The following is a 51,819-nucleotide window of genomic DNA, read 5'->3' on the forward strand; positions in this document are numbered from 1 at the left end:
CATTGTTAAATACAATATGTCTTGCATGCAATTCCAATCTCCCACAGGTATGTGGATAAATCATGGATTTGGTGCTGTGTGTATACAGTATGTGTAATATCCCGTACTACTGGACCCATCTGCCTAATATTGTTTTCCACACATTTATGACAGTATGCTAAATGACTCCTCTGATGGCTGTGTTGATTCACAGAAAGCTGCTGGGCCTTACCTCATCTGTTGAAGGCCACATGCTGGTCTCTTGTGGCTCAGAAATGGATATCCATCAAAAGTTGGTCTCATTTTCAACAAGAGCATCTGTGGATGCATTCACTACTCAAAATGTAATGATCCATTAAAGTAAGACTTGCTAAGAGATGAATGAATCCAAGTTGTTGCTATCTTTGCCTCCATCTTGTCTGTAAGGGAGCCCAGGAGGGACAAATTCAAGTTTGCTTTGTTTTGGGGGGGAAAGAGTGAGACACAGCTGGTTGAGATCTGCACCATTCTAGGTTTAAGGGTTTGTTTATAAGGTCTGTTATCCAGTGCGGTGGCATTAGAAAAAGTAATGAACTCAATAAAATACGCCTCTAAATCGATTGTTTTACTTTTTACACAACAAGTTTTAGCAATTATGGCACTATCTGTGCTGAAAGGATCAGTTCAACAATTAAAAGAGCATTCAATCTGGGACTAACCATCTCTGCATGAATGGTCTCAGACTTGGCCTGTTTCAAATTGACTTGAGACTTCACTTGTCGGGGAATTCTGCTGTGCTTATCTTTGCCATTATGTAAAAACAGTGTGAAATCATTTCAATCTTTTCTCTCGGCCTCGAACAACCCTTGTACAAAGGGAAATTGCCCGCAAATGTGATATGCATTTATATATGCACCTTCTGTTCTGTAAGATGCTCAGTTAAAGTGGAAACAAAAGGAGTGGTTGAATTTTGCAAAAAAAGCACACATGGTTTAAAATAAATGTAATTACAGTTTTTTTTGTGCCTTTTTAAGTCCCATTCAAATTCAAAGAAATACCAGCTTTTCATATTTCACACACTTCCATATAATGGTACTGATATTCTTCTGTTTTGACATTGGGAATAAGGAGACACTATAGACCTGATGCAATAGTAATGGGAATTAAGTCTACCATTTTACCCAACGCAAAATTGCAAATTATTTCACAAATTCTGAAAAAAAACAAGTAAACTGTAAACTGTAAGCATTTCTGGCTTATTTTGCGACAACATTTCCTGATTCTGGTAAAATATAGTTCAGAAGGAGTTTTCCCAGCTAATTACAAGATCCGATTTATCTCAATATCACATCTTATTATCCGACCAAGCTGACTTTCACTTGTTCTGTTGGCATATTCGTTTTTATTCATTACAATCGAAAACCACCTTGTTTTCATTATTTTTAACTGCATTTTTTTCCCAGTGTAACTGTGTTTGTTTCAGTTGTTGATGTTTGTCAGGAGACAATATTCAGTGCTCTCATGTCCCGGGGCATGAAGGGGAGAACTGACTATTGCTGCAGTGAAAGGAGGTTTGAAGTATACCTTCTGTAGAGCCTTGGGGTCAGCGGTGCAGTTGGGAAGCTTTTGATGTTGCCCCAGTAAGAGGTGTTGAGTGCAGGAGCGCATTGACTTCTCTTAAGATGAGCAATTGGTGCACCTCCTTTGCTATTTTTAGCATCAGGGAGAGCAACTCAAAGCTCCCGACTACTTTCCCTGAAGCTCCTCTGAAGCGACGACTGTGGGGATCAAAGGGCTTCTTAGTTTCACTGACAATGTTCGTCATTGCCTGTGACAACGATGGTCGTCAGCTAATGACATCACAATCAGAATACAGTTTGTTGGAAAGGATCTCCCGGTACGTTTGATGTGACTTTAGTACACGTTTAACCTCTTGATGTCCAAAATATCTTTTTAAATACGTTGCTATGCTGATGATTTATTACATATTTCATTATATTGTCTATTATTTAGATACTCTAGGGATATATGTCTTTTCTATTGTGAATTTGTATTAACTTGCAGCTATGTCCATTTTAATTGTACATTTTAGGATAGATAAAGTATATATCTATCTATGCTGATGATGAAGCGCTGTATTTTACAGTTAAGCCTTTGCTCCGTTATTTAACTAACCAAAAAAAGCCTCAGAAGTTAAAAAATAATCATAGTTAAACGTGCCAAAATTGATGTGAGCATTTCGGGATGATGTACTCTATCATTGGGTATACTCTGGGTATGAGGCCTGGATCTAGCATACCATTAGAACCGTATCTCACCATCATACTGCAGTGCTATTTACCTGTTGATCCAACAACTGAACCGCGGCTGTAGAATACCTTAAATGGGTGTTTAGTGAGTATAGTTTAATTGATTTTGAAATGTTATGGGTTCGGTTAAGGCTCTGTATGGGCCTTTAGAGAGATATCTGTTTGAACACACCCCGTATGAGCATGTAGCGCACGTATAAATGTATCTGCACCCGGGTTTAACTGCCAGGGCATCAGCAGACACCTGAAGGATATCAGCTGATCACCAGTTATGTTTGTCTGGGGTTATCAGCAATGCTGCTGGGACATTAAACTCAGTACAGTCGATGGAGGTGAAGGGGGGCAGTAAACATCATCTCTTCAATCTTATCAGCGAATCCCTGATGAACGACGGTGAAGAGGAGGACTGGGAGGGGGTCTGTTGCTCTAAATTACTTTACAGCACTTGACTTTACACCCACAGGTACAAACATAAAGATAAAAGGGTCACAGTAAATCATAATTGAAACTTTATTGACAGTTTTGATTAGAAAGTTGTTCTGCATTTCATCCCATTGCAGTACAAACCAGGAATAGAAGAAGGCCACACACTAGAGCTGAAGGACAGAGTAGAAAATTAAAAGGGCTTCTCAAGCAGACGTGTGAAGTGCCAGAGAGGAAAGACAGCTGGGGGGAGGAATAACAGGGAAAACAACTGCAGGGAAAAAGTAGATGATGGAGGACACAATTGAATTATCAAAACAACACAACCCTTCATAGAAGGAAAATAATTCAGACCTCCAGCAGCGCTCTCTAGTTGCTGCCATGTCGCCGTGTGAGAGACTTTAAAACAGGACGCAACAAATGGATTATTTTTGCACCAACACTTTCTTGAATCAGGTGTGACATCACGTATCGTCCCAATGAGTGCCCTAACATCCATTTTACAATACTGCATAATACAAGCCACACTGGTGCTCAAACAGAAATAAAATCAAAAATCAAGGATGAATTCAGAGAGATCCCGGCTTTCATAAATCTCCAGGCAATCGGAGAATGCTATTCGTTGATCGGCCGAGGTTGTTGTAGCCAGTGGACAGCCCCTCCCTCTTTAGGAAGTGGGAGGCTGGAAGGTCTTGGAGGTGGCAAGCATGGCTCGCACTTTGGCCATCAGATCCTGAAGAAAGAGAGGAGTTTATTGTAAAACAAATCAGTCATTTGATAACTGGGGTTATACAAGACAGGAACGTGGGCCTAGAATTTTATCATACACCTGTGGGTATAACAATAACACTAAATGGGGTGTAACGACAATCCCCAGCACTTTCAGAGCCAGAAATACTTCTGAATCAGATTGTGTTCAATGCCTTTCAATCCCGAGACATTTTTCATACTCTGCAGTGGTTCGAAATAAACCCTCCTACTGAATGCTCTCAATCCAACAAAGGACTGTGGAGAAAATGGATCTACAATGGCCATCAGAGCTGGGACAAAAACAGAATTTGGGGGAAAACGGTAACAAATGATGTTATTGTAGAGTAAAATGCAATAAAGGTATACATTTTAATGACTTCCAGTCATGAACGAGCTGCTGGTAGTGCTGTTCCCCCTGAGAATCAGATCCCTAGTGTGCAGCTTTCAGACGCTTTTATCTCATCGCTTTGTTTTACCACCGTGAGCCACCTCTCATATTAAAGGTTAATATACTGTTGTAAATCAAGACTTTTTTTGGAGTGTGCTTCCTGCCCTCTGCCTCAGGAAACCCTCTACACTTCTTTAAGTGGAATATCTTAAGCACAGCATAATTCCCAGTAAGCACTAAGAAACAGAAGCATCACCTCCTCTTAATCCCTTTTATCTACAGTCCAAAAATAATACTTCGTAGAGAAAAGGGAAACAGAGGGCGGCCAACATTTCCAAATTCATTTCCTTCCGCTTTCAGGTAGAGATGTTAATGTTGCTGACCAGGGGGCAAATGCTTGCATTGCTGAAAAATAAGAGGAGGTTTTCATTTGCATCCCCCCGGAGTGAGTCATACACGCATGGACAATGCACCGTTGAGTTTTCCTGACAGATGAGACAAATTAGCCGCTGTAATCACAGAGGGAAGGAGCTGTCATATCAAATCACTCAACAGGGTGTTGTTCTCTAAACCTTGGCATATTGGAATATACACACACACACAGAAGTGTTCACAGAATGGGGCAAACATGCTCCAGATTATTCACATTGGGGTGCAAAGTTGTGCCAGTGCCATGTCTTGCATTAATAGGTCATCACAAGTAACAATACAGCTGTCACTCACAGGGGAAAGCCTGGTTATACTGAAAAGGAGAATTACAATACACAATTCATAGGATGTTAACCTAAATATGACTTATATCCTCCAACATTTCACCAAACATAAATACAAGATAACATGCGGAGTTAACTTGGCTTCTTTTAAACTCGAAACATATAGTATGAGGGCGCTAACTTCACTTCCAGTCAAAATGACGACCCCGCCCACTTTCCAGAGAACATAATGCATTACAGCGCTGCGGAGATTAATCGTTTCTTCATGTCTTGAAGCTGCTGAGTCATATATTGCACCTCAAACAACAAATACATCCAGGGTGACGGTTTCTTTACTTCCTGTACAAAATCTAAATTCAGAAGTCACAGTTTCCGTGTGAGTCTGCTGCCTGCCACTCGTCCAGCGGCAGACCCACCGGAGATCCATCGCCTTTTTATTCAAAGCTGTCTCTGCCGTCTGACGATCTATTTGACCCGACAAGTTGTTATACAGTTTTTGACGGACAGAAATGTTGTTTTCTGGCATCACTTTAAAATTCTACGGGGGAAAAAAATCAGCATATTGTTATGAGGGCGTATGCTGAAAGTTAAAGGGCGCAGCTCACCTGTTACCCAGTTAAGACAAAACCCTGAAGGTTTCTTTGCATCACTCAGGTAGGAAGATTTTTCACAGATTTGCTTTTAATTGCTTCTGGAAGGTAACACTACAACACTGTTATACTGTTAGCAACATCTAAAGGGAGCTATGAAACATATGCTCTTCCTCTCACGCCTCCCTGGGATAAGTTCTCCACAACTTGTCTTTTCATCTTCTATCAAACTCAAAGACAACTCAGATTATCTTTCCGTTATCTTAACTTTCAGAAAGATCTAAAATGTTCCAAATTCCAAAAAGAAAAACTGCACAGTCCAAGTGCACGAAGCATTCATCAAACACAACAAATGTGAACGAAGAAAAGTAGAGGGGACAGAAGACGGAGTAACAAAGGCAAACGGGAGGGAAAAGCGAGAAGGGCTGAGGCGAATAGCAACCAGGCGGCCTCAGGGAAGATGAGACCATTAGGCAGATGAGGATGTGCTGAATTATTCAATGTGTGTTTGTAAAACATCACAGATGGGCTAGAAGTAGTTAGAGGATCTGTGCAACAGCATGTTTTCATGAGCTTGCTTGTGTTGAGATGAAGGCAGGAGAAAGGAGTTGTGTTCCATTATGTGAAAGGAAGAAAAATAGGGTGGTTTTTTGTTGAGAATATAGCAGATTTATAACATGCGGTTTTGTATCTGTGGTTCATAAACAAGGACACTTGCTGTAGACTGTGTCTCTCTCCCACAAACAGTGAACCATGGCCAGAGGAGGGAATGAGTTCCACATTCTTGGAAGTTGTACCGATATTCACAGAATAGTCAGTATTTCCTCTCCATTCACACTCTATTGACCTCCATTAGCTTCAGTCCCCGGCGCTGCTCGTATTCTGGCCTCGACTGCAACCTCTCTCCATTCTCTACATTGGTTTTCTTGTATACAACTTTTGCTACCCCACATGTTTTATACTCCTCGTGCTAAATAATCTACCTGCCTCCTGAGGCTACAGCTCACATTTTCCTCTCTAAATATCAGGCGTCATCACTCATTACTGACATTTCAAGATTTTTAATCAAAGATCGTAATCCAAGTTGAAAATGCATGTATAATTTAAGTTGTGAGACGGTTCCGGGAAACATCTTTCATCTTGGAATAGATTTAATGCCATTGACAAATTAAGCGCTAACTGGTTATGAATTTGACCGGAGGGGTGTTTCCCGTTTCAACAGTGGCCATATTTAAGTAACAACAGTACACAGAATACTGAAAATCAATTATTATATTAAAGTTAAAGAAAAACAGGCAAACTAGCCAAAAATAAATAATAAAAGTATTGAAGAGGAAACAGTGTTCCTCCATTTGTCTTAATGGTGGAATTGGCTTGTATTGACAGCATTTTGGAGCCTTTTTGCTCATTTAAAAAAAGGAATGACACAAATATTCAAAGAGACAAAAACAACAAAACCCACTGCTACATTTTAAATGAACAGTGACCTTTACATTCTTCTGTCTTTCCTGTCATTTATTCTGCTTCTAGCTTTACGCTCATCCTTCAACGTATTGTTCTTCCATCACCGGTGCGTGTGCATGCATTTCATTAAGCTGTATTTCTGAAAGCAGCATGACAAACAGGCATAAATTAGACATTGTAATTTGAAATGTGGAGCAAAGACTGTGTACCGAGGTCATCATTTATTAGTGAGGTGTGTGTTGGAGAGGACATTACATTGTGAGCAATGTGTGTCACCACTTATCGAGACATAACATTCATATTATCGTGTGCTCTAACACCCAGGGACGCAATGCTCCATGGGTAATCAAAACACAGACGAGCACTGTGCCACATAATGGGTCATATATAAACAGATGGGGCAAGCACAATGCCAGAAGCGTTGTCAGCGGGACATTTGGTTACATACCGACTGTGAGAGAGTTGCTCCATGCAGAGCCCACAGTGTGATTGCTGTGATTTTATGTATGGAAGTGTCTTTGCTATCTTTAACACTCGACAGGAGGCCAGGGCTTCTGTGAGATGCTGGCAAAAGCAGTCATCAAATCAAAATAATAAATAAAAATCCTGTAGTTGTTTTAAACCCACAACAACTGTATTTTGGTCACTCTGGGGCAGCAGAATAAGTGGTGACCAGCTACAGATACAGAGCTACATTAGCATAAATGTAGAGTTGTGTTTTTGCCATTTGGCAAATATAAGTCCATCATTTACTCTCTTTCAGCTGTTTTTGGTTTCTACCAATCTGAGAAAGTCTGTGGATGTGTAGCTGCTTCAACGCTCCACTATGTTAACCAGCTAGTTGCTAAGTGGCTGTTTTTTGATGCTAAGAACAAAAAAAAGAGGTGAATCAAAACAAAGTTGCAGGCCACAAAGTAGAATATATTATATATAGCAATTCTTTGTAGGTTTGAGCAACCCTTTTCAAATGTACTATAGATATTTTGAGTTGTGAGAATATGGGTAATAACCAATTGAAGGTATGATTGGAAAAAGTGAAAAACCTTTACACAGTCTACAGTAAAAATTCCACTGCAAAAACACTGAAACTGTTGCAAACCGTCTCACCAGAGATTTGGCTTCTGTGTTCAAGAGAGGTTGATGAATCTTTATTTTGGGAGATACACCGTCTTGATATGACCTCCGGTGTCTCAGTGGAAGTGCTAACCCTCTCTTTGCTCTGAATGATGGCACATTAGCTCGGCCTGCTTCCTCCGCAGAGAGGTTAAATGCCACATCGGAATAAAATACTTTTGGCAGGTTTGCCAATGTCTCTGCATTCGCAAACCTCTCAACCAGCATCAACCAATATTTAGCCCTTATTCTCCTATGTTTTTGGCAATGCTCCCAGAAGGAGTGCAGGAGGTAGAGATCCATCTACAACCGAGACGAGGTGACTGGACTGTGAGCCTCGAAAAGACTTGCTTATGACCAAATCAGAAGTTCCTGATGAGACTGTTTTGTCAACAAACCATAGACTGTTTAAGAAGTGGTCAAAGGCACTGCAAAGTCTCCTATTGGATTGTAGACCATTATTTTAAAGCCTCCTGTAGGAAATGTATCTCTGATCCACCTTGTTTCGCGAAAGGCAATCGAACAAAGACATTTTTTTTAAGGCAAAATGTTGCAATTACGTTCAATGAACCTACGCAAGACAGGACGCTCCGCCCTGAAAAACATGCAGCTTTATCGTGTATGTAAGAGCAAATGATTTACTAATTAACATCATGCTGTATTAAAGGCTTGAATCGAACAATGCAGTCCATAACCTTGTCAAGATAATGTCAAATGACATCATAAATCATGTGAGAAGTAGGGTAATTTTCTCCTAGACTTCTATTCAACCAGATTAATGAGCAGTGAGAGACTCGCCCTATTTTGGCCAATAGAAAAAAATGCAGATTTAAGGCACTGCACTGGATTTTGAGGTTGAAAGATGTAGAAACAAGACTTAACATGTGCACGACCAACTGCACAATGAGAGGGATTCAATGAAAAGAGTTCCTGATATACAGAAAATGATAAGCTGGTCATAAAGATGCAGATGCGGCTAAACCAATTCCTCATAATCGAGAGATGAGACAGATACTGTTTCAAGGTTCAAACCAATTAGGTTAAATCAAAACATAATGCTTGGATGTGTTGCACAAACATGCAGTAGGTAAAGCAGAATGTGGAGAGAATAACAAAAGAAATATTTCTGCAGAGAAATTCAAAAACAAGGCAGCACTTTCTTCCCTCCTCTTTGCATGATGGAAAGATACAACAGCACTCAGTTTGTGTTCTCGCTAGGACGCAAAGTTCAGTGGAGGACGTTGTTGGGATGAAAGCAAAGAACAATACCTGAGTTATTTTGGACTGAACGGACGATACTATGGATGAAGCCACTGCTTTGTCTTTCTCCAGAGAACCACCCCTGCAGAGGAGAAAGGGAGAGACAAAGAAGAGCGAACAAATGATTTTCAGCGGAGAGACTATACAGTATTTATATCATCACCAAAAATGTGTAGTTGAACAAACATCAAAAGCTGTATTGGAAAGTTATAAACAGGAGGAAAATAAGGAATGGCATTTGACCTGTACATACCACCTAGAAACAAAGCGAACACATTGGCATTATCAAACGCAGTATATAACACACCCACAATAGAGAATTAACTAAATCAAAAATGCAGGCCGCAGATTTAAAGGAACGCTATTATGCTCATTTTTAGGTTTGACATGTACATTGTGTCTACTGTGTCATGTTTACGTACTTCAATGTTCAAAAAGCTCTTTATTTTTCTCATACTGCCTCAGCACCTCTTTTCACCCTCCGTCTGAAACCAGAGACCAGTCTGCTCTGATTGGTTAGCTAGCTGGCTCTGATTTACGGCTTAGAGATTTCATGGAGAGATTTCCCTCCCCTAAGTCTATAACGTACTATGTGTCGGTGCGCTAGCCAATGGTAGTGCAAGTGTTGCAGTGACGTCACTATGTTACGGAAGTGAACAAACAAGTCAAATTGAGACGTTTCAAGGGAGGGTACTTTGGGATTCAAACCTTTGCAGACCATTTCAATCCACTGAAAATGACATAACACACAACAGGAAAGGGAAACCCCTAAAAAGCATAATATGGCCCGTTTAATGTCCACAGCTTTTGATCTTTTTGCCATCTAAACATTTCAAAATGTATCGAGAGCTTTTTTCAAAACAGACAGTTGCATGCTCTTCAAGATGATTGAACACAACGGGTGACAGACTGCTTCTGAGGCCATGGAGTTTTACAGCTTCAGTCCGATGAAAAATTGGGACACTGCTGGGTATTGCACCCCTTTGAATAGATCATTTCAGATTATTATGGCTTGCGGCACTAGTTCAATCTGTTGCAGAAAGTAAAATATAGTTTTCTTTTATAACAAAAATTGGAAAAACAAGCCAATCACCTTCTCATTTGGCAGCTCTAATGATAGTGCACAGACAGAAAATGACAACATTCGAAACATTCAAAAAAAAATCAGAAATAATACGAGGCTTTCCATTTCTAAATTCTCACCTAGTGATGTTTCTGGACATAAACATTGCTTCTAAAAGCATGAAATTGGTGGTTTATGAAATACCTTAGTTATAAAGTGTCACTGCACACAAAAGGAGCCTTTTTGTTGGTCCAAGCTAAACATTTCCATGGTGTCATCACTTAAAAATGCTCTTGATGAAAAACCTCACAGTTCTGGATTCCACAAATAAAAGACTCGTCCTGCTTACTACTTGTTAAACATTTCCTTAAATCAGATACAAAAAATAAATTGATTTACCAACACAATAACACAGACTGTTACAAATCTAACAGCTTGCATTGAGAGGCTGTAGGAGCGAATTAAACCCAAGCAGGATTCAGCGCATCATTTATCAACAATAGGCACTTCACATAACATCTAAAGACTGTCATTGCAACTTCTTTCACATTGTGTTCTTTTATTTATGAACCTTCCGGACTTATAACCCTCTAACAGAGAGTGCATTTTAAAAAAACTGATAAGAACGAGGACCAAAAATGCAAGAAGTATAACACTTAGGCAGCATTTTCCTTTTCTATATGTACAATATCGCAGGGCTAGTTGAATACAATGCATTTGACCTACAAATACAATGTTGAGGTACTTGAGTATTTTCATTGTATCCTCCTGTGTATTTCTACTCCACTACAATTCAGAGGTAAATGGTTTAATTTTACTCCACTACATTTATTAAATATCTGTAGTTGCTAGGCAGATTTGGATTAATGATGTCAAATGAATCAGCACTTAAATCAGACTTTAGTTCTACCTGGTGTAAATTCACAAGCTACCCTGCAGTATACAAAGTCATTAAAACTAGCTGCACCTTTACCAGCTTTGATAACACTTTAACACATCGATGATTATAATCAAAACATATCATATTTATTATTCTGAAATGGACCAATCTGCTGAATGACTACTTTTAGGTATATTTTGATGCTGATACCTTTTGCTTGCAGGACCTTTACTTGTAACAGAGTATTCCTACACTCTACGAACTCTCCAGTACAAGATCCGAGTATTTCTTCAACCTCTGACACTAAGCACCTTTAATACTGTTTGAAAATGTTGGTGGCCCTTTATATGACTGGCGTGACCAATTAGAGTTTAGCATCAAGCCTGCGTACCATGCAGACAGAATTCGTCTTCTCCACTGATAGGGAAATGTTAAAAAGAAGACATTTATGTATTTTAGGCCGGTGATAAGAGGCCTGACAGATTTGATGTTTTATTCAAAAGGAAAAACCTCTTTTGAAAGCACTGTCAATAAATTGTTGACCTCTTTCTTGGTGTCGTCTGTTGAGTCATTATGGAGTAAATTACAACAAGTGCCGAGGTGACAAAGGGATGTTGATTGCATTATCATATTGTTAAAGAGCAGATGATGGCGTCTTTCTGTAGGCAATGTCTAATTTATCTTCACAGCAGTAGCAGTTCAGTTGTTGTTGATTATTTCATGAAATAACATGTTAACACTTCATCTTTTCCTCTGGATTACACAACTATATTTCAAATATTGCAAAAGATTTTTAGACAAACACACGTGTATCCCCCCCCCTGTCAATATGCTGGCCTCGAGTTACCAAATCATCTTGACGTACGCCTGGCTGAGTCTCCCAAGGATTTTCTGCTGTCCTCGACTGAGATTATTCCCTACATCAACTTCTTTTAATATTCAAGCGTGTTGCTGCAAGCCACGGGATGTTCCTTTGCCCTCAAATGCTCCGGATTGGAAATGGGTTTATGGGCAGACTAAAATAGCTTTAGTGTTTTTTACAATACTTGTATGCCACAACTGATTATTTGCATTTCACTATGGATAACTGAACATTTGAACTGCTTGAATTCCAAGATTTCTGACTGAAAACCACCCCATGAGCAACAAAAACAAATGATAATAAAGAAACCGTATCAAAAACATCCATATCGGACAACTTTCCTGCTAATCTTAAACTTTTGCCCTTTTTATATTTTCTACCTCAGAGGAGGATAGTTTTTCCTCTTGCCCGCTTTTATTGGTTGGCTCTCTTCTCTAAATCCACTGAATCAAAGGGGTTTATGTATCCACACATGAATTAATTTCTTATGACCTATGCTGGATTAATAAGGAGCTTTACTTCAGCCCCAGTCCCATCACCTCCTCCCTTTGCTGACAGATTCACAATGTAGCGAAACTCTCTGCCCACTTTCTACCTAAAAGTGAAGTGGCCTCAAAGAGAATGAATAACACTGAACCTGCTTCTGTGAACTGGACCGTTTTACCTGTCATGTCCAGACACCTCTCATGGAGAGTGAATTAGATATGATATAATTGTGCAGTCCGCGTATCCCCCTAGTTTTTGCCCTCTAATTTTCAGAAGTTAATGTATGCAGCTTTAATTGTTTCTTTGTCAGAAATATCTTCGACGGCAGACCAACAACCCCAAGCCCTCAGAAGCCACTGTGTCCGTTCCTTTGTGCTTGACGACCTTGGAGCTGAAAAGACGTCGGCTATTAGCCATCATATCACTGGCACTTTAGATTTGATACTTTGAGTCTCCATTCTGGATTAAGAATTCCTTTGACATCACGGACAAGGCCTGACTTCAGTTCTACCCACCAGTGAAGTGAAGTGAAGCTATTATGACAGTTGTAGTCAACTCCCTTTTCTGGATGATACTGCTGTGTAAGGATGGCACACTACACACGGATGAAAACGACACGTATAGAAATTGGTGTTCAGTCTGAAGCATTCTCCTGAATGGTGGAGCAGTGCAATAGGTATCCAGGACATACATTATTTGACTGGTTGCTAAGCTACATAACCCATAGTTACTGTTGCTACTTCCTGGGAATCTTTCCATTCTGGTAAACAGCACGTCTGCAGTTTACAATGTCTGGGACATATTCTACACTTTTTCAAATTCCTTTATAAAAAAACAATAGGTGCTTGATTTCAGATAGAGGTAGTTAATGGTAGGCGTCTCATTCCTAGCCGGCGGGTATCAATTCTGAGTTTAACTGCAGCTACCTAACTAATTACCCTTATGTTACAGTAGCTCTCCAAATTGGTTGAAAATGCTGTCTGTCTTTAAGATGGTCCCACATTCGATGGCTATACACTTAATATAAGACTGGATCTGACATAAGATCTGGCTACTCAACTTTTTGTGGTCATACAAGACAGAGGTTAGATTTCTCATTTCAAATATGACAGTATGTTAAAATGTCATGCTTTTAGGATAAATAATATGTCGTATATATCACGGTTCATCTTTTTTCCGGAGCGTCTAAGTTGGTTTGCATGGTTTCGCTTGCAACGCACGGAGAGAAACACTGTTGAATCAGCTTCTTTGACTTTTGCCTTCTCTGGTTGAGTTTTTTTGAGGGAAAATGAACCACCCTGGACCACCCTTTAAGCTCTTGAATCACTTTGACTTAGCCCCAGTAAAACATATAAAGAAATCCAAAGTTTGACAGGCCTGCCATGCTTTCTAAATACAGTACGAGTTGACATGTATAGTTCAGGAGATCATGTTCATGAGCAGTCCGTTTTTTAGAATAAATAAAAAAAATCCATGTTTCTGCTGCAAGTGTTACTGCTGTCCAAAGCTTACAGATTGGAAATCAATCGGACATCATATTCAGTCTGGCCCGACACGCTGTCTAAGCTACGTTTTGACAGGTTGCCAAATATTGAAATACTGAACTCTTAGCCTCATGGGACAAGGATGCTTCGCAGTTCTAGAGGCAACAATATGTTGCTCTGAATAAGACACATTTAAAACTAAAAGGAGTTTAAATTGTCTGAATCTTCTCCTCCTCACAACAATTTGGTTCTTTACGGAAGACCTTGGAAAGCAATCTAAAGGATTAGCTGGTTGATTGACATTTTGGTGGAAGTTTACCTGGAGTGGGCCAGGCTGGAGGCGGGGCTAACTGATGGGGAAAGGACAACTCTGCTGGGCGAGGAGTACGGGGAGAGAGAGGAGCCCACCGTTTGTATCTGTCTTGAGGATGACAAGGAGCTCTTCCTTTTTTCAGGAGGCGACCTGAAATGAAAAAAAAGGGAGGAGCTGGAACCGAGCGTTTCAGATTCTGGCGGTAACTCTACACAAAACACAATTTATCAAGGGGCGTGGAACACTGTCTGAAGGCGATTGCATTCAGCAACACCCTACTTTAAATTCATGCGAGTGCCTACTGTCGTTTCCGTCAGAGGACATATGGAAATTAAGTGTCCGTGTTGGATGTATGTGGGCTAAATCTCCCCTTAAACATACAATCTAACAAGGCTCAATGTATAGTACACCTTATTGTGGGAGTGTTGGTGCACCTCTGTCTTGACAGGTTTAATAGTCATTGTTTTCAGGGATAGAATAAACACAGCTGTACATGTAGAACCATTATCATCCCCCCCCCCTCCCCTCAACAGACTCAGATAGGCTTTACCTGGATCTCGAATGCCCCCTGGGCATGCTGGAGCTGCTGCTAGGATGATGGCGATCACGCCCCCTCTCCTCACGTCTCCTCTCTGATGAGGCGCCCCTCCTGTCCCTCCTCCCCGGGGAGTGTGAGCGGGATCTGGCCAGACAGGAGCACAAAGAAAGAGAAAGATGTGGAGAGGCCATTAATTTACACGAGGCTGAGATTGGTAGATGAGCTGATGCATTTGAAATGAAGAACAAGAACAGAGGAGGGGGGACAGAGAGTGATAAGACGACGGTGGAGGTAATATGCAAGAGGAAGAAACAAAGCAAGCTATCAGGGTTGCTTTTACAAGGAAAATAAGAAATGAGTAAGGTGTGCAGTGAGTCTATCTGGACTGTAGGCACAATTTGTATTAATACAGTTAAAGAAAGTCTAAATACGATGCAACTGGGCCTGAATTTTTACTGTGATATATTACACGGAGCCTTAATGAAAGAACTGTTTTTATAACCTAGTCTGAAATGTAAACAGTATTAAATATTAATGGATACATCTAGGGTTATCTGCATTAAACAGCAAAGCTTTGGCTTGTATGCAAAGCATGTATGCCTTTTAGAGACATTACAAAGCCAGGGTTAGAAATGGAAATGATACCCCTACTCTAAAATACATAGCCAAGAGGAAAAGGACAGCTGAGTTAATGCCCGCCTGTGCGGGGGTGTCTTAACAAAGCAGTCTGGTAAATATTGGTCTCTCTGACAGATAATCGGCAGGAAAAAAGCAGCCCAATCTATATCTTTGATCGCTTCCTCTCCTCCATTGTTATTCCTCCATTTGTCTTTAGTCGTGCTCTTTACCCCTGCGCTTGTTTCTATAATTTATTTCACATACACACTTTTCACCGCTTTCAAAAGAAGCAGGAAATGAGAAATAAAAGGTTAATAGAAAACAGTAAGACAGAGTAATAGCTAACTTTTTTTTTTCTTTAATGTTTTTGCTCATATGGGAGCCGTGTTCTGTGCACTTAAGGTTCAGCTGGAGTGAAATATTAAACAGAGGGTGATTCATCATTATGTTCTCAGCCTGTCATATTAAATGTCTCGTACCTTTAACAGCAGCACGACCAAATTCAGATTCAGATTTCTTTCCCAACTTAGTTGTTATCTATCCAGAGAGACTTAGTGACTTAGTCTTAAAGAGATTATTGTTTCTTGACTCACCCCTATAATTGATTACGGAAAAACAACTGGCCAGATTTTCATCAAACCTCACCTCAAGTCAAGTTTACAGATTTAACAGTGTGTTTTTAAATACAATATATCCTCTTTGAGGTGTCAAAGTTGATTTAACATCATTTAAAGCTCATTAATGCACCAAAGTCAGAAGAACAACTTTCCAACTCAGGAAATGAGTTCCATTGACCTTGGCAGGGTTATGTGCTCTCATAATGCCATGCTAGTTTGCACTTCATCAACGACAGTGAGTCTTTAATTCAGTTTAGGTCAGATATTTACTGTCCCATTAACCCATGTAGGCCTAGAACGCCTGGGAAAAATGCCTGTAAAACCTATGCGCGATTTTAGAAGAACCCGTTAAAACCCAAAGTTTTTCTGGAAATTCAGCAATTGTGTCAATGCCTACTAAAGAATTGATTTTTCAGCCTTGGTAGCAGATAAAAACAAAATTCAAAAAGTAAGCTTGTAAGAGCTTACAGCTGTGGCTTTCATGAGTGGCCTCTGCAGGTAAATCGACTTTCACCCCTGGGGTGCGGTTGAAAAAACTCTGTGGATTAGAGTGATAATTCTCCAACCTCCACTCGGTTTCAAAACCTCCGAACTCATGGTCATCGTCATCACCGTCTTCAAACATATGTCTTAACCATAAATCCCGGTCGATTGGTTCGACAGGTTCAAAGTCGTCAGCAATAATGTCATCAGCGCTGTGCAGATCGTCAATGTCACTACCTTCACTAATTTCAGAATTCCCTCCGCAGTAGTCTAAGTCTGCCATGATTGCTCGAAAAAAATCCAAACAATTCCACGTGTATATTCTGATGCATTTCATTGGCTAAGAGGCCGATAATTAATGCAAAAAAATACCACAGAGCTCTTGTACCAGAAAATGACGTATCCGCTTTCCCGGCTTCAATGGTAGAATGACGCAACAGTGCCCCCGGATTTAATGGTAGAAATGCAGCAACGCTTTCCCGTCTTAAAGGAAATTATTTCAGCGGGACGAATAACAACGACACAATAGAAAACATTTAAAGTGCTCGTCCCAAATTGCTGTATCTGTGGCAACTACCAGCGGCGTCCAATACATATCTGAGCTGGACGGCTGCACTGAGTGTGTGGTCCTAAAAGACTCATTTATCTTGCTGAATTGAAAATGTTAACGCGACAAAGTCTTACAGTGAGAAATGTGGCTGTGTAATCCAATCACAGCGTCTTGGGATCACGATCAAATTGAATTGTGGGATACTTAGAGGTTCTCTGGCCCTGCCATTGACAGTTCTGTATGAGAGCGGGGGGGAGGCCAAAGTGTCTTACCGTGATCGGCGGGATCTCCTGTAGGCACTGGGGAGGGAGTATTTACTCTTCGACTTTGACTTCGATCTCGATCTCGACCTCCTCTTGTGTTTTTTCTTCTTCTTGTCTTTGTCCCTCCCTTTGTTCCTGTCTCTATCCCTCTCTCTATCCCTCTCTCTATCCCTCTCCCTCTCTCTCTCTCTCTCCCTCTCCCTCTCCCTCTCCCTGTCTCTTTCTCTGTCTCGTTCTCTGTCCCTGTCTTTGTCTCGGTCTCTGTCCCGGTCTCTTGCTGCCCCTCTAGAGGTGGAGTGGGAGGAGGAGGAGGAAGATGGAGCGTCCCTGCTGTGATACGCTCCTTTGTTCTCAACAGCGGGTCTTTGATCCTGAGCGTACGCAGGGGCACTTGAGGACATTTGCGGAGGCACGGGGCCAGACAGGACAGAGAGGGCTTCCTGCATCTGAAAAAAAGAAAAGAAAAACGGAAGACAGAATACATCAGACACAAGAAAACATCAGCAGAGGAATAGTTTTTGACTGACACATCTGGACTGTTTAATTGGTTTGAAGATAAAACCAAAACAATGTATTGATTATTTTAACATTCAGTCTCCTTCTTTGACATTAGGGACATTAATGAATTCCCAAACGCTTGATCACTGGGTACATCTGAGGAAAAATCAATATGAGGGCTTGTCTTCTTGCTGAGAAACAGGTGATGCACAAGGTAGATTTCATACAGAGATTAGAGATGCATTTATGCAATGCCCCTGTGTCAATCCTTGTCAATGTTAAAGGCTTATATAACTCAGATGGAAAAGGACAAATTTGAAAAAAAAAGACAGATTCCTCCTTATAAGTGAAAGTTGAAGACCTAAAACATCAAGCAGTATAGATGTAGGTATAGGAATGAGATAGGTGGAAAGGCATTTTTAATATTGTCAAAAAGGTACATGTATGGAATAAAAAGGACATGGGGTTGTAACCAGCTGGCAAAGCCCACACTTTCTTGGGAAATTATTCCACATATTCTTAACTTAAAATAAAGAAATAAAATAAAAATCCTTACTTAGCAGATTAAAGAGGGCGTGGTTTACACAACACAGGGAGCCCGTCGGCGACCCGCTGAGTTACAACTGTCAGCTGCAAAGTACCTCTAATTGCTCCAATGTGCTTCTTTCTGCTGGTATTAAATTGGCCTGCTGCTGGATTCACGCTGACAAGATGGTTTCAGGCCATCAGTGGATTAAAGGTGACACTAAATCTTCAGAGGTCAGATTTTATCTCCCAGGGTTAGGTCTTAGATTGCTCCTGGGGGTCACCCCTTTTTACATATGTATGCACTCCGGGTACTAAAAGGGGCCTGTAGATAAAGGAAGACATCCGATGGCACACTTTCTTTGTTCACATTTACATGAATGATGTGACTACGAGAGTGATGAACACAGAAGACAGAAAGGAAATTAATGTGGGCCGTACTTCCATCTCTCCAATTCAATCAACCCCATCTGCTGAAAATTGCACATGGGTGGAGCATAAAAAGAGAGAGATAGGGAGGGTCAGACAGATGTAGAGAGGAAGCTGATGAAAGAAGATGAAAGTAAGAAGCAAATGAGGTAACAAAGTAAGGGCAGGAAAGAAGAAGAAAGTGCTCAGGACAGAAGACAATCAATAAGTATCTATAAACAGACAGGGGAGAGGAGAGAGAGAGACGAAGAATATTTATTACACCTTTCTGTTTGTGCACTATCTGGAGTCTGGGCTAAGGGAGAGATAATGAAATGATAAGAGGCAGGGTTTGGTTTGAAATTAGGACTGACATAAGGGAAGCTTATCCCAACACCAGGAGGAGAAAATGTCTGTGCTTCACACCTGCCGGAGCAAGATACGGAAGTTCAGACAGCAAGAGGAGTAACAATAAACAAAGTGGCAGTCCAGGGGTATGAGAGGAGAGGAGAGGAGAGGAGAGGAGAGGGAAAACTGAGGAAAAGAGGAGGGACACCCGGGAGTGACATTCTCTTATTATAGAAGATAATATATATATATATATATATATATATATATATATATATATATATATATATACATTGATGAACAACACTACTTATAACTACAGCAGCTAGAAGGAGAAGTCAGGATAGCAATCTTTAAACTATCGTATACAGTGGGGCAAAAAAGTATTTAGTCAGCCACTAATTGTGCAAGTTCTCCCATTTAAAAAGATGACAGAGGCCTGTAATTTTTATCATAGGTAAACCTCAACTATGAGAGACAGAATGAGAAAAATAAATCCAGGAAATCACATTGTCTGATTTTTAAAGAATTTATTTTCAAATGATTGTGGAAAATAAGTATTTGGTCAATAACAAAAGTTCATCTCAATACTTTGTTATATACCCTTTGTTGGCAATGACAGAGGTCAAACGTTTTCTGTAAGTCTTCACAAGGTTTTCACACACTGTTGCTGGTATTTTGGCCCATTCCTCCATGCAGATCTCCTCTAAAGCAGTGATGTTTTGGGGCTGTCGCTGGGCAACACGGACTTTCAACTCCCTCCAAAGATTTTCTATGGGGTTGAGATCTGGAGACTGGCTAGGCCACTCCAGGACCTTGAAATGCTACTTACGAAGCCACTCCTTCGTTGCCCTGGCGGTGTGTTTGGAATCATTGTCATGCTGAAAGACCCAGCCACGCTTCATCTTCAGTGCCCTTGCTGATGGAAGGAGGTTTTCACTCAAAATCTCACGATACATGGCCCCATTCATTCTTTCCTTTACACGGATCAGTCGTCCTGGTCCCTTTGCAGAAAAACAGCCCCAAAGCATGATGTTTCCACCCCCATGCTTCACAGTAGGTATGGTGTTCTTTGGATGCAACTCTGCATTCTTTCTCCTCCAAACACGACGAGTTGAGTTTTTACCAAAAAGTTCTATTTTGGTTTCATCTGACCATATGACATTCTCCCAATCCTCTTCTGGATCATCCAAATGCCCTCTAGCAAACTTCAGACGGGCCTGGACATGTACTGGCTTAAGCAGGGGGACACGTCTGGAACTGCAGGATTTAAGTCCCTGGCGGCGTAGTGTGTTACTGATGGTAGCCTCTGTTACTTTGGTCCCAGCTCTCTGCAGGTCATTCACAAGGTCCCCCCATGTGGTTCTGGGATTTTTGCTCACCGTTCTTGTGATCATTTTGACCCCACAGGGTGAGATCTTGCATGGAGCCCCAGATCGAGGGAGATTAGCAGTGGTCTTGTATGTCTTCCATTTTCTAATGATTGCTCCCACAGTTGATTTCTTCACACCAAGCTGCTTACCTATTGCAGTTTCAGTTTTCCCAGCCTGGTGCAGGTCTACAATTTTGTCTCTGGTCTCCTTTGACAGCTCTTTGGTCTTGGCCATAGTGGAGTTTGGAGTATGACTGTTTGATGTTGTGGACAGGTGTCTTTTATACTGATAACGAGTTCAAAAAGGTGCCATTAATACAGGTAACGAGTGGAGGACAGAGGAGCCTCTTAAAGAAGAAGTTACAGGTCTGTGAGAGCCAGAAATCTTGCTTGTTTGTAGGTGACCAAATACTTATTTTACAGAGGAATTTACCAATTAATTCATTAAAAATCCTACAATGTGATTACCTGGATTTTTTCCCCCATTCTGTCTCTCATAGTTGAAGTGTACCTATGATGAAAATTACAGGCATCTCTCATCTTTTTTTCAATGGGAGAACTTGCACAATTGGTGGCTGACTAAATACTTTTTGCCCCACTGTATATCTTTTGTTTGTCGGTATATTATCATGTATTCTAAGTTATTCAGTTTATTTTATATTGTGACGTCTTTAAAAATGTTACAGATATGCACCTTTCTACTGTTGATATGAAGATAGTTACTGTTTATATTTATTTTGTAGCTAACGTGTAAACCCTTGTTTATATGAGGCTGTAATGTTACAATTTCCCAATTTGATCTAATATCTAATTAAATATAACTTATAAATATCATTTTTTCCATATCACTTTTAAAAAGGGCACGGAAATGAATTGAAAGATGATAAACTACGGAAGTATAGAGGAAAAAAAAAATCAAAGTATGTGTATGCTTCAATGTATTATCATTTCCCATGCTCCGAGTAGATTAGTCAATTAACTTTGAATCACTGCAGATGACACTATTTTATATCGTTGAGGAGATCCTTCTCATGTTAAATACTCTGTATTTGACCATGGCACATGATCAAATGGTAATCAAAGAGAGCAGGCAGTGGAAAATCTCTTCTTAATTCATTAAAAATGGAGATAAAATGAAAGAGGAAATTCACAGTGAGAAGCTAGCCTCCCTTATGATCACAATGGTTATTATTAATTAAGGCGTCGCCTGCAAAATAACTTCTGAAATCCATCACTGATGGCAGCCTGTGAGCGGGCGGAGATCACTCTAACCCCATCATATCATTAATATCCAATTTGTTGCTGTTCTCAGAGCAGCCACCGCTCCCCTCCTGAGGACTGGGGCTCTTCCCGTAACTGTCCTGTCATGGTAAATGAACACAGAATTTATGTGAAAGTCTCCGGTGACGGACTGAGAAAGAAATATATAATCGCTTTAATAAAGAGATGAAGCCGCCATGTCTGACTGAAGATGGTTTGGAATAGAGCTCCATCAATATGCAACGGACAGTTAAACGGTTCTAAAATCTATACATCAGAAGGGAGTCATCGGCTTCTTTTGTTTAATATTTCTTGATCAAACCTAAAGTCTTCATTTCACATAATTCAAAAGATCCGAATGTGTTATGCTATTAGCGGTTAAGTTAGCCTAGCATCAAGAAGAGATAAGGAGAGGACTGTAGAGCTCACTTCTTCCAAATGCCAACCTACCTTTCTTCCAACTTGTAAGTCAAATTAAATAAGATCACTTGAGAACAATATCTTTAAGATTTCACAATAGGCTTGATACAACAGTTTTTTCTGAATAAACCGTTGCAGTTTTTTTTAAAAAGGGACAAATAAACAGAGCCTTTCGTTTATAAAATAAGTAGATTTGCCTTAAAAACTGTTTACACACCCCATTCAACCCTTCATTGGGTAAACGGTAGCTGCACTTCTTTAAAACACTATGACATGACAGAATGTTCCATGACCGTGTCACCGCAAAGTTACTAAATCGCATCAGTAAGAGCGACTTACAAAAGTAAAGAGGTCTAAGCCCGTAGAGCTTATTCTGTAGGTTTACGCATGAACACTTACTGTAGCTACGAGAAACAGCATGATGAGCTTACATCATCAGATCCAAGAGCCGGTGCACTTTGATACCTCAACAAAAACATGGCATTCAAATTGGTTGTAAAACCTACAGCATCTAAAAGACCAGACATCCTTCCCTACTTCACCAAATGTGTTTTATGGCCTATCGACTGTTACTTAATTGCTGCTAACAGAATAATTGCACAATAACAAGTAAAAGCTATTCATCTTAAGCTTTCCATTCAGATACAAATTACAGTCTAGCACTGTCAATTGATTCTATATCCACTCCTTCTTTCCAAAAGAATCAAGGAGTAAAACAACGTTGGACTCAAGGTAAATGCTTAAAGGCTTCAATATTAATTCTCCATGTCCATCAGCACAGCACATACTGCACTGCCATCTGTCCTCATGGATAGTCCAACGTTTTTAGAATACCATACTTTGTAGACCACAACCAACACAACTTCTGACTTTAACATATCTTTATTCATTAGTAGGCCAATGACCTGGATGTTGGTAGCTCCTTCTGGGATTGTAAGCTCTGACGGCCCCTTCAGGAGTCACAGAACATCTGGAGAAGAGTGACAGGAGCCCACCCACTGCCACCTGGCCCCAGACTGTAAGACCAGTTCACCACGCACCAGCTGGGCTCATATGAAGAGCTGATAGGAAACAGCCATCAAATGGACAGGCCATCTACACATCAAATAACACCACCCAGTCTTATTTACACTATAAAGGTTTCTTACCTCTTGTCGGACAAAGGGCTTTTTAATGTTCACTACTGAGGCACTCAAAATACTCTCAACAAAAAGGAACATTTAAAAATATGCTGCATTTTCTCTGGGGCACCAAAACAGACAACATTAAAAATGGTTGACAGAAGAACAGCTTCTCCATCTTTAATTACTAGGTGGTTTGAAGGGTTGTAACGGAGTTTAGACAAGCAGGATTTGAGAGAGATCTTGCATTGATTTATACTGTCTGTAGGGATTTCAGGGTTGAATGTTAATCAGTTAACCACAGAAAAATATGTTTGACCGGTTACACATGGCGGCCTCCATCCATCTTCTCCCGCTTTTCCGTCAGGGTCGCGGAGGTAACAGCTCCAGCAGAGAGCCCCAAACTTTCCTTTCCCTGGCCACATCAACCAGCTCTGACTGGGGGATGCCAAGGCGCTCCCAGGCCAGCGAAGAGATATAATCCCTCCACCTGGTCCTAGGTCTACCCCTCGGTCTCTTCCCAGCTGGACGTGCCTGGAACACCTCCCTAGAGAGGCGCCCAGGTGGCATCCTCACTAGGTGCCCGAACCACCTCTAGTGACATGGCGGCCTATAGGATGATTTATGCTCTGTGGTTAATATAACATACAGGCAAGAAGCATTATGTGTGTGTGTGTGTGTGTGTGTGTGTGTGTGTGTGTGTGTGTGTGTGTGTGTGTGTGTGTGTGTGTGTGTGGGTGTGGGTGTGTGTGTGTGTGTGTGTGTGTGTGTCCAGCTGTGCCTCATTCTCAGAGGGAATTATTAAAGAGCAGTTGAAAACCTATTAATTCAGAGTTATGCGTCATCTAATGGGCTTTTACAAAACCAGCACCACCGTAGAGACAAACTATTTAGAACAAACCCTTAAAGATGCATGATCGATGCGGCCATGAGCAGAGCCAACTGAAAATAAAATAAAAAGGCAAAAGATTTACAAAACAAAACATTAAAATTGAAGCATCTCTAAATCGATAGTGTTTCAAAATGCTGTGCCAAAGCTCAACGATTCAATGGAATGCCGGATGAAATGGTACCTTCAAGGGATTTAATCAATACTTGGTATATTGTATTTTCCTAATAATGACTGGATAGGATATTTATTCAAACACTTTCTAAGAATATTTCAATGTCACTTTCAATGTTGGTTGGCACTTTGCTAAGCACCTTAAAACACAATTAAAAATAAAGCATAAGAGCAAAAACATTCTTCAACTGTCCATGTCCACATTCTGCACAACAGCATACAAGACAACACAACAGTATGCCATTAAGAACACTCATTTCTATTCAATAAAAAAAGAAAACCCACATTTGTTGTTCACAACAAACACGACAAATAAAGCCTTTTCAATCTCGGGAAAGATTCTACCCTCAGTCTTTGAGACAGTCTTTCTTGAAAACAGTGCATTATGGTTCAAGTAACATATACTAGGCTCCATTATGAGTTGAGTACTGCTGTGTAGTGATATACTCATTCGGCAAACAAACACCACCTTTTTTTTTAGAAACGATTGGAATTACTCAGGCCTGGAGCGGCTAATACAGTACAGCACACACAAAGCAGTGGAATCTGAGCCTCGGCAAAGATTCCGCTCAACAGCAGCTCGATAACAATGTCTGATATACTCCATCCGCTGTATTCACGCAATCTTCCAATGTATTCCGCTATCCAATATTCACGGCGCACATGTGTATGACTGATGTACATAAAGATATTCCCCCAGCAAGCTGACATTCATCCCTTTATATATTATTGCATTGTAAAATCTACTGGAAACTGCCGTCGATATAGCCGCACACAGGTGCTGTGACTTCATTTGAACATAATCACGAATAAAACATCATACCATCTGGTACATGTTTGAAATTATAATCACACATACAGATGGAGGCTGTTGTGTTATGTGGGGTTACGGAGCCATCTGTAGTTGATGTGACCTTTTCCTGAACTTCTACTCTAAGCAAATATCAGGAGCGATTCAACAACACTAACTTTAAAGGTGTATAGAAAAAGCAGAGCCAACACAATAATGTGGCAGGATCCTGGTATCGTTTTACTGACAGCAATTGGGATATTTTATCCACTTCCAATGGCGAAGTGCACAGTGGGTGGGATAAATTGTTGTCATTCACCCAAAAAAAAGCTTCATTGTTGAAATTTAAGGATTTTAGTCTTGTAGAAAATATGTCAACCTTTTAGTGGTAATTATAAAAAAAGCACACAATGGTAGGTTATGAGTGCAGGGAGAAGTATAATGTTGGGTTGACAGGTCTAAATTCTCTTCATGTTTAAAAAGTTTATTAAGACTGGTTTTCTTAAACTGTTAAATGACCTGCTTTCACATAATGAAGAAAATAGTGGGGCTGCCAACCACGACAAATAAAACCGAAGCTAGCGGAACATCAAGTGGAGGTTTGATGATCAAAAAACTGATTTAGAAAAATGCAAATGTACAATCAGCTGACACACACAGACACACACACTTGTTGCAGATATCCCAGAGAAGTGATTCAACCGTGTTTGATATTAGAGGCCAAAAATGATCTCCTTAGACGTAATGTTCCAAACTGCAATCAAATATGAAGCAGCTCTTTAAATGTCATGCTATACAACTATTAAACATTAGTGATACAAATAAATAAAGTCTTGGATATTTTAGATTAAACTTTGGCCAGGTGTGGAACAACCATTCAATATCTGAAGTTACATTATGTCAAGGCTTTATTCTTGATTCTTCTTTAAGCGTTCCCCTACCTGAAGCTGTGCAGTTGCATCTAGCTCAGCTCTCTTGGCCTCAGGCTCCCCAGCGTAGGGGCCGCGGAGGGTCTGTAGGAAGAGCGCTGCCTTCCTCTTCCTCTCCGCCTGTAGCTGTTTCTCCTTGGACTCCTTAGATGCCTGGGCCAGCTTCTCCCTGGCTGCCGCTGCTAGACGGTCCTCCAATTTCTGCTTAGCTGAGAGGGTAGAAACAGGAGAGAGATGGTTGGAAGGTGATGAACAAAAATTGTAGTCATTGTCCCTGTTTTTATCACAGCGAGAAATACGTTTACTATAGTGCCATGAGAGAGGAGAAAATGATTGAAAAGACAGAAAAAGAGGGGTTATGCTCTGCTTGTCACTCAGCCAGCTTTTTCCTAGCTACAGGTAAATGGTACTTTGAAGCAAAATAGAGATGGGGAGGGACAATTGAGTGTGTAAAAAAAAACAGTCCGAAAATTATGGACCAACAAGAGAAAGCCTGACTGAGTCTCCAGTGGTAGACAATTTCATGCAGTTCAAGGTTTATAGAGGAAAAAGTTGGCGAAACATGTGGGTGGAGAAGAGGAGACGGATATCTGAGAGAAATTGGGGGTGGAAAATATGCAGAGTGCTGAGAGATGAGGGAAGGAGATGAAGTGACAGTGGGAGACAGACAGGTAGGGAGAGCACAGCGATGAGACGGGTCACAGGATGAGTGAGACACAGAAAACAAGACAGGAGTGAAGTCTGAAGCAAACGCTGGCGGAAACAAGTTGTTTTTAAGTTATGCTAGCTGCAGGGGGCTACTGTAATCTCTTCAGGGTTTAAAATAGGCCGGCTGCCGAGGCAAATCATTTTGGAGTATAGTGTGAACAATATTCTAGTGGAGCAGAATCAATCTGTAACCCAGACAGTGACACAACACAGACTCTGACGGCAGTATTTATAGACTCATTTGACACAATTTACACACTCACACCCTTTCATTGTCTGTGAAGTAGTTATAAAGCTAGGAAATGGGGTCTCATCACAGTTAAAATGAGTTAAATTAAGAATTAATAGACACATCTTTTTCTTAAGCGCTCCATTGAAAGGTTTATACAACTTGCTTTGTTTTTTTGTCGAAAACTTGTACAGTAAAATGTATCTAATTTGACAAAGTGCAGAAAGGATTACAAAATCCGCACTCAATGTTTTTTTTTATTACAGAGTAAAAATGAATCAGTGATTTAAATATTGGACACTTTGATAATGAAAATAATGGTTAAACCTACAATGACCGTTATGTTTAGTCATGCTGGGGCAAATAAGTTGTGAACATACTGTAACATGGACATATCATAACAAGTCTAACAGTATTTCACTCTACATTCTGTTCTTGTGTATATCATATTCTATCTATACATGTATATAGACTTCTTGCACTGTTTTTATTACATTTTGTGTTGGTTTTATGCTCTATATATATATATTCATGTTGCATTGCTGGAGGAGCCTGGGACTTAACTTTTCTCTAATGTGCACATGACAATAAAGCCTTTTATGAATTTGAATAATTCCTATTTTTATTTACTCTCTATATTATATAATATTTATTTTTTCCTACAACTCCTGAAGTAAATATCTATCTATTGAGCCGCAGCTGCTCCAGTAAGCCCAACAACTAATTCTGTCTGTCTGCTTTGGTGTTGAGCAGGTCGTGTACTTAGTCTATGTTTTTAAAGCTACTTCACTAAACATGATAGCCTGAAACTTTATATTTGAACAGTTTTCATGTTGACATAGTTTACCATAAATCTCTTTCAGCCCCTCAACAAATGAACTACTATAAAGTGTATCTACATTAAGACTTAATCTCACATCCTCCCTACATTGATTTATTAAGATATTCTGGTATTTTAAGTCCCCACAATGAAATATCCACTGGGAAATGTCTGCAACGACCTAAATGATTCCTGTACTTATCGTTGGAAACCACATTTAGTGTGTGTGTGGCTGTTTCCCAGTCCGTCAATATAGATTAGCGTTCTGCTGTCTGCCACTGATTCTCCCGCTATCTGATCAAGTTAGGCCTGCTGACTGACAGCCACTTTGCCACACAGCAAAGCCAATACAGTCAGCTATGTATTAGGCTTTTACAGCCCAGAGAGAGAGAGGACATTACGCAGTGCGATCCTTCCACTGAACCTAAATGGGAACCGTCACAAACCCTGATGCTGTCTCAACTGTCTTTCTGTCCATCTTGTTAAGGTTTAGTTTAGTGGATTTATCTCACGTTCAAGGGAAATTCCAAGATTGTGTCCTTCCAGATCTAATCTTGACATACGCATCTTTAAAGATCTACACTTTCTAAGTCTTAAGGGCATTTTACTGAACAACTGACTTGAGAAATGCCACTTCAACCATGTGTATCTGCAAGACAACCTCTTGCTGTGGCAGTATTGTATGACACTTGTGTTACCTCGAGCACAAGCTATGACAAGAGAGACACATATATACAGTCATTTCTCAAGTGAAACATAGAAAAAGGTTTTGACTTTGGTGGAAAAAAGGGTATTTGTAAAGGAGCAGAACATTAATTTACATTTTGAGGGTCTTTCGGTGGCATACTTACCACACAAAGCAAGCTAGTAAATTCATGTTTTGTGTGCGATTCAACCCTAACCTGAATTCATTGACAATACAAAATGAGAAAATAATAAAAAAGGTGTTTGGCAAAAACAGATTTATAGTCTACGAAAAATGCTTGTAATTTGGCTGTAATTTGCTTTTTCCACTTATTCATCTTTTATGGAGAAGCTTTGAGAGACACCTCATGTTGAGTCATTATTACTGATTACCAGTGATTTTGTAAGATGACGGCACTCTTTTAATTAGAAGGTGTGTGCTTCTGAGATCCAATGTATTATTGATAACCGAAAAAATGCATTGGCTTTTCTTGCTTTTTCTGAGCAACAAAAAATGAAAATGTATTTTTTTTGGGAATATCAATTTATATTTCAGCTGCTCTGTGATCATTCAACGAGGCACGCAGACGTCGGCGAAGCTGTCGAAGTTTTTTTGATGTTAAACTGGTGCAATTGCATATTTTTTGGGGGGTTTTAAAGTGTAGCAAAAAGCAATGAATCAACTTCAAGTACAATAGCTTCTGGCTTCGAGTAAAAACGCTATTACTTCTGAAATTAATAGCCATACATTACAATACATGAATATTTTAGAGATGGGACTCTAACTTTCAAAATAAAATTGGTAACATGCATAAGTAAAATGTGTTTTTAGTCCCTTATGTGGGAGCTTTTTGTAAGAATGGTTACGCTAACTGAGCAAGCGGGGATCTTATTATATCAGCGGAGATAGATTTATATATTTAAGTGCTATATGTTCTAAAAAAACCCTGATAATGGCAACAGAGTGTAAACCTCGTGCAGGAAAAACAATGCTTTTATGCCTCCTGACGTAATATGTCAAGTGTTTCTGACTGCAAAGTCACTGATGCATAACTTTAGGTTTGTAAAGACTGCGGAAAGCCAGTGTGAGATATTCTACCAGCATACGGAACAAAAGAGAGACAAAAATAGAGCAAATGCATCTCCATTAGGGCCTTGGAGAGATATACGACTGTTGTTTGCTGTACTACATTGCTCGTGTCTTACTGCAGGCTACACCCTGTTGAGAGAATTCATAATTCAGACTCAATGGATTTATTCATCTCCACACTTCCCCTCTTGCTTTTCCTGCAAATCCAACGCTCCGAGAGAGCAACAGAATGCCAGTGGGTGTAATGAAGATGTCTTGTAAGGATCTGTACTTATATGCTGACGCGGAGAATTTAAATCTAGCACACACAAATTCAATAGAGGAAAGAAATGTCCTTTGTCATATCCGACAGCAGATGCCTGATCAACGTCCTGTCAATCAGACAGGCATAATGAGGCCGACTGAAGGCGCAGACAGAGAGATACAAACAGGGAAATAAGAGCAGAAATGTTGTCGGATTAAATTTGAAACGGTATCAACCCAAAGGCAATTAATAAAAGTGAAGTCATCACTATTCATTGAAAACACAAAGTGTTTTATCCTGTATTGTGTTTGCCTGATAGCCGATTAAAACAGGTTCCGACCTTGTTTGGCCTCCAGCTCCTCCAAACTGAGGGATGGTCTCTTCTCTTCTGGTGCACTGATTGAAGCGAGCTCCTTTTCAAACATATCAGCGCCCCCCATGACATCTTTCAGGCCCTGCTCCTCCAGTAACTGTAGAAAAAAAACGTTTGATTTTTGAAAATAAAAAATGCAGGTTCATTCATACAGTTTTTTTTCAAGGTTGAATTTTCTAACCATATTGAAAAGCTCAAACTGACCTTGTCCTCATCTGAGTCGTCGTCCAATCGGACTCTGTTCTTCTCCAGCGGCAGCATGTCATTCTCCTTTGCTTTGATGGCAAAACAGATCGGGGCAAAAGACGCTGGGATGGCACAGAGAGAAACAAGCAGACATCTTAATTGGAGAACAAAAGGGTTTAGAAGAGTACCTCTGTTTGACAAAGTCAGAGCAAAATGAAAAATTCATTGACTAAAGCAATTAGGCTGCTACTTGACAATGACAAGTACATAAAAAGGTTCAGACATGGAAGGAAAGGAGAGTCTAGGAGAAGGATTAAGGGATGGATGGACAGAGAGAGAACAAGGACATAGAAAAGGAAAGAGAGGAAGAGGAAGTGTCAAAGAGGGTTTACGAGACACAGCCGGAAACAAACAGAAGAGGAGGAAGGCGGACAGGCGAAATAAAAATGAGAGTTGAAACTATTTATAAAAGAAGCTGCAGTGGCGTTTCACATTGATTTCTATTGTGTAATCGAATCTGCTCAAGGAGAGACGAAACAGAAGACAATGTGCCTCATTCGATAGAGGAATTGCCTTAATATATTGATACTTATTGTGGGAGGCAGGATAGTTTACTTGTGCACCCCTCTGAAGAATACTTATTTGTTTCTTGGCGGCCTGTTCTGTGGCCTGTCGCTCCCCCCCCCCCCCAAACACACAACGGCCTGTGAAAATGCATGCATGCACTTTTTTTTCATGGACTCAAGACTCTCTCATCTATGCGGAGACATTTCCAGCCTGATGTCACCAAATTAAATTGCTCGCATAAATACCGTCAGCCTCACGGGCAGCTGTAGCGTGAACACCCACATAAGAGAAAATATGTGCTCAAATGTACACATATTTCCCAGAGGCTTTGCATCTTGTTTACTGAACAAATCAGTGAAATAAGAGGAAGTGAAAGTGGTACTATGTTATGGGTATTCTCTCTTCGTGATGTACCTTTTGTCAGCTTGGAGTCCTGGGTGTCGGACTTATCATCGTCCTCATCTGCTGCCTCACTCTGGATGAAGAAACAGAGGAGAAATATAGAAAGAGAAGTTAATATCCCCTGTAAACCGGAGTTCATTTTCCATTTATGGTATACACTCTTCATAACAGCAAAACTTGATTATATTTTAAATTGCTCATGATGGTTTTATTCAGTAGGATTTTGACAAGAGACAGATGGTGCTGAAAATGAGATTCCAAGGCTGTCCTTCATTTCAACATGATGTATATTCATTAAGCGTTTGATGTACAGCAGTAAAACAGGATACAATATTGGTAGGTGGACAGTAAAATACAAAAAGCATCCACATTGTCCATCTGCCTGTCGTCTAGTTTGTCCAAAAATAAGAGAATACAAACCCATGCTTTATGTTCTAACATCACTGGCAGATGGATTTGAAAAGTTTCCAATCGAACTAAAGCTGTGGCATTCAAGCATTGTAATCAGTCATCTGCCACATTTTATCAGCACTTAACGTTTACACCTCCAAAGTTGTCTCGCTGGTGCGCTACAGTAAGTGTTTCTGTGGAGGAGACAAAAGCAACTGTGGAGAAAACAGAAGTCTGGCTGTGACTGATGGAGATTTTTCAGGGCTTTTACCATCTCTATAGGGGAAGATGTGCAGAATATAGACAGTCAGCAGACCATTAAAAGCATCAGTAGTCACTTTAGAGTCGATCCAATCTTTTAATGGTAGAAATTAGGTGTTACTACTGTCTGGGAAGTAGGGGAAAAAGCAGAAAGGGAAATGATCAACTTAGTACTTACTTATTATTTTCTTTATATTCGTTTTTAGTCATTTTTATTTTCACTGCCATTTAGAAGTATAATACATTAGATTCAAACCCTCGAGAACCGTATAGAACTTATAGGTATAGTAACCCTCTGTAAGAATACCTGGGGACCACATGCCCCCAACATCCATCCCAAATGTAAACTGCTAATGGAACTAAAGGGAAAAAGTGGTGATGAGGACAATGCCTCGTGATGAATATTTCGCCATGTTTGAAGAACGCTTCAAAGGAAGCTTTCGCTATGCAGCTGTCATTGAAAAGAGCTTTCAACAGTCAAAGCACTCTACCGAGGCCCCAGAGAATATAACTCCTAAAAAAAACCTCTAAAATCAAAAGGTCACAGAGGAGGTCACAGAAAGAGACACCCTCTTAGCCAATCAGAAAAGACCTCTCCAGTTAGGGTTGGCAGGATTTTGAATGTGCGTAAACACCTTTAACTTGGAAGTTCATTATCCTCCACCCCATGAAACATACACCGACATTTAATAGCAGGGGCTGTTAAAATCTGTGCTGGTTAGAGACCACAAACATTACAGGAAAAATGTCTGGTAATATTCCAAAATCAAGTATTTTGATGCTCATACAATGCAGCAGCTACCGGTACCCCAAACCCTGCTGAAGTTTGCTTTGACTGATTTCAGTCCTTTCTTACTTTTTCATTAACTACCGAATAATAAATAATAGCAGTGACGGACAGCAGCGATATCTGCATCCCATTACCCACGGCACAAATCACAAACAGGAGGCAGCTTCTTTGATGGAAAAGCCAGGCAGCTGCTTGTTGGAGCAGCTGGAGCTGTGTCATAATGGGCCACACTCCTCTGCACTCTGACAAGCTAATGGATTTGATCCATCAGAAAACAAATGTGCTACTGACAGAACTTTTTTGCTTACTTCTCCCTTTGTCCTCTTAAGCATACTCAACAAACCTTGAATTTAATCCAGTGTACATTGGCAATAAAATAAAAGAATCATCTATTCATCTATAACCCACACGCTATGTGGCAAATCGCATGTATTCCTTATTCTGGGGGACGGTGGCGTGATGGACCCTGTATACACTTTGAACACTCTCAATAGGATTGCACACAAAAGCTGGAAAATTCTTGTAAACAAAGGTTTGCTAATTTAATTCATTTCAATAATTGATCTACAACCAAGAGCCCACTGTGAAGATTAGAGCTAAACTGCCTTTCATCTGTTCCGTTTCCCAAAATGCTCTGCTTTATCAAAAGCATATAAAATCAACTATAGCCCTGTTTATTAATCTGAATAAATAACATAGCTTGAAACTTCAAAATGAACTGCATTTAAACAAAAAGGGTAAACAACTTGTGGGAAAAAAGCCAGTCATGAGCTCAGATTCTAAAGGGTCCTTGGCAAACTGTACTATGCTCATCACTAGTATTGAGAAAATATGATGTATCTCGCCCTTGCGCCTGAACATAAATTAAATGAGTTGCCCTTGGGTAGAGTTGTTTTGAAGCTACCAAAGAGGCTTTGATGTTGTAAAGGTTAAGGAATACGAGGCAGTCAATGCTAGTCAAATAAAGCGGGTTACTTCCAAAGTTACTGAATTTATGTAAGAAAATAAATATTGTTTGTATTACAAGAGGGTGTCTTTCCAGACTGTAAATTGATTTGACTATGGGGATACAAAGATAAGAGAGCTGATCATTGTGCGCAAAATCCTCCTATCACCATAAGAGAAGCCTGTATGGGGTTCTATTTTAAACATTACAAGTATAGTAAGTGACCACTGAAGCTGAACCCAAACTAAAAAGCGAGAGATGAACCATCTGGAGATTCAGCATCATTGGACTGCAGGTTTTCTGCTGTTTTACAGACGGTGATGGACAGTATGTGTAGTACTTTTGCAGCACTGGCCTTGCTGAATAAGTAAAAGTGAAAAGTCTGCACATGGGCAGTCGACTGATCAATTTGTTTAATAGATAAGGCGATGCAGCAACCTGCTTTGTTTCACGAAATGGAAATGTGATTAAATAATATAACAGAAACCACAGAGACTAATTGAAATGGCAGAGCTTTAAAGGTCCTGACAGTTGAAAAGAGGGCTGGATCACACATTTAAACTGTCTTTTTTTAAATAGTCGGTTAATATTTTTCTTGTTCTCTGTATCGCTCTCATCCTTCATTTCAATATTGTAGTCCTCTAATCTTAGCATGGCAGATCCTACCTTATCAGCAACAAAAAGCAGCTAATTTCAAGGTTGAATGTAAGTGCAGTGAACGCTTAAACAACCTTTTCCCATGTCTAAACGTTAGCTGCAAGTGCTGTTCAACATAATTGCATACAGGTGTGGAGAACAGTGAGGTTGATGACAGTGGACAAATGGGAGAACACTGTTTTCATGCGTGTGAAGGTCATCTGCCGGATTCATCTGCTAATACCAACATCTACTGAGCAATGGAATTGAGAGGATATAATAAAGAATAGAGAACAGAAAAGTGTGATGATATTACAAATAAGGCCACACATCCTGCAATTTGGTTTCTGTGGGTTTTAGTGGCTGCATTTTCTTTCCCATTTCCCTTATAGAAGACTATTTGGGGATGTTAACAAAGTTAAAAGTTGGATGTAAATTGTTTTAGTTTTTTGCATAAGTTGTTAAGGCTGTTTCTTTTTCGCCTTTCTATTTCAAGTCTGTTCGTTGATTAATGTGAAACTCTTCATGCTGGTTTCTCTGCCAGGACTCCCATGTAACAGATATTTGGAATCCAAATAATATTTCTAATAAACAAAACTAAAACATTTAAATATAATTACTCTGACCTTTCTTCCTGAAAATGTACTTAGCCCGCTTTTAAAAACTCCTCTTGAACAATATCCATGGCTCTAATGGTGTAGCTGAGGTGATACTTGGCAAAGCTTTAATAAGCTATTAAGGATTTCATGTGGGAGTTTTGATCATTCATACGAGCTGGGATAAAACATTGGCAGCATGGTCACAATATCCTACATAATTCATTGGAAGTGGTACTGTATCAAACACATTCAAGTGTAAAATAGATTTTACTTATGGTGTCAAGGAATATTAAGTAAAGCTGGAGGGGGTCTATGTCATTATTACACGCGCACACACACACACACACACACACACACACACACACACACACACACACACACACACACACACACACACACACAAAGCCGGTTATACCTCTTGGACGCTTCTTCCTTCCCTCTGCATGAAGTAATTCTTCTTAAACTCGTAATAGGGGTTGTACTGATTCCAAGGCTGCAGAAAGTCAAACCTACAGTAGTCAGAGGGAAGAGCACATACTTCATCAGATGATTGGTGAGCACTTATACAAGATAAGCCAGAGGATGATGAACAGCTTTTTGCAATACATAAAGTAAAGTTACTGATAAAGAGTTCCTAAAACCGAGATGTGACCGGAGCAACAGATTTATTTCTGGTGAGAAACACTTACCGTGGATCATTCTTGGCACGGACACTGGCCTCAAACTTAACACCGTTCCTAGCGACGTACTCGGCCAGCTTGTCTATGACTGGCTGGGTGTCGGGTGGTGGGGGGATGATGGCTTGTGGTGCTGGTGTGGAAACTTGAGCTTCAGGTTTAGAACTGTTTACGGGCAAAATTAAAGAGAAAAGCGTGAGTTATTAAAACAAGTGTAGTCTGTTGTTATGTGGGTCTAAATCTCATTTCAGTAACTGATTCCTCACACCCTATGCATAGAACAAACACAACAAAACCAATTAAAAATGAAATTAGCTCATTACAAATCTGTGGTCCAATTAAATGAATGTATCAATACATGACTTAGACTAATATCAAAAGCACTAAACATTCCATTTGAATGTCACTAAAACTATGAAAATAAACTGGTATTCCTCAGGGATGTGTATTAGTTCCTACCTGATTTCTGGTACAACAGCAGGAGCCGCAGAGCTGGTGACCTGCGAGGGGGCTGTAGCAGGTGGTGCCATTGCGACACTTTCAGGATGGGTGGGTGTAGTTCCCAGATTAGGCAAAGCCTCCGAAGACGTAGGGGGAGCCATGACAGCTGAGGGTATGCTGTTATAGTAGGAGCTGGCATCTATACCTGGGGGAGGCGGGGCCAGGCAGAACGTTCCGTCGGGGAGCATGTAGTACCCATAGTACATTGCTGCAGTTTTGGATGTAAAGGGAAGAGAGGTATAATGTAAAATGTCCTTTCAAAAACGTTTTAATGGTACGTCATCCATGTGGACATAAACTGCATAATATAATGCTACATGCAAATAATACAAGGTTTGAGACGATCAAATGTTTGTTTTTGTTGAGGCTGTCACAGATGTCTTTAAAGGTGCCATAGAATGCATCTATCTGGTATTTTATATTGTTCTCTGATGTCTACAAAGAAGGTATATAACTTTGGTTGATCCAAAAAATGTCCAGATGCGGTTGTACAGGCCCATTTACAACTCTATGATTTGGTCCTAGAATGAAACAAGCTGAATTGCCTTATTTGGGGGCTCATTTAAATAATTATGAAGAGCTCTGCTCTGATTGGCTGGTTTACAAGGCGCAATCCATGGCTGCCTCAGAGCCCACAGAAGTAAGTGAAGTTCACAAAACTGTGAGAGGTGAACCATGGAGGCTATTGGCATCCAACCTTACATGTTTGAGCCTTTATCGGAGGAGGAAACCGATGAATTTGAAGAACAGCCAGTTGGTCGGAGATTGGAGAGCAACGTTACAGAGTGGTAAGTGTTAGTGTTTCCAGCAGCTGGTGTATGCAAATGTTGGGGCTGGACTACCGTGTGTGACGTAACACACAGGGATTGTTGTAATTCGCCCGTTTTACCGCTGTGATATGCATATTCATGATTTGCACGTGAAGGAGGAAACAATGGTGTTTGAGATTCACGGTAGGTCAGTTCAATGTACCGAACTCTCCTCTCAACTATGCCAAGGTAAATACAGTTTTCCGTTCTATGGCACCTTTAATACGGTGATCTTAACACTAATATTTTTTGTGATGTGTAACGCTTTATAGTGTAGGAGGTTTCTCTCGTGTTAAACCCCTGTAAGGTTGAAAACTGACAACTGGAAAATACAGCGGAACCGTTATGTGTTCACAAAGAGTGAAAGGATGATTTACTGATTCATTTCAGAAGCTTTTGATTAATGCCATCTACTTCAACCTTGGTGAAAACATCACAGGTCAGGGAAAATACATCATCAATTGGAAATAGAAACTGGCAAAACGAGGCTTGTTTAGCAAGCCCATAAATAACAGAAATGTCCCATTTGAGCTCAGTCATGGTGATGAAATAATATTTTCATGGCAGTAAACGTTGGAAAAAGATATAGCCTTTTTAGGAATGGAGACATTTCCCCTATGAAGCTGAACCCCAAACCAATGAAGGATCTCTTCACTATTCACTATTTGTTGGTGGTTTGTACACGCCTGCAACCACCTGCACATTTTAAACACTATAAAAAAAAAGGCAAATTAAGTGCTACAGCAAGTTTTAAATCTAATGTGGTTGGGGTGTGGAACTGTTTATGATATGGTTGTCATGGGCCTTCTTTTGCTGACACGTGTGTGTGTGTGTGTTAAGTAACGTCTGTCGCTGTAATATATTTAAATCAGCGGAGGGAAGGGAATATAAATCAAGGTGTGACCTGTGTGTGAAAGGGTCAGGTCTATTATCAGTCAGTTTGCATTACAGAGACTCTTTATTGAAAAGAGACAGGGCATGAGGAACGGGGGACAATACAGGGACAGGGACAATATGAATGGTCAGTGTCAAAGTGGAGACAGTGTGATATTAACACATTAGTCACTGAGCTGGTTGACATTAATGACACATGCAATTTCCTCCAGTCAGGCAAATAAAAAACGACAGCAGTAGTTTTCATTTCAAAACTTGGCCGGTGTTACAGTTGGGATGAAGATGTGTAAGTGGAAGGTTAAAAAAGAAATGTAGTTTAATGGCTGGTCAGATAAATAGATGGTCAGATAGATGGATGATCAGAGCTCAAGATATATTTCATAGATTGAATTTAATGTGAAAGTTAGAGTTTTATGTAGGCGCTCCTATTGTGAGGTCTTTAGCATGCTCATATCCATTAGTGTCCGTGGGAGAGATTTAATACACTAAATTAAGGGAGCCAATCCAATACAAAAGAGGTAATGGAGCAGCTTATTATCCACGCCCTGTATTAACGTCATAAGTTAAAAAAAAAAAAAATGCTCCAAAAGGACAAGAGGAGGCGTTCTCATATATCAAGTGCGGCATATCTACATGCATGGGCAAATTAGCTGCCCCCATGTTGAGCAATAATGCATACTAACGACATTAAGCAGCGAGGTCATTCACAACCAATTTGTTAGCAGTCTTATATCTTTGGCAAAAATCAGATCAAAGTACACCCTACAGTTATGTCTCAGGGGTGAATAAATTGCATTAATGGGGAAGCTAACACTCACTGGGCCGACGATCATGGGTTTATCTAAGCAGCCGTTTGAGTGGAGGATGGAGATTCATACATAAGTGGAAGTCTGATAAATAACGTGAAGAGGGGGTGGATGTGACTCACCATGGATGTATTCGTATATAGCCTTGCATACAGTATGTCATACAAGAGACAGTCATCATTTTGTATTTGATGGTTAGCTCTTTCAAAAAGGTTGCATACAGACTTCCTGTGTGGGAAGGATAAAAGGCGTTCCACTGACTGGTTCGTATTCATGCGAGTCCTGCCTCATGATAATGCAAGTTCCGCGTTTAAGGGTCTTACATTTTCAATTCACACATAGTTTAGGATCTTGTGCTTATATCTTTCAGGTATTAAAAACTGACCAAATGAACACGTTGAATCAGTAATTTGCTATGTTTTGATGCCCGTATTAGATTTAACCGGTGTCAGGTCATAGTGAAAATATGGTACACCAACAATAAGTCTCTCCCTGTACACCTCAGTAGAACTTTGAAGGTGTTGAAAATGTCTTAGCATAAATTATAGACTATGGTCAGCATTTAGTAGTGGGGAGCTGTATTGATCCACCAGCAGCAGCAGAACACAAGCATCAACAAATGGTCAAAAAGAGAAAGCAAAATGCTGGTTTTCTGTGGTCAAAAGAACTCTCCGAAAATAAAGCGTAAATGTGCTCAAACAATAGCAAAACCGCTTTTCAGATGGACGACCGGGTGCCAATGCGGGGGCCAAAGACAACACAAACCAAACCTATACTCACGGTCAGCAGTGTACTGTGCTGGTGCGCTTGGTGCAACTGGTTCTGGCACTTCCTCCGGTTTGGTCTCCACTGGCGGTTCTGTGCCATTCCTCTCTGCTCTTGCTTTTCGGACAAGTGCTGCCAGAGGATGGTCTGGGTCCATTACTTGTAGAGGCTGAAGAAGAAGAATAAGGGGACGTTTAAACAGTCTATCACACCATTATGTTAAGAAAAAAAACCACAACATGTCTATTCTACGAGATCAGACAATTGTACAGTAATAATCCCAAACTCTCTAAACTCAACAATGCAGGGCAGTAATTCAGCAGTAATAGATGAACTATGAATACTCCGTAGTAAATTAGAGAAGCTGGTTTGAAAGCAGAAAGCTTTTTGGTGGGAGGCGACTGTCAGACAGCTTGCTATTAAAAAAGGAGCTCATTAAGTTTTCTTTTAAAAAGACATGCTTCCATTCTTGCTGCTCTGGGGAAGACTAATTGATGTGCTGGCAATGCACATGAAAGACTGGACAAAAAAAACATAACAGCATGAAGACAGGGAAACAGAATAGTTATTAGAGAATGCAGTAATGGGCGTATGAAGTACTAACAGCGTGTTAATGTAATTCACATGGCAGGCAGTGGTGGCCTTCCAGTTAAAATGGCAGAATACTTTATAAAACATTTCATTTTGACTCATTAGGAGGAAAACAACATTCCTCCTGTTAAGCTACATAAGTGGAGGGAGAAAAAATATAAATACGATAATATAAATGAGCGGCAATTTTATACAACCGGTAAAGCTCCACAGTGAGTGGCCTATATTCCCTGTATATTACCTTCACAAGCTCCTCCAGGCGGGAGCACCTTTTAGGGGCGAACAGGCTGGGATGGAGGTAACTGCCATCCCCATCATCATCTGAATCAGAATTGGATTCTACAGCAAGGACAGCAAAAGACAAAGTAATGAGCACACTGTATGTAGGAACTTTTTGTGACAACTTCAGATGGTTTCAGTGACTGCGTTGTATAACTCACCCTGCGACTGCTCCTGCTTCTTGGAGGCGAGGTTGTATCGGCCTTCCTTCATGGCCCGCAGGATGTGTTTATAATACGGGTTCAGGTAATGGTCAAAGCGGAGAAAGTCAAACTGCGAGTTACCGGACTGCTTGGCCTTCAGGACTATTTCAAACTGAGCCCCCTGCTGAGATACAAAGTTGGCCGTCCTCTCGATGATGTTGTGGGTCTTAATGGTTGCAGGCTTGAAAAAAAAAGGAAAGAAATGAGCACACCGACATCTTTATAAAAGGCAAGGCTTTCTCGTTTTTTTTCCTCAATGTTGAAGCTCATCAACACTACTTAAAAATAAGCATGTGAACCGGACAGCTGCACATTACAATAGGATACATGGCTTTCTTCAAACCAAGGACATAAGCCATTTTCATGCCAGGCACTCTTTATGTTCATGGTGCGGACATTAATTCTTAAAATACACATGAGGTGGAAATCAGCGGAACAAGAAATAGTCCATTGTTCATTCATTATTGTCCCCCCTTGTGTGCTTTTAATGATTAATCACTGTCATTACCTAGAGAGTGCCGCAATTTTTTAAACAAGAACACACATATCTCATCCCGATAAAAGTCACAATAAATACTAACTTTCAGGAAAGCAGCCAAAAAAAGATGCCAGGGTTTAACAGGAACCGAACAGTATTGTGTTCTACGCTGCCGAGGACTTCCTGACATACAAGGTCTTTTCACTTTATGGACTCAGCAATTAGGTAAAAAGGATGCGTTTAAAACTTAGTTTATATCGATACACACATGAAAAGCATCTTCTGCCATGCCTGAATAACTGAGCTTGTGTTGCTGCGCCAAAGCGAAACATAACTCAAGTGTAATGGTCATAAGATTGCCATTATTTGCCCTTGTGTTATTTCTTCTCTCTCGTCACAAATTGGATTTTCTGTAGTGGGTACTGTCGGCCATCTAGAAAAAAAAGGCTATAAACCGTGTGTACCCCGTTAAAATTAATATCCCCTTTTAGTTAGTTGTCCAAGACCCATCATACAGGTTAGTTTTGGGCCAAAGACCTTTGACATGCAATTCCCTTGCTTTAATAACCAAAGAAGAGAAGGGTATCTCCTTACAATCTAGGGAGCAGACAGGAATAGTACATGCCTATCATGTGCAGCATCTGTGTTATGCAGTGTATGTATACATATGTACGTTATGGCTGGCTGTACTATAACCAGCTTGCTACATTCTGAAAATGCACAGAGGCCATAACATTAAAGCTAGTCTCTCTCCTCATGCATAATGAAGTGGCAGGGTCACTGAGGGTTCTGAGAAGATTGTCTGACAACCAAAAATAAAAGCCAAAGCTATGAATTTAAATGCTTCTATCTATTAAATCCAGCTTGGTATTATCATTGTATGTCATATGATTGTAAAGCATCACCAGTTTGAGGAAAGATATATTTCTACATAGAGTGAATATGTGGCGTTTCGTAGCAGAGGTGTGGTAGTACATACAGAGTTATATTATTTAATGACATACGGTTTTCAGTTGAAGGAGGGGAAAAAGGACAGGTGCTATTTCACAGAGAAAATGCTTGAATGGATATTGATAGGACTGTCATCTAATGATGAGATCTGTCAGGATGTGGGTGGCTTAACACCTCAAACGACAGCTCCAGGAAATCCTTCATAGGAATATTCAACAGAGATTTTACTGAAATGTTATTCTAATAAACCATCCTAAATCTAAACCTCAACTGTTAGAAGAAGAATCGTAGGATGAAACCCTCTTTATTTGTCACATACATGCACACAGCAGAGCACACACAGTGAAATTAGTCCTCTGCATTTAACCCATCCTAGTACTAGGAGCAGTGGGCAGCTATTGTGCAGCAATTGAGCAATGGGGAGGGGGGGATTGGAGGTGTCCGGTGCCTTGCTCAAGGGCACCACAGCAGGGCCTAGGAGGTGAACTGGGACCTCTCCAAGTAGCAGTCCACTTTCCATATTTCAAGTCTGTTCGGGGTCTTGAACCGGCGACCCTACGATTCCCAGTCCAAGCCCCTACTGACTGAGCCACTGCTGGACATTTATGGGATTTACTTAGATATGATGTTCATATGCTAAGTAATGTTCATGTTGTACAAAAAAACCCATCCTTAACCAATCCGCTCCTAAATAAAGGAAAAGCCCAGATTGATTTGCGAGTGGTCACAAGTTGACAATAAGAGATTGGTTCGAAAATGTTCCCGTTATTGTGTAAAACCACTGAGCATGTGCATGTTTATATGTTGACTATCTTTACTGTGTATAAGAGCACAACAGAGCATCAACAACAATAAGCCATCTGGATATTTAAGACTCACCAGCTCTACATCGGGAGGGATAGTGAGCCCTGGGGGAGCAATGAACGGCTCCTCACTGTCCTCAGCCTCTGCTTCTTCTTTGCATGTGAAGAGATTTAAGACACAAAGAAGAGGATTAACTATTTTGTAATAACAAATAAATATACCCTGCTGGATATGCTCCCAGTGGAGCAGTGACTTCAGATAAGCATGCCTAAAACATGTTTCAACAGCGGCTGAAACCCCATGATCGTCAACACATCAGCCATAATACAAAATGTCCCACAGTAAAATATCTACCCCCTCTTTCCTCTACCTTTACCTGTACAGATGGAAACTGAATTACCATTTTGACTGATGTACTAGCTTGTAGTGTATGGAGTGCCATGGGTACAGTTTTGATACCAGCTTTTTTAGACAGTGACTAAAAGCTTCACGGTGCCCATGTGTTCACTAAATCTGATCCTTCTCAACTTCAATTAAGTGATGAGATAACGTACTCCCAAAATGTGCCCCAATTTCAAAAGCACGAACTCTTTAAATAACCCTCTCAGTTATATAACCGGGTCATCATGGTCTACTAGCTGGTATTTGGCTGCTAATTGTAAAGTGGCATATTATGTAAATCTCAATCACACTTTAGTAAATGGATGTACTCTCACTTTTTAATAAAAGCACATTTTCCATTTAACCTTAGGCTAAATCACAATGTGTTTAAAAGCTACAGTATGGCCACATCAGAAGCTCCTTACAGGTAAACAAAACACTCAACAGTCCCACGTAGGTCAAATGATATGGAATTCAGATATTTCAGTGAAGGTGGAGTATGTACTTTAATAATAAATCCCCCTGATAGACATACAGCTTGAATCACACATTTAAATGAAGTTCATTTTTCATCCGGATATGAAATTATTGTCTGTATTGTAAAATGATGGTAACAATTACTGTTGGGTTTTACATAAAGGTTATAATATCTGTCATGTACAACGGATAATAACTTACACTGCAATTAACCTTCTGGCTTTTTTGGCTTTCACTCAGGATATAATTGGAGACAATTTGGATAAATAATGTGATTAATTGCCTTCATATCCGTCAGCCCGAACACTCTCTTTTAGGTTTGCATTGCAGTGTGGGACTGACTGTTCTAAAGTTTTGTCAAAAACTTAAAAGACACAAGGCAGAAATCAACAATCAAAAATGGTAGCAGGGGCTCAACTTAAACCAGCGTTAAAATGTTAATGACCTGTGTCAAACGAGCCGTTGTGATTTATTCTCAAAAGGATAAAGTCTACCGGTATCTGGAGCTTTGGCAGGCATATTCACACTCTGCATTCACCTCTGCACGCTCCCCAGAGAGGGCAATCTGGTCTGCTTAACTGTCAGGCCACGGGACAAAGTGCTTCCAGCTATTTCATCATCAAATATTTAAAGTTGCAGGAGTGTGTGTGAGTGTGTGTGTGTGTGTGTGTGTGTGTGTGTGTGTGTGTGTGTGTGTGTGTGTGTGTGTGTGTGTGTCAGTTATCGATGGATGACAACCAAAACAGAAAATGTGCCAAAATCTGGTGTTCACAAGTAAAATTGCTTTGAGCTACAACCCACAGCTCCTCCATGGATGGCTGTTACAAATGGCTATAATAAACATGTATGGTCTTGTTTGGTAATATTGCATTATAGATAAATATGTTTCACACGTTCAGTGTGCTCTGAAGGCAGAAATTCAAAACCAGCATGCCCCCGGAGAACGTGTAGGCGCAGATGGTCGCATGGATTAAAATAGTTGAAAAAATAAAGAAGGAAAGAAAAAGGATTAGAAAGGACTTTCTCATATACGGCTGAAGAAGCTAGAAATGTAGACAGGGAACAGAACCCACCCCAAGCGTGTCAAGGATGGAACATCAGAGATCTCGGAGTTCCATGCATACTGTGATGTGATTACTGTGAATAACCAATACTTTAATTGACAAATCAACCTTGTGCAAGGCCTTGATATTTGCAGTACTAGATCTGCCAGTAAAGGCTGTTTTATGTATCTGAATGTTTGGCCAGTTTGTGAGTGTTTTGTGTTCTCACCTGCTTCTCGGTTAGCCTCCTCCTCCTCGGTGGGCTGAGAAGGGTCGTAGTAGTCAGCACTGTATTTGAAGGCCACAGCTGTGTAGGTGCCTTCATCCGCCAGAGCCTCACTCAGACGTTTGTACTCCTCCTCTGTGGAAAGCAAGCCACAAACAGATACACTTAATACGATTCAGATTGCAGAAACACACCATCATGTTCTATTTTAATGTAAGCACGGTTCATTTTTATATTGTAAAAACACAGTGATAATAAGAGAAGACAGACAGAGAATAACTGTGTGGTTGCCGGAAAAATATACATGGTTATTTGGCCCCTGAGACTAAAGCTTTTCTATTAAAATGCATAGCGAACTATATCTTTATTAAAAGGAGCAAGGGCAAAATTGTCACTAAAAATATCAATATTTCTAATGCTTTTCCTGCTCTCCCTTCCACGGGCAGATGGGTAATAGCCTAAGTGAATGGGGTCAGTTCTCCAAACTCAAGGGCAAACCAGCCTGGGGGATGAACCTTCTGCAGTGAGTGTGTGAGTGTGTGTGTGACAAAAATCATTAACAGACTCATTCTGTCCTGTCAGTTTGGGCACAAGATGCCATATTTCACGTAAAACTGTGGCTTATAAATTCAATTACAGTCATTAAGTGTGTCTTTTAGAAGGGTGCTTTGTCATCAAACCAGCCTATTTCATTATAATGTAAAACGAGTGAGATGCAAGCATCCAAGAGTTGAAAGTGATTTCCATAGAAATGGCAGCAGTGGAGCTCTGAGTCAAAGTCAGTCCTTTTTAAAGAGATGGAAAGCTGAAAGGGCCACAAAAGGGGATGTCGAAAAATTCCTCCTGGGAAAGAGATTTTGTCAAAAAGCCTAGATTGAAGTATGAAACAATTGCTTTTTCTGGCTGTACAGACGGGTCGTCAGTTTATTGTGATGTGTAAGACTTGGGGAAAAGTCTTAAACGAAGACACTGAGTTTAAACATTTTTAGCACACAAATAAGAACACTGACTTCTGGATAAGACACTGATAATGTGAACTTTAAGTAGAGCCAGACATCGATGATAAAAAAAGATTTGAAGGCGAGAGGGAAGAAAGTAGCCACATATATTTGCAAAGTTTACTACCATATGGCAATTAAACAAGAGAGGGATATGTTGAAGCAATTTAAAAAGCCAATTTGTGTGGGCTATGTTTTAAGCAGAAATACTTCCCTCTGTTTGTTTGAATGGTTAATGAATAAATATATAGAAGTATAAAGTTTGTGGACACACAAAATACTAACAGCAATGGCTGATTTGGAATGACTGAGGATCGATGGGCCCAAAAAAATCCATCTGGACTAAACCTGTCTGCTCATTTTTGTTAAATGTCAAAAACCATGACTAATTCAGGAAGAAAAAAAACGATATAAACCTAATAATCACCAGTATGATGTATTAAGAGAAGCTTTAGACTTAGATGTGCCATCACTGCGTGTGAAATGTCCAACCTAGCAGTCTGCCCACCTTGTCTGGCCTCCTCCTCCAGCAGGTCAGTGTGCAGGGCCAGGTACCTCTCCTCATCGCACAGCGCCTCGATCCTGGCCTCCTCCTCCGACAGCTGGTAGGATGTATTCCATGACCCGCTGTCATACTCTGAAAGGTCGTGTAAATGACCACGCCCATCGTATCTGTTGGGTGATAACAGGGATTAGAGAGGGAAGCCGACAAAGACTTTTAGACACAATATGGACCTACTTACCAAGAAAGGCAACCTAAAACCCAACATTTATATAAAGAATACTCTATATACCTCTGTAAGTCTGTAACGAGAGTATACTTAATATTTAAAGGGAAAATTACAGACAAGCACTAATTAAGTCCTTGGGCTTAATTGTCGATAGTGCTCTTAAGATACCTAGCAAGCTTGTTGTTGCTATTTCCTTCTTGGACAAGTCTTACAAACCAACATCCCTACTTGAAAAAGGAAAAAACAAAAAGAGAAACAAACAAAGCAACTCGAGTCTTACCTTACAGGGTTCAATTCCCCCCTGTAACACTCATCATTACTTCTACATCTGCAAAGAGAGTTACATTCACACAAACCCGAGCACATAAATACCTATCCGTAAGAACCCAAATGGACGACATTTTCCAGGGTTCGTCCCTCTACGCCACTTCTCAGTTGCAGTTTCTTCATGAAGACAAAGAAACGGGGTGCTGTAGTTGGCTTTCAGGGTTTGGCAGGACCCCTTAGCTTACCTTGCTGGGGAAAAAACTGGGTTATGTGATAAAGACACACATACAAAGGCTGTACAAATGAAACACAAGTTGGGCCACTGCAGATCGAGGTGATTCAAAGAATGAATGCACTAATTTAAGTTCAGATGAATGAAATACTTGTGCTGAATGGAGATGGCAACAAGACATTGATACATAGCCTGCAGCAACATAGGCTGTAAGCACTTTTAAACCTTTTGTTGGATAGTTAAATCCTGATGTTTTACATAGGCATTGTGATATTTTGAATCACCTTAACTGCTGCAACTTTACTCTTGGTTAGAATTTGCTCTGGCCTTGTGGATATAGGAAACGCAAAATAAAAACCCAGGTTGTGTGCTTTTATGTAAAGCAATTTCTGCAAAACTCAATTTAAAAAAGGACAGAGAGAGAAACATTTTGTTTTGTTTTATAATCCATATTGATAGCTAGTATGTATGCCTAAAGTTAACGTTTCCAAAGAAAGTTCTCCCAAACATGTCAAAATGCAAAGTCCTGCTAAATGCTAACAATGTTGTCTGTAAAGGTTATGAGATTGAAATATCTTTGTTTTTGTCTCAAAAATACACACCATTGCCAGTTTAGGACCTACATAGTCCAAACTAATGCAGTAAAGTAAATAGCTCTGCAAACACTTCATTATGGTTACAATGATATCTTTATGTTCACACTGTTTTACTGTACTGTTAACTAGCTAAGCCTTGTTTGTATAAATGGTAACAATATTGTCTGTAAAGGTTACGAGATTGAAATATATTTGTTTTTGCACACCATTGCCAGTTATAAATTGCAGTAATTGAAGCTGGTGTGACTAATACATCGGGCAACTGGTTGTGTATTATTAGTTCAGCATCACAGCTAATGTTAGCCAACAGTGGCAGGGATTTGCATCTTCACATGTTATTGTAGTAACTTCAGATATAATTTTGAACAGTTCAGGACATCCAATAACAAAGTAGCAAGCAGGAAATAAAACATTAATCGCCAGTTGCAGGTATTTCCAGCTTCTGCAAGACAGACTCCAAGTGGTCCCTTGAATTGTGAAACAGGCTAACGGACAGCATAGATGGTTAGCATAATGTTTCGGTCTAAGTTTGTTCAACCGACCTATCAATCATGATGCTCTTGTCCCCCATCCATGGAATAAGATGTTTTCCATGTTCGTGGTAAAGAGCCCTTTCGTCGTCTGGAAACAGTTTGCAGGCATAGCCGAACACCAAGAGGTCGGCGTATTTATCACTGTCACTGACATCCTTCTTCACTGATTTGTTGTTGTGGTCCTTCTTTGCGGCTCCGCGACGATACATCTCCCGGTTCCTTCGTGGAAACGATTAACTAGCTGGGTAAAACGGGAAGGACAGTACAGTGTTTACTTTAAATGAACCAAATAGCTTTCATGTAGTCCAAATGCTACGATAATCCGTGATGTTATATCCCAAAACACATTCTACGTCCCGACATGCGCCATGTTGGAAACAAGGAAATGCAGCTGCGTATCGTGTCCGCACTTACGACACTTTCCCCTTGTTAAAATATTATCATTTATAAAAACCTGTTTCTGTTAAATTTCTCTCAGTCTTCAGGATTTATTTAAGAAAGTAAACTATACACAAGAGTGGATATTTACGCCAGTAGCCTATAGTGTTTTGCTTCTGTCGAATGTGCTGATAAACATGTTCCTGCACTGTGCTGCTTGAGGGGAACTGAACCATGAACTGAACTCATAAAGTAACCAAATGAGGGTTATGCCACTGTAAACATATTATCTGTAATGTTTCATAAACATAAAGCATGAGGTCTGATGTAAATATGTCAATCCAGTACTGTGTAGGCAACTCATATCATTGATTTGAGATTCATATATAACCTTGACTGTAATACTTTTTGGAAAAGTTGGTCAATTTTGGAACTGCAGGGCTTGTGACCCCTAAAGTTGGCACAGACACCTTTTTAAAGATCAGATTCAATAATGTATTGAATTTTCAAAGATACAAAATGCAATACAGAAATACCGACTGCATTTATACCGATTGTATTAAAGCATATGCCTATGTATCCTATATTGTTGGGAACCCCAATAGGTCATACTTGTAATAGGTAAGTATTGTTCTGGGAAACTTAATTAGCAGTCTTGAACATGTTCCACTTCCATGTCGAGGTAGAACAAGGTCTCTTTCGACCATTAATGGTACTCAGGTTGTTTTAGAACTTAGGAGGTGACAAGATATGTGCTAGAGAGATGATACTGCAGTAAAGAAGAGCTAATCAGCAAGCTCAATTGACTGGTACCTTTTTACGATTGTTAAAGAGCAGAGGAAAGAAATGTAAAATGTATTTTTTTATACAAGAGAAGCGAGTGTATTCAAGATTACTGACCTCAAAAGCAGATAGCAATTAAAAAATGTATATACATTTTTCATTTAGGTAGCTCTTTTGGCCAATGCTACATTATTCCCTTCAGTTTCTAAACATGTGGACAGTAGTTGTTTCCATAATCTTAATTGACTGATAAACAGACTCAAATGAAACATTACTTTCTTGGCAGATTTATTTTATTTTATTTTTTCGCAAAAAGGGAACAACTCCACACAAGTTTATCATTTGAAATCATGTTCAGATTGAGAACAGGTTTAGAAATGCCTTCTCCAATGTGCTAATCATTCCAAAATAGTTTGGCTACATTGCATTCATCAGAGAAAACAATAGACAGAGACTGCTTCAATTCCACCATTTGTCCTGCCAGATTTTTGTGTTAGAGATTATTGGTAGGCTACTGTTGCATGCTTAAAAGGGACATGAATAGAACTGGCAAGGCTTAAAATCTTTTTGCACCATTGATCTTAGTTTACGTGCCTAAAAATACAACTGGGAAGTAAATGTAATAGTTTATTCCAATTTAGGGACACAAATTCATTACAATCCATAAAGAGCCGAACTTTGCTGAAATGGCTATTACTTGTTGGAGTTATTCTAGTCACCGGGCGGATATATACAAATTCTCTTTCACAGTTAATTTGCGCTGCATTCATGTGGCATCAGCACATCATGATAACTGTGAATTCCTGTTCACTCAAGCCATAAAGAGACTTGGTACAGAATATAAAAGGTGTTGTTTAAATGCTCATATCAATAAAATACAGCACATCATTTTAGAGTCAATAAGTTTTCCACCAGGGGCGGTCTGCTTGGCAGTCACTGACAGACTGACAAGCCAGCAATGTTAAATAGAGATACTTCCCCAGCAATAGAACTTCTGCTCCATTGATTTACTGGTCCAGTCAGAGAGACAGAGGGCAAATTACACAAAGTTGACGTTACCCTTAATTTAAAAACCAAAAAAAAGATTCGGGGCTTTTGAAAAAAACATTCGGGGACCCCCCATTCCCCCCCCTGGTTTCCACATTACAAGTTCAAGTTCAGGAACATACCAAAGTCAATAAGACACTTCCAACTACAGAAAGTAGGACCATCAGAGGAGCTTGTGAATGCACCATAGGGCTTGGTGCTATTGTAGTTGATACTAAAAGCTCCTGACCTACACAGCCCAAGGAGCGGTGTGAGGGAGGAGAGGTTTGAATGAGTACTCACATGAATAACAATCACACTTAATAGAGGTAGAGTGTAGGAAAGTACTGCATGCATATAACATACATTTCCCAAACACTCAAGAATAATTGTCATTGAGTGAGAGTCAGGTAAGTTATTATCATAATAAAAATGTAAATTCAATAATATGATTCTTAAACCTGTCACTGCAAACACAAGCACACAAAAAAACTTTAATTGACTATTGATTTGTTTCACTCTCCATTCTGCTTTGTTGTCTAAGTGACTGTGAGGCTTACTCAAGGTGAACTCAAATCAGTTGTCTGAAAGGAGAGGCAATTCAGCTTACCTTGTACTCTGTGTGAGTATAAAGCAGCACACTAAGCACAACACATGTTAAAGTTAAGCAGTAGCAGTTCCTTTAAGGGTGCAATTTGTTTTTGATACACTTCAAAAAGCATTTCAGACACAAGGAAGACACTCTCATTCTACTAGATTGTGCACTTTCCTTGTTGAGGGCATCACCCTGCATCTCATTTACGCAGTCAGTGTGTACATAAATAATGAAAACAATGGGAGAGAAAGCAGTTTTATGTATTCTTTCCGTGTTTAGAGAACCACTTCAGTACAGAAATTGGTGATATCAATGAGAGCATTGCCAAATTACATTATAGCAGTTGAAACATAATTTCAGGTGTCAGTTACTGATGTCGAGGTGAAAAAGAGAATTACCCCTTCTATTTCAATAGTCAGAGCTTGAAACGACCTTGGATTTGACCTGTGTGAAATACATTTTAATCAAAACATTAAAGACATCCAAAGTCGATGATGTAATATGATAAAGGTCAAAGGTTTGTAAAATTGTGGTTGCCTTTATGTGGTCTCAAACTAGTGGATAAATGATTACTATAAAAGATGCATTAGTATATGTGTGTGTGAGAGAGAGGGAGAGTAATATACTATAATTAGTGTTTTTATGCATGCACATAAACAATAATTCTATTTAATGTCTGAATATTCATCACATAAAAACTGACTAAGCCTAATAAAGTAGCCTATTCAGCTTAGCTGGTGTACTGCACAAAGATTGGCTTTGTATCCCTTGCCACAAAGCTTTTATCTCTCGTCTGTATTATTTACAACCCCTCACAGTGTTTTGTTATAATTTGTCCATAGGTTGAGAGTAACACACTCCTGAAAGCAGAGGGCAAAACAAGTAGGACAAAGAGCAAGAAAGACACAGAACAGCAACGTACTCAGATAATTTGAAGTGCTGCAGTGAAAACAGTTTTTTTTGTATGTTGGAAGTATCCCCATATAACTACAACATATAGCATGCAATTAA

General features: G+C 40.0%; 1 protein-coding gene across 3 annotated transcripts; it reads right to left on the bottom strand.

The window, feature by feature from the left end:
* Positions 1-2,759: 2,759 nt before the first annotated feature.
* Positions 2,760-48,406, bottom strand: sfswap (splicing factor SWAP). 3 transcript variants are annotated; one of them, XM_063889713.1, is made up of 19 exons: positions 48,036-48,406; positions 46,176-46,339; positions 44,673-44,804; positions 42,618-42,691; positions 40,268-40,490; positions 40,069-40,166; positions 39,252-39,405; positions 35,921-36,170; positions 35,474-35,626; positions 35,200-35,293; positions 31,175-31,235; positions 30,212-30,315; positions 29,975-30,104; positions 25,872-26,068; positions 17,135-17,571; positions 14,607-14,738; positions 14,063-14,206; positions 8,978-9,050; positions 2,760-3,423 (listed from the first exon to the last, which is right to left on the bottom strand). In XM_063889713.1, the coding sequence occupies exons 1-19, from the start codon at positions 48,233-48,235 to the stop codon at positions 3,358-3,360; spliced, it is 2,886 nt and encodes a 961-aa protein (XP_063745783.1). In that variant the 5' UTR covers positions 48,236-48,406; the 3' UTR covers positions 2,760-3,357. The 3 variants fall into 3 exon arrangements, with proteins under 3 accessions (XP_063745783.1, XP_063745782.1, XP_063745785.1); XM_063889712.1 differs by having other exon boundaries at positions 42,618-42,694; XM_063889715.1 differs by having other exon boundaries at positions 42,618-42,694; positions 46,771-48,406.
* Between the last annotated feature and the right edge of the window lie 3,413 nt (positions 48,407-51,819).

The sequence above is a fragment of the Eleginops maclovinus genome, chromosome 8 (assembly GCF_036324505.1).
Source record: "Eleginops maclovinus isolate JMC-PN-2008 ecotype Puerto Natales chromosome 8, JC_Emac_rtc_rv5, whole genome shotgun sequence".
NCBI lineage: Eukaryota > Metazoa > Chordata > Actinopteri > Perciformes > Eleginopidae > Eleginops > Eleginops maclovinus.

Bases quoted from the DNA above. Each gene is read 5' to 3' on its own strand.
- sfswap (XM_063889712.1), bottom strand. From the start codon at position 48,235: ATGTATCGTCGCGGAGCCGCAAAGAAGGACCACAACAACAAATCAGTG. The intron at 35,627-35,920 runs GTAGGAACTAAT...GCCCGTAAACAG, and splicing joins GCTGTTGTACCAGAAATCAG to TTCTAAACCTGAAGCTCAAG. The intron at 14,739-17,134 runs GTAAGACACTTT...CTGTCTGGCCAG, and splicing joins AGGAGATCCCGCCGATCACG to ATCCCGCTCACACTCCCCGG.